The sequence below is a fragment of the Microtus pennsylvanicus genome, chromosome 3, assembly GCF_037038515.1.
Source record: "Microtus pennsylvanicus isolate mMicPen1 chromosome 3, mMicPen1.hap1, whole genome shotgun sequence".
Classification (NCBI taxonomy): domain Eukaryota; kingdom Metazoa; phylum Chordata; class Mammalia; order Rodentia; family Cricetidae; genus Microtus; species Microtus pennsylvanicus.
The window spans coordinates 32754238-32826326 of NC_134581.1; the positions used below are offsets into that span (position 1 = coordinate 32754238).

Genomic DNA, 72089 nt, shown 5'->3' on the forward strand with positions numbered 1-72089 from the left:
GTTTGCCCACTGGGTCCTCTTCCAGCACTACAGTGCCTTTGATTCTTTCAGAAGATGAAAGTAGACAGAGATTTGTGTTTGCTTGACACATGGGAACAAAAGAAGAGTGAAACGTGGTTTCTTCTCTTCTCAAGGTGCACATGGTGCAGCGAGAGTGCCCTTGGGTTTGTGGCTACTGCCCATTTATTGTGCCCTCCACCTTGCTGCTAAGAGACTGACCAGGTGGCCAGCACACCTGAAAAAACAAGCAGAGGTAGACTTTAAATAAATCTGTACTCATTTGGTCCGGTGGTTGTCAAATCTGAACCTTGTTAAAACACAGGTCAGGGTGACCCATGCCCAGGGTTTCTGATTCAGTCAGCTGAAATGAGGCGCAAAAATATTGCCAACAGGCTCCCAGGGCTGTTGGTGCTCTTTGCTCAGGGTTCCGCTTTGAGAATTGCTAGATTATGTGAGCATTTTAGAGGCAGGTGGAATGAAGACTGGAGTCTCAGTGTGGGTTCCACGGTTCTTGGGATTCTCCTTGAATTTGCCAAACACGAAACCAATTTTAACATGATCCTTATGACTTTCAGCGTAGGTGAACTGGGCAGGGGATGTCAGTCTTTATCATCTTCTTCCTCTGCTTTATCAGTGAGGGAGTATTAAAGAGCTGGAAGGAAGTAATCTCCCCACTTTCTCCTTGAGGGACTTAGACACTGGTTCCCTGAAAGTGCCAGCTTACCACCTTTTTGTGCCCAGCCATTCCTAATCTAAAGTATCCAAATCTGTCTTACAACTTTATGAATAACATAGCTGGAAGATTAATGGGCAAGGCTAAGGAGCAGTTTTGGTTGGGTGTAGAGAAAGCAGGATTTACCTGTTTGGTATAAAATGAATAAAATCAGCTGGAGTGTAGATACAAAAAGACTGGGCCAAGAATTGGATCAAGTTATGTGGAAGACTCTGATGTAGCCGTCACTAAGCAACATGGAAGGATAGTTTAAGAAATCACGCAATGTGCTGGCTTTGTGGGAGCCTAGCCAGTTTGGATGTTCACCTTCCTAGATATGGACAGAGCGGGGAGGACCTAGGACTTACCACAGGGCAGGGAACCCTGACTGCTCTTTGGACTGGAGAGGGAGGGGGAGAGGAGTGGGAGGAGGGGGAGAAGGGTGGGAGAGGGTGGGAGGAGGGGGAGAAGGGTGGGAGGAGGGGGAGGGAAATGGGAGGCTGGGAGGAGGTGGAAACTTGGTTTTTTTTCTTCCTTTTCTCGATAAAAAAAAGAAAGAAATCACAGTGAGGATTGAATTTGAGAGAGAAATCTGAAAGACCTTACCAAACTCACCAAATTTGAAGTTAAATATTTAAAGACAGCAGAGACTAGAAAGATGGCTTCAGTAGGTTGAAATGCTTGCTATGTAAGCACGAGGACCTGAGTTTGCATTTCAGCAGTCAGCCAAAAAGACCGATGGGAATGGCCATGCCTACCGGTAACCCCACTGCTGGGCTCAGTGGATCCAAAAGACTCTGGGGCTTGCCAGCCTGCAGGATAGCTCGAGGATTAGTGAGAGTCCCTGTCTAAATGAAGTAAGGTGAAGAGTGACAGAGCAGGACGCCTAATGTCCTCCTCTGGGCTCTGCACACATCTTCATATACACATCTGCATACATCTCACACACACACACACACACACACACACACACACACGCACACACACTACTTAAATACAGCACATCCAAGAGGAAAGACAATGCCCTTCCGATGTTCCATTTGCTATCCCTCTGCAGAGGAGTGTGTTAGATGAAGGAAATGGCATCGGGTGGAATGACTACTATGTGCAGTGTTTTATCTCATTCAATCCTTATAGCGGCCCATGAGACAGCTGCTGATCTCAAACTTTCTTATAGGGAAACTAGAAAAACAAAACAGTTACTTTCTCAATACTTTTTAGATTCCATGTCCCGTGTTCCCTATGATTCCTACAGAACAGATGCTATGGAGACTGGTCAGTTGAGAAAATGGAGCTGGTCATGGTGGCACTTGGCTATAAACCAAGCATGTGAGAGGCTAGGCCAGGAGGATCATTCCCACAGTTTTTGGAAAGCTGCTGCAGGAGGTTCATGAGTTTCAGGACAGTCTGGGCTGTATTGCAAGACCATGTATCAATAATGAAAATAAAAGAGATAGAGACCAGTTCTCTGCAGGCTTGGGATGGGACAGTGGCAGAGGGATAATTGAGATCAGAATCTGGGAATGAGATATAATGAATGAATTTGTCCATGAAGAGAAGAGCAATAAATTCATCCCAGAACCCTTCTTGGAGCAGGAGAAGAGCGTGAGTCATTTATCTCAGGGAGAGCTGAATAGTTGGTAGAGAGATTGGAAAACATAAGACTTACTCTTTGTCATCTCTGGTCACTTACTCCTAAAGGATCAGATCCTATCTACCCATAAATACCCCTGCCACCCTTTATGAAGGATTTGGAGAAGAAAGGTGGTCTCCCCAGAGAGCAAATATATTGAATCAAGGAACTCATTTTTGAGGTGTATGCCTAGGTGGATGGTTTGAACCCTAGCCTAGCCCCTTAGAGCCTTAATTTTCTCATTGGTGCATCAAGATAATATGTCTGTCCCACAGAATTCCTCTGGGGTTTAGTGAGACAAGTCAGGGAAAGCATCAAGCATTGTAAGTGATATAGAGCAGGATTTAGTCAATATTTGTTGCACAAATGAGTATGTGTATGTATATATGTACATATACACATATATTGCTCAATACGCATTTTTGCTCATCTCTGAAGAAGTCTTGAAGTCCAGAGAAAGGAGGCATGCTAACTGTCTCTGCTTGGAAGATGAGAGTTACACATTTTTTCATCAGTTGTAGTTGAAACATTCCAATTTGGGAATCTGGGTCAAGCTATATCACTGTGCATTAATTAATTAGAAGTTGTGATTCCAGAAACCTGTGGAAAGATGAGAAAATAGTCCGGTTGCCTCCCTCAGCAAGAAATATGTCTCTGATGACTTCCAAATGCATGGATCTTCACAACTCACACGGAGGATACATGTAATGTACCTATCCATGAAGATTCAATGACGGTCATTGTGATGGTTCATCTCCTCTGTGAACTTGATGAGATCTAGAGTCCTGTGGGTGCTAGGGTTCTGGGCATACCTGGAGGGGATTATCTGTATTTGGTTAATTGAGATAGAAAGCCCTGTACCCTGAGTCACACCATTCCTAGGCCTAGGATCCTGTATCATAGTAAAAGGAGAGAGTGAACTGAGCACAAACAGTCGTTAACTTGTTGCTCTCTGCTTCTTGATTGAGTATGCAGTGTGACTAGCTGCTCCTGCTCCTGCTGATGTGACTTCCTCCCCAGGACTAACTATGAGCCCAAATAACCTTTTTCTCACTTAGCTTGCCCATGTGTTTTTATCAGAACAACAGGAAAAACTTGAAACTGACTATGTTCTAATAACTTTTCTACTTTTCCTGCTGTGCTGGAGAAGGTGAAGGAAAGCTTCTCAATGATCTGGACCCGACATCTGGTTCATATCCCAACAGCCTTGATAGAATTGAGGGATGGGCTGTGTTGTTGGTTGTACTCACTCATGACCCAACAAATTTCTCTCAATCAGCTTCACATTCAAGGCACTCTCCACCTAAAGGAATAAACTGACTTACAAGTTGAAAATCATGAGTGTGGTTCCTGGTAGAGAGGAAGGGAGTGGAGAATGTGAGGGGGTAAGTAAGGGAAGTAGTGCTTGACAGACCAGTGCTGAAGAGAACTAAGCCTGTAAGGAGGAGAAGAAGCAGCTATGACCATTGCAGGGAAGGGTAGCAGTGGGCAGCAGGGCTTGGTAGTCCAGGATTCCCATTTACCACATACCTTTTAACTGTAAGTGATGGACAGAGTGGGCCATGGGCAGTTTTAGAGGAAGAAAGTCATCATGTGTTTCTTTGTCCTGCTTTGGTCAGGACTTTCTGTTTTAATTACCGCCCCCTGCAACTCCTCACAAATCAGGATGATGAATGATCATTCTACTTGGACTTAAGGCTGAAAAGACAGCCTGAGTTATTATGTAATTAACAAGTCTTTTAATTATCTTCTGACCACAATTTACCTTGCATTTTCATGTTTTTTTGTAAGTAATGGTATTAATTATAGTACTGTTAATAGTGGTCAGTTTCTGGATAAGGTATTTCCAGGGTGTTGGCTTCTTTATTCACACAACTGAAATAAAGATTTTGAAATAGTAAGGAAACTTCATTAAAAAACAGAGTAATAATACAGATGTGATATAATGTCAAGAGCAACAGTGGCCACTGAAAGGTTCCTCAAGGGTCTCAGGCCATTTCCTTGAACTTGTTTCATTGTGTCTAAGGATAGGAGAGTTTTCCTTACACAGCAGACAGCTCTTCTATATTGTGCATGCTACTTCCTATGATGTATCTGATTTTAATGCCCCATTATATATAAGATGAGGGTTTTTTTCCCCCTCTAAAAGGTCACTCAAAGCACATGGTTCGCCTTGTTGTGCTTGAACTCTTAAATTGGTCCAGGCTGCATTGGCCCCCTTTATTCTAGATATATATGTGTCTTAGTTTGCTTTATGTTGCTGTAATCAAACACTGATCAAAAGCAACTTATGGAGGAGAGAAAGGGTTTATTTCAATTCACACTTCCAGCTCACAATCCATCATTGAGGGAAGCCAAGGCAGGAACCTTAGAGTAGCAACTGAAGCAGAGACCACAGAGGAGTGCTACCTACTGGCTTCCTTCATACGGGTTTACTCAGCCTAATTTTCTCAAACAGCTCAGAACCACCTGCCCGGGGTGTGCTGATAAGTGTGCTGGGCCCTCCCATATCAATCACTAATCAAGAAAATGCCCTCACAGACTTCCCTACAGGTCAGTGTGATGGAGATAATTCCTTAATCGAAGTTCTCTCTTCATACGCAGCTCTAGTTTGTGTCAAGTTAACAAAATCTGATCAGCATAACATGGGTATATATTTGAATAGAAACTGTCTATGAAAGGAAGTCATTGGTGGTGGTTAGCAGGAGAAAAACTTCTTTCATTGTTTAGAATGAGGCATAAGTACTGCTTGAAGCAGGTAAAGGTCCTAGGTTGCCAGTTGTTCAGCTACTAGAGGGATACGCATGCACAGTCTGCATGTGAGGGACCTCACCTGTCAATCATACTGTTAGGAGAAAGATACATGTATAGCCCAAACCAAGAAGAGTTCGAGGTTGCTAAGTTGTTCCCTATGTTTACCTGCTTCATTGCATTTTTGAAACCCTGTATTTTTAAAAATTATTTTAATGTACTCAATGTTTTATCCTTCTAAAGGACCAGCTGCTGATGGAGACGTAGACAATGCAAAGGTAAGAGACAGTATGGTGTATTTGGGACTGCAAAGAAAGAATTTTTAGGGTCCAGAAGCCATATTCGTATGCAGGAAGGCTGGAAGAGATGAAAGTGGAGGGCTGAGCAATGGGCATATGGGGTTGGGTCAAGGATTTTCTCTCATGATCTCAAGGAGTCTAAGTTGTAACACAAAAGAATAACACAGTTGGATCAGGTAGCCCACAAATATATGACTTTGGAAAGTGGAACAGGGTGAGTGAGGTATACAGGGTAAGGTCAGAAAGGGAGGGACATCTCGGCTACTTTTGTAAGTACGCAAGTAAAGTTCTACCAGCATGTGGAGAAGGTAATCATTTAGTCTGAGAAATAGACCGGACTCTGTGCTTGGCTGATGGCAGTGGAGGTATGGCTGGGAGTGGTGACTCTCAGGGGGCTGTGGGCAAGTCGCAGCATCAATCACCAAGCCAGGGGAAATGATTGTCTGAAATTTAAGAAAGAAATATGTATGGGCAGACATACTGAGGTGTCATTCACCTTCCAAGTGCAAGGTCAGGGACTGAGATGGTGTGGTTAATAAGAGCAGCTGTAAATGCAAAAGTTGGAGGCTCTAGCCTAGGGGTAACAAGAGGGCTGGTTCTTTTCCCTGAGGAAGGCGGATGGTTGAAACTGCTGGACCCATTCAGCACGCCGCCAGTGTGCTCACACAGAGTTTGCGCCTTGGGAATCATCTGGAAAGTTTGTCCTTTGTTTTGTGACCCAGTTCTAGACAAAACGACTCTAATAATACCCATTCATTTCTTAGGATTGTGAAGTCAGGAGCTAATGTATGCTCTGGGCTCATTATGCAAATATTTCCCGGCAAAGGCATGGCAGGATCGCTCACACATTAGTTCCTCTCCTCTGCCTTCTCAGGATTCTGAAGTTGTCTGCAGCAAGGCATAGCCCCTGTAGTCTGTAGTTATCCAAAAGCTTGAAGGTGAAGCCTCTTTAAAGCAGTAATCTTAACGATCAAAGGTGTTTTTCAATCATTCCGGGTATAAGGACACTCACCTTAGGTAATTGTCGATATGGAGATATGAAACACCGGAGTGTGGAAGACAGACCCCGTGTGACCTAGGGTGAGAACGTCCCTGTCTGAATTTCTGCACAGTGAGAGTATTCAAGTTACCTGAGTCAGCAAGACCTAGCTCAGACGGCTGAGTCGGTGTGGGTCTAGTCAAGAAAGATGTCATAGCTTGCTAGTGCGTGAGTCAGCTGCACTCAAACATATTCTGAAGCAAGGAGTTACAATCCTAATTTTACCGTCTTATTTATTCAGTCAATAAGCAGGTACCAAAATGGCCACACAAGGCTGGACTCTGTAGCAGCTGTAGTGGAGCAATGGCGTGGAAACAGACGCTGGCAGATGCCCTCCAGGGTCCAGCTGGAGGTGCTTGAGCAAGACTAGCTCCAAATATAAGAGGTTCATGGAGAGAAGGTTAGGTGAGTCGTTCCATGTCCCACACTTGCCTGGGCTCACCTTCCTTTGTTTAATGGGAAAAACTGCCACTGGGCCCTGCACGTATGAAACACCCCACAAAGAGCAGCCTGCTCCAGGAAGGAACGGGCCCTGCCCCTCAGCTCTCCAGCTAACAGAGCTTTCCCGGTGTCACTGTGCGTTGACTCCTCAGCTTGTGACAAAACTATTTTTAACTGACTGTCGCCATGGCAGCATAAGAAGCAAGGGGAAAGATGGGGCCACTTTGGCAGCATTCAGGATGCTGAATGCCCTTTCTCTTTCCTTAATCCCCTGCACACTGGGGTCAAGACAATCTACCTTCCACTAACAGAGATACAGATAATACTTCTCTGTGTGCATCCTTGTCGGCTAAATAAGGATTTAAATAATAATAATAATAATAATAATAATAATAATAATAATAAAACCCTTCCCTGAGGAGTCTGTCATAAGGTCCAATTAGATTATTTAGAGAAATGAATGTTTCTTTCAATATTAGTACCTGTTATAATCTTAAATTATGCCACACCCCCCCAACACTTTCTCTCTCTCTCTCTCTCTCTCTCCCTCTCTCATTTCTTGCTTATAAGTCTCCCATGTGTGTTTTACAAGTAAGTATAAAGTCTAAAATCATAGACTACGTATCCACTTTATCTTTTTTAGTCACCAAGTCCAATTTGTGCCGCCCATATATTCTCGGATGTGTGGTCCCTTGCTGGACTGTGGTCAGCTTGCAGAAGCCGCACTCCTAAAGCAAGCCGATTCTCCCTATCGCAGCAGCTCTCTCACACCTGGTCTGAGAGGCGGTGGTGATGCAGGAGCGTGAACTCCCTAATCTCTTGTGGTATTTCAGTTCTACTGCTGCATCCTTGCCTTGCATTTACATCTTGGGGAGCAGGGAATATGTGGTCCTGGGACTCAGCCTCCAGCTGAGGATAGATGGACACTTGGTCCATGCTGTCTTGAAGAAATGACAACAAGGCCAATGTAGAGAGAAAGCGAACAGTGACTGGGTTAGCTCTAGTGGTGGGAACAAGTGAGGCTCCCTTAAGGATTTGGGTCAGGGTGTGGAGGATAGATGTAGAAGGAGGCAGTTCCTCTGGATCAGTCCTTTCATAACACCAGCACTTTACCTCAGAGAGGAGGATCTGGGGCTCACAGAATGGGTGAGAGGACCAGACCATTTGATCAGCAAATGAGTGAGGTGAGGTGTGCTTTCTGTGAGGCCCAGCCACATCTTTTTTCTTTCTGACTGGCCCTCTGGGAACAGGAAAGGAATCAGAAGTCAGGGTAGGAGGTAGTTTCATGAGTGACACAGGCCAACTATTGGAGAAGGGTCACAGTCTTCTAAGTTTTCCGGGGGCTAAGAGGTGATGGCATTAGGCTGAGGATGCAGGGATGTGAGTAGGAACGTGGACATGAATCGGGATGTGAGAGATGCACAAAGCATCCTTGAGCTTCAAGAAGCTGCTACTCTAGACAGAACACCATGGAAACCTCCCAATGCTCAGATTGGAGCAGAGGGCACAAGGCAAGGATGCCCCAATATTCTGGATCTTCTGCTCACAGCCAACCTTTTGTCAAACCTTTTCTGTGGATGACCAGTGTTTGTTTCTCTTCCTTCCTCTCCTCCACAGTGAACTTTCTTTCTCTTAGGTCAGGACTGGCTCTTAGCTCCCTTCCTTTGGGACACTGCTCACGCCTTGTGTTCCATACAGGCGTGGATGTATAGCTAGTTCTACTCTCGGGACACGGCCAGGTATTTCTTGTTTTCAGTTTTATTTTTTTTATTTATTTTTACCAAAGAAATGATAAGATGTTTTAATAAAAATAAAATTTGAGTAGCATTAGCGTCTCTTAGAATCTAGTAGTCGTAAGCAGCTCCTCGTGAATTCTCTAGCTAAGCAAATGCCATGGCCTCTGAGGCCACAGGTGGTTATGGGAGAAACAGTTGAATGTGGCCATTTCCTGAGGACAGCAGGCTGTCACCAGCTAGGGTGGTAGCATAAATGCCTTTGTAACCATGATGGTTTCCCAAGGAAGAGTTGTCAGGATGGGGAGGGAATGGTTCCACAAAGCAGGATCCAGGGATGCACAAGAGAGAGCCATTTTAGGATGCCATGGAAAATTGATCCACCTAGGACATGGACCAGCAGTGCGCGCACCTTTCATGTAGTCTGAGCTCTGCAAAAAAGCCGTGAACCCATGCCTCTGAGTCTGGCACAGAAACACATCTACAGGGGATGCAGCCTCAAAATTTCTCTTCAGGGAGGCAATAGGAAGTAACAAGGGAATCTTCTTATCTGGGAGGCTAAGGTCCCGGACCATGGCCAGCATAACTTTAATAGAATTATATAAGACAGCACTCTCTAGGGAAAACACACCCAGCGTTTCCGGGTGCTAAGCTGTACGTCCAACTTTCAGGAGAGTCAAGGGGACACGCTGTGGGTTCTTTCTGAGTGGGACAAAGGGAACACACTATGGGTTCTGAGTGGGAAGATGCTGAGTCATGCATTCCTACCTCATCCCTGCTCCCCTCAACCTTCCTTCGGAGGCACTGCTTAAGTAATGAGGATCTGCTCTGCACCCTTATCCTGGTCTCCTCCCAAGCTTGTGTTGGAGAACAGTGTTTGCTCCCTTTATAAGGCAATAATCTACCTTTGTAGGAAGTTTGGAAACGTGGAAGAGCACAAAGACTATGAAGGCCAGAGATAATCATGCCTATAGCCTTTCCTTTGTAGATATGTTACATGTGTACATCTGTGCCTGCTCATACGGAAATGTTTATTTACTCTATGAGTATGTACTTTTAGAAACCAAGCATCATATTACTCCTTGAGAACTCAGCCTCTATCATCAGACTGCCCAGTCCTAACTGTCTGAGGCCTTCCTGCCAGTCTTTCTGTGCACCAGTTTCAGGATCTTTAGAAAGCAGGATGGGTTTGTGAGATGTGCTGTCTCCTTGTTGCCAGAATCTTCAGTTCTCTGTGGGTAGGTTCTGCTTCTTGTCATCTGTTCTGCATCCTTCCCTTCTACTATTCATTGCTATTGATGCTTCTTTAACTTCTGTCTTGATTTCTTTCTGCCAGTCAAAAAGTCAATTAAAATGATGACTAAAACATGCTTAAGGATTGGGCTTATGCTCACTTACCATCAACAAAGCCTTGGTTCAGTCCCCAGCATGGCATAAACCAAATATGGTAGCACATGTCTGTAATCCGGTACTCAGAGGTGGAGGCAGGAGAATCAGAAGTTCAAGATCATCCGTGGCTATACAGGGAGTTTGAGGCGCCTGAGATAAAGGCCTTGTCCCAAGAAACAAACAGATTAAAAACAAACAAACAAAAGACCAGATCATGCTAAAATCTTTTTTATTTTAAGGAAATAAGGAAAACACCTTGCTGAGTGCCGTGACTTCCTTCCTAAGACTGTCTGCTCCCACCACATGCACCTCCTTCACCCTCCCTTCTCTACCTTAGCCTGCTTGCCGACCTACAAAACCCCTTGGAAAAAAATTATTACTGTATCTCTATGCCAAGTTCATCAAATGTCAATAGGTGATTCGTTGTGAAATATTTGTGTTGTATTTGTTTATGCTGTGGAACATTTAATAATGCAAATATGTATTGCATTCTTTTATGTTGCATTTGTTTAACGCTGTGAAGCTGCATTACTTTGCTTGTCTAAAATACCTGATTGGTCTAGAAAAAAGAGCTGAATGGCCAATAGCAAGGCAGGAGAAGGATAGGTGGGGCTGGTAGGCAGTGAGGATAGATAGAAGGAGAAAAGAGAAGGGGGGGTGAGAAAAGGAGAAGGAGAAGAGAATGCTTGAGGGCAGCCACCCATCCACACAGCCAGACACAGAATAAGAAGGAAAGAAAAGACATACAGAAATACGAAAAGTTAAAAGCAGAGAGGTAAAATGTAGGTGGGATAATTTAAGTTAAGAAAAGCTGACTACCATAGTTTGGGTGGTAAAATCCACACACAGATCTAAAGCACCACCACTCCTCCAGAGTGTTGCCTTTTAACTAGCTGAATCCCAGGCTTCTAATATACAGTTTACATAGGTTAGCACAGCCTTTCCCCCTGTTCCTCTAAGTAGGTGGGGAAGCAGTGGGCCCCTCCTTTGTATAAAGTCGTTGCCGAGGTCAGTAACGTGCATGATAATTGAAAGCCAGCCTCTTGAGAGGTTCTCATTATTTGCAAAACCTGGACTCTTCAAAAACTCTAAATTGAGAATGCATGTGGTTGCTGTGTTTGAGGAACCCATTCCTAAAAGGTGATGCTGTTTGGGGGTTACATTCTTGGGTGAAAAGCTTGGCTTGGCCATAGTTTCCAAATGTCTCCTACAAAACCACCTTGTTAGAAACAAAGTTCTTTCATAGTAGTTTATTTGTATCCTTTTTCTTTTGTTGAGCACTTTTTCTTTATTTATTTACATTACATTGTAATGTCTTCATTACAGTGTAAGTGTGGACAGTTCTCTTTCTCTCTCTCTCTCTCTTACCGTTTTCCTGAGTTACAAACTCAGATACCCAATTGGGCATCTCCTTAAAGACATCTACACTTCTCTAGAATCCCTAGAATGGGTCTCAAATGGACCCATTCCTCTTCTTTGGTTTCTATCTTTGGAAAGGAAATGTCAAACCACATCCCCATTCAAGTGTCAGTGAGTCATTTCAAAGGGAATCAAAGTGTCAGTTACATGTATGTTAGAAATTTTGGAATGAAAGTTTGATGTGGGATTCTCCTCTGTAGGCCGTGATTACCATTAATGAATAAACAAACTGCTTTGGATCTATAGCAGGATAGAACTTAGCTAGGTGGGGAAAACTAAACTGAATGCTGGGACAAACAAAGGCAGAGTCAGGGAGAAGCCATGTAGCCCTGCCGTAGCCAGACCAAATTTTACCGGGTAAGTCAAAGCCACGTGGCAATACACAGATTAATAGAAATGGGTTAAATTAATATGTAACAGTTAGCCAATAAGAAGCTAGAGCTAATTGGTGAAGCAGTGATTTAAATAATACAATTTCTGTGTGATTATTTTGGGGCTAAGCGGCTGGGAACTGTCAGCCTCATTACAACAGAAGTTGGAGGTTATGGTTATGGGGGCATCTGGCCTTGCCAGTGACACTAAGCTCACAGAGGTTGCTTTGTTTTATATTGTCCTGCATGAGGTCAAACCTGAGTCTTGAGAGATAACACATGCTTCTAACTACCAAATTATTGTAAACATGCTTCATCGGGAATGGCTGTGATCCAGAAAGGGGTTTGTGGTTCTCAGTACATTTCACAAACAGAAAGATTCTTTGAGATCCTTAGTAATTATTTTAAGTGTGAAAGAATTCTGAGATTGGAAAATATGATGCTGCTTTAAATTTATTTAGAAATAAATGAGGCAAACAGCCAATCAAAAAGAAATGGTGGAAAGGGAAGTGGACATGAATACTGGCCATGCAGCTGGAAATGAAGGCATGCATTATGTTCCCAGGTATATGGGGTTCTTCTTTTTTGCTGCTTTACGAACATACATGTTGGTTTTGGGACACAGGGTAACCCCGAATAACCCACCCAGCTTCCCTCACTGCTGGCCACTTGAATCACCCATTAGAGAAGTTGTTCAGAGAACTGTAAAGCAACAGACTCAACCAGGTTTCCCATAGACATCAGTCACCACCACACACCATCACTATGACAACAATTACTTGCATTACTTTGGGGAATTTGGATATATCCTTGTCTAACTCAATCAGCAGTCTTTATTCTGAGTCTGAAAGTGTCTTCTGGACCATATTCTCACATAGAGGGCCCCCAGGTCCATCCATCATGCCAACACTATCATTTTCTGAACATGTATCTTATAAGGGGTCATGAGATTGGGTTACACAAGTACTGATCACCATCACTTCACTTTCCCCATAGCAAGACCACCCTGTTTCTTTATCCCTTAAATATTCCTAAATGCTATATTAGGGAGGCAGATTTGAAATTCAGGACTTCGGCCTCCTCAAAAGTAAATAAGCATCTTCTCTGCCAATCTTGAGCCCCATGAGTGACATACAATGATTAAAAAAGAAAAAAAAAAAGCTTGTTTGCAAAACACAGTGCAGAATCTAAACTCTACTGATGTATTTTATGTATTCTTTGTATTAAAATCCTTTGTATCCATGTGTGATTTTTTTATTTCATCATCATCAATCATTTGGACAGTCTGTTTAAGTTGTACCAATCTTAAAAACAGTGATGTCTTTCCTGATACCAGGTTCAAACACACATTTGTTCATCTATACTTCACCAGAACATCTTCACACTCTGGCAAGTTGAGGATACACATAGTTTTCTTTTTTTTTTGATAATAATAATTTGATCTTGATAGTATCTTTATTTATTAAAGATTTCTGTCTCCTCCCCGCCACCGCCTCCCATTTCCCTCCCCCTCCCCCGATCAAGTCTCCCTCATCAGCCCAAAGAGCAATCAGGGTTCCCTGCCCTGTGGGAAGTCCAAGGACCACCCACCTCCATCCAGGTCTAGTAAGGTGAGCATCCAAACTGCCTAGGCTCCCACAAAGCTAGTACATGCAGTAGGATCAAAAACCCATTGCCATTGTTCTTGAGTTCTCAGTAGTCCTCATTGTCCCCTATGTTGAGCGAGTCTGGTTTTATCCCATGCTTTTTCAGACCCAGGCCAGCTAGCCTTGGTGAGTTCCCGATAGAACATCCCCATTGTCTCAGTGTGTGGGTGCACCCCTCGTGGTCCTGAGTTCCTTGCTCGTGCTCTCTCTCCTTCTGCTCCTGCTTTGGACCTTGAGATTTCTGTCCGGTGTTCCAATGTGGGTCTCTGTCTCTGTCTCCTTTCATCGCCTGCTGAAGGTTAATATTCAGGAGGATGCCTATATGTTTTTCTTTGGGTTCACCTTCTTATTTAGCTTCTCTAGGATCACGAATTATAGGCTCAATGTCCTTTATTTATGGATAGAAACCAAATATGAGTGAGTACATCCCATGTTCCTCTTTTTGGGTCTGGCTTACCTCACTCAGGATAGTGTTTTCTATTTCCATCCATTTGCATGCAAATTTCAAGAAGTCATTGTTCTTTACATAGTAGTACTCTAATATGTATATATTCCATACTTTCTTCATCCATTCTTCCACTGAAGGGCATCTAGGTTGTTTCCAGGTTCTGGCTATTACAAACAATGCTGCTATGAACATAGTTGAGCATATACTTTTGTTGTATGATAGGGCATCTCTTGGGTATATTCCCAAGAGTGGTATTGCTGGGTCCAGGGATAGGTTGATCCCGAATTTCCTGAGAAACCGCCACACTGATTTCCAAAGTGGTTGCACAAGTTTGCATTCTCACCAGCAATGGATGAGTGTACCCCTTTCTCCACAACCTCTCCAGGAAAGGCTATCATTGGTGTTTTTTATTTTAGCCATTCTGACAGGTGTAAGATGGTATCTTAAAGTTGTCTTGATTTGCATTTCCCTGATCGCTAAGGAAGTTGAGCATGACCTTAAGTGTCTTTTGGCCATTTGAACTTCTTCTGTTGAGAATTCTCTGTTCAGCTCAGTGCCCCATTTTATAATTGGGTTGATTAGCCTTTTACGGTCTAGTTTCTTAAGTTTTTTATATATTTTGGAGATTAGACCTTTGTCAGTTGCGGGGTTGGTAAAGATCTTCTCCCAGTCAGTGGGTTGCCTTTTTGTCTTAGTGACAGTGTCCTTTGCTTTACAGAAGCTTCTCAGTCTCAGGAGGTCCCATTTATTCAATGATGCCCTTAATGTCTGTGCTGCTGGGGTTATATGTAGGAAGTGGTCTCCTGTGCCCATGGATATACATATTTTTCAAATTCTAATTTTTATTTGAAAGATCACATTTTTTTATGGCTAGCTTTACCTAAAATGAGTCTTGATTTTGTTGATTTTTGAAAAAGTGTCTCTCAAATACTCAGGTTTCACTTGACAATTGTTTATCGGCTGGTTTTTCCAGTAAACATTGTGTTGCATGAAAGAAGTGCCTGGCTCAGCTTGACACTGAAAGAACTCTAAGAGTTCTCTTCCCGGAGACAGTGAGCATCCTTTGGCATGCAGTGTGATTGCTTACATTTCTCCACATGAAATATTGAAAGGATATAATGTAAAAAGGTCAAGTTTGCACAGAATTTATGATCTTTGTTGCTTTGTGCAGTACTTCCAAATTGACCATTTGGATGTTTTGTCTTCATCTGAGCAAGGGGCTCTCTCTGAAGAACTCATGGCTACCAGCATTTTTGCAGCACATCACTCCATTGCTTTTGTATTATTAGCCCAGATATTAAAGCAGCCCAAAAGGTTAAAAAAAACCCACCTAAGTTTGTTATAAAAATAGTTTTAACTCTGAAAAATCACTGGGAAAAAGATCTCAAAGGTCTCCTACGGTCTATCAAATGCACTTTGAAAATTCAGTTTTTAAAGCAAAACCCAGATTCATATCAGTCACCCAAGTGTACCAAATATTCATCTCCAATGAAAGTTTAAAATAGTCTAGACACTAGCAATCACGTCTAATGCAATCTCCAAACAAGTTTCTGATGTCATTTATTAAGAGTTGGGGTGTATCTACATTTCCCATGATGCCTCGAAAAATGTTCTGTTTTGTTTTTGCTTTTTCAGTCGGTTGATTTGTTTGAATCAGGATCCCAACAGCCACACATGGCATTCATTTTGTTTTTGTGCCCCTAAATGTTGATTTCACACTCCTCTGCCCTCTTCATTTTCATTCTGTTAGTTGAAGAAAGTGGGTCATTTGTGTTGAACCGTTTCAAGTGTTCTGAATTTGACTGACAACATCCTCTTGGTGTCATTAAATACCTTGCTCTTGTGTCCTGCTCTGCTGTGAACAGGCGGTTGAATCTAGAACAGGGTTTCTCAAGTTCACACTGTTAATAACTTGGGCAAGCCGATTCTTGTTGGTGGGGAACTGTAATGTGTATAGTGGCTTCAAAACATCTCTACCCTCTCCACAATCAATGCCAGCGGTGAATTCTTCTCTGTAACCTGTGGCAGCTGATGGCTTCACACATTGCTAATTCTGTGCTGGCGACTGATGCAGGCTCTACCCTCAGTTTGTTGAGAATCACTGTTCTGGTTTCTAGAAACTTGGCTAGAATGAAGGTTAGCTTTTGTTTGGGCAAGCCTGGTCATTAGACTGAAGGAGTAATGTATTGCCTAGTGTACACAAAACCCTGACTTCCATTTCCAGCACTGTGAAAAACAAACAGAAACAAAGAAACAATACCAACCATGGATGAGGTAGAGTATTTCTTTTCTGACTGTATCTTTATGATGTCTGATAGCCCTGTCTGCCATAACCCTGAGACTGATCCCTGAGTTCCAGTGTTGTCAAACAGCTTGATCAACCTTAGAGGTACTGAATAAACCTGAAAATTCTAACACATAAGGTACTAGTCAGGGCTCCATAGAAAAACAGAACTTATAGAATGAATCTCATCTATTATCTATCTATCTATCTATCTATCTATCTATCTATCTATCTATCTATCATCTATCTATCTATACCATCATCATCTATCATCTTTCTGTTTGTCTATCTCTCTGTCTATCTTCCCACCTATCTTTCATTTATCTATCTATCATCTTTATATATAGGATTTATTAGAATGGCTTACAGGTTGTGGTCTATCCAGTCTGACAATGGCTGTCTACCAATGAAAGGTCCAAGAATCCAATAGTTGTTTAATCCACAAGACTGGATGTCTCAGATAGTCTTCAGTATATTCCAGAATCCCAAAGAAGCATCTTCAAATACCTTTGAAGAAATGGACTTGTCAGTGAGAGTGAGAACAAGCAAATAGAACAAGTTTTCATTTTTCCGTGTTGCTTATAGAAGCTGTCACCAGAAAGTATAGCAAGATTAAAAGTAGATCTTTCCACCTCAGAAGATCTAGATTGAAGGTGTGCTTTCCCACATCAAATGATTTTATTAAGAAAATACTCTATCACAGATGTATCCAGCACTTGGGTTTTAGTTAATCCCAGATGTAGTCGGGTTGACAATCAAGAATAGCCATCACACATATTGATGAATGAGGTCTAGATCCACTATCTCATTGAGTGTTGAAAAGAGAGTGGATGCTTTCTTTAACTACCACCACCAAAATGCAAAGAAACAAACAAACAAAGAAACAAAAAAGCCCAAATGTCCCCCGATCATCTATTTTGTTATCTTGAACTCCAGACTGTTAACGTTCATCACTATGATAATCGTTATGATTCATTAAGAGAAAAGGTTTATTTCAGGTGTTGGGCCTGTGGTGAGGAAGGGCATCATGGCAGGGACATGTGAAAGAGAAAATCCATTCACCTTGTGATGGGAAGCAAAAATAAGAATGAGGAAGGGGCTAGGGTCTGACTATCCCCTTTGAGGGAATGCCATTAAAAACCCAAGGACTTTACACAAACCTCTTTTCTGAAGGCTTCCATCACTTCCCAATAGCACATCCTGGAGACCAGGCCTTCAACATGGCAGCCTCTGGGGGACAATTGAGATTCAAACTATTACAAGTACTGAGTGGGACAGGACATTCATCTCTTCCCTTTATTTACTAATTTTCAGAAAAACAAGTCATTGCCCTACTTTATGCTTTGAAATAGTTTCAGGCTTATTTTAAGACAGTACAGAACATCAGGTGTGAGATGAGAGTGTCTGTGTGTGTATTCACGCATGAACACATGTGTGTGCTTGTCCTCAGGTTTCCTTCCTTCTTGCAAAACTTCCAGTATTCAGCCATAAAGTGATATTCCAATGGCCTGTTTAGTACTCATTATCTCCCAAAGGCTTTTTATTTATTTGAGACAGGCTGGCCTTGAACACATGATCCTCCTGCTTTAGCCTCCTAAGTGCAAAGATTCCAAGGCTGCACCATCATCCCAGCAGGTCCCACCCATAAACATCATAGATCGGTTTTATTTCCTCCCTCTTAAAAAATAACTCGCAGTGGCGACTGAACTTAATCAAATGATGCCTTAGGGAGTCATTCAAACCAAATCCACACTGTAGTACCACTTTGGGTAGAATGTTGGAGACATCTTCAGTGATTTTTGCTTCATATCTTTATTGAGAAATACTTTATGTGCTATAAAGCTCAACTGTAAATGTATAATTTCGTGGTTTTAATATATTTCAATCATGATTCAAACATCGTTTTGGTTTCAAGATATTTTCAACATTCAGAAAGCTCTGCGGTGCTCACTTGCTCATGTTCCTTACTTCAGTGAAATTATTTATTAATATAGTTTGGAAATTTTATATGAGTCCTGTATTTATATCATCTCCATCCCGCATTTCCCCTCAAACTACTCATTATGCTCCCAGTTACCTCTCATCTTTGTCGCCTCTTCTTCTATTATTTTTTTCTTTTATTGTTATTGTCACACACACACGTGCGCGTGCGCATATGCCTATATAAATAAATGCATCCTACTGAGTCCTTTTAGTGTTGTTTGTATGTACATGTGTTGAGGGCTGACTACTTGGGATTGGATAACCTATCAGGGATCTTGTCCCTGGAGAAGACCAATCCTTTCTCGTTTAGAGACCATTAATTGCTTATAGCCTTCTTACTTCAAGTCTCAGGCAATGACGGGTTCACATTCTCGTTGGGAGCTTGTTTTCTCTGAGTGCTTCATATCGCCGCATGGTATTTTGTGCTTTGCTTTTTTTCACACATCATGATACTTTCTGAGCTTCACATGTGTAGCACAAATCAGTACTTTCTGATTTTGTTTTATTGAATACAGTATTTATCCATTGATGGGTATTTTGGTTGTTCAGAGGCATGCACACACAGACACACAGACACAGACACAGACACAGACACACACACACACACACACACACACACACACACACACACACACACATACTCCTTTCTATTGTCTAGAACTTTAGAGGTCGATTTTGTTAGTTGCCTTCACTTGATTTTACAGTGGTGTGAACTATCACATAGTTGGATTGCAGCTCATTCCGCCAGTCACCTGTTGATGGACACAATTTTATTTTTCCATTTTGCTATTATAAACTGTGATGCTATGGACAGTCTATGACAAATTATATATGCTGTCTGTTCCTTGTGATAATGTGTCATTTTGCCAGATTGTTAGACATGGGTTTGCTGAATTGGGGAGAAAATGGGAAGAGAAGGGGGGGGGGAATTGCCATTGGGCTGTAAAATAAATGAATAAATTTAATTAAAGATAAAAATTATAAGCCCACAGAGACAGCTGACCCGAGTTAGTGTGAGCTCACTGACTCTGGACTGAGAGCTGGGGAACCTGCATAGAACTCAACCAGGCTCTCTGAGTGTGGGTACCAGCTCTGTGGCTTGGGCAGTCTGTGGGGCCACTGAGAGTGGAACCAGGATTTATCCCCAGTGTATGAGCTGGCTTTGGGGGGCTCATTCCCTATGGAGGGAGTTGCTCAGCCTCCATATAGAGGGAAGGGGCTGGGTCCTGCCTCAACTTGATTGCCAGATTTTGTTGACTCCCCGTGGGAGGCCTTACCCTTTCTGTGGAGTGGATGGGGGAACTTCAGTGTGGGGAAGATAGAGGGGATGGAAGGAGGGGTGGGAGGGAAAACTGTGTTTGGTATGTAAAATGAAAAAAAGTTTTAAATAAAAATAAAAAAATCTTTAAAAAGTATTATTTTTTTAAGCAAAACAAAACAGCAACCAGAAAACATTTAGAGGTGAAGAGTGACCGGTGATCCAGATTGTGAAGTTGATTTGGTGGTTGACACCCAGGGTGAATAGGAGTGTATTCTGGGTGGGGAGGTTTACAGATAGGTAGGCCCTTTAACTAATTACTTAATCCATTAATGAATTAAACTTTGAGTAGCAGTAAAACGACGGAAAGTGGGTTTCATTAGAGAAGGGGGTTGTCAGGGCACACCCCTGGAGGTTGCATCTTGGTCCTGGTCATTTCCTGTCACTCCTCTCTGCTTCCTGGTTGTCATGATGTGAGAATCTGTGTTTGCTAATACCCTGCCATGACGGCACACTGCCTCAGCACAGACCAGGAGCAATGCAGCAAGCCCACCATGCATGGTAATCTCTGATATCACAGGCTAGGGACACCTTCCTTTGCAGCGTTTGTCACTGTAATGAGAAGTCAGAGTAACAAACTATGTGACCGAGGACACATTCCATCAAAACTCCATTTGTGAAAACACGCTGTGGAGGATTTGACCCTCGGCAGCTTGAAATTATTATGAATATAAGAGAACATTTTTTCTCCTAAACTCTTGTGAATTTACTGTATAACACTCTTTTAAATAATGTAAAAATAGGCAAAAATCCAAGTCTCACAGAAGAAATACTGGACTTCCATAAGCCAGAGTAAACATGGTGGAAAACTATGTTCTATGAAGTATGAAATCAGCTTTTCATTCTTCATAATGAAATGCAATGTTTCTATTGAACTCACAAATAAAAATATCACACCAATTAATTAAGAAATGGAATATTACTCAGTGTAAAGAAAAAGGGAACCATGAAATCAACAGGAAGATTGGTGGCCTTGGGATAATATTAAATCAAAGTGATTAAAACTCAGAAGGAAAAAGCGGCATGTTTCCTCTCATGTGGGGGCCCTCGCCTCTAATGTATACAGGGGTGATTGTAGGCAGCTGTGAGCGGGTCACAGAGCAGCTTCCAAACAGGACACCAAGAGCAGGCAATCCTGGTGACAATGAAGCAAGGAATGCAGGCAAAAGACACATGGATGAGTATTGAAAGGGGATATAAAGTGATTTTTTTTTCTAGTTCCAACTCTGTCACAGTTTTTTTTTATTTTTTATGGAGGATAAATGAATGAAAATGTAAATATTGGTGCCAGTGTAAAACCTTAAGAGAGAGGGAGAGAGAGAGAGAGAGAGAGACAGACAGACAGACACACAGAGAGAGCTCATGCACGAGTATGTGTGAGCCAGAAGAGGGGGTGTTAACTGCCCTGGCCCTGGAGTCACAAGTGGTTGTGAGCCTCTGGACATTGGCGCTGAGTATCATACTCAGGTCCTCTACACGAGAACTACTTTGTTTATCAATAGTATATGTGTATGGTGTGTGTGTGTGTGTGTGTGTGTGTGTGTGTGTGTGTGTGTGTACATATGTGATTAGTTTCTGGTGCATCTGCAGAGGTCAGAGGACATATGGAGTTGGTCATTTCCTTCTACCTTTACGTGGGACCCAGGGATCAAACTCTGTATCAGTTTTTTTTCCCCCTTAGGGCCACCAACCAGCTTCCAAACCATGACCTAGAGACTTTTAGTTTTGAATGCTTGACCTAGCTCAGGCACAGTTCTGGCTAGCTCTTTTAACTTGTTGGCTTCTCTTTGTCTACCTTTGCCTCTAGGCTTATAACCCTTTTCTGCTTCTGTATATCTTACTTTCACTGCTTCTCTGTCTTTCTGTCTGTCTATCTGTCTGTCTGGGTGGCATCTGCTAGGTCTCTTGCCCAAGGCATGTCTCTTGTTCTCTCCTCCTTCTCTCATTCCTCTTTCTTTCTGCCAGCTCCACCTATTCTTTTCTTCTTTAGCTATTGTCCGTTCAGTTTTTTATTAGACCAAGCAGGTGCCTTAGACAGGCAAGAGGAAGCAAATGAAGCACAAACAATAGTAGCACACATATGCACAGTTAAAGTCATATTCTGCAGCATAAATAAATGTAACACACCTTTGCCCAGTTAAAATGATATTTCACAACAAATTTCAGATAGCCAGGCTTGCCATCAAGTGTTTTGACCTGCTAAGCCATTTTGCCAGCTCACGAAATAAAATTTAGTCCTAAAATATCCAGTCAGTATAGAAGTATAGTAAACGATGTTATTTATTGTAGTGAGAAAATGAATTGCCACTGCCTGCTTTCTGGTTACAGTATTGTTACTGTTACAATAGTCTTCTGATTGTTCAAAGGAAATAATTCATATTTCTTAGAACACGTAAACAGCAATAACTTTAGATAAATAGTTCATGATTATTCCTTAGAGAAAAAAATATGAACAACAAACATTCAACAATCCAGAAGTGATTCATTAATTATGGTGGAATGATAAAGTCAGGAAAGCAAACCAAGGAAGTTATAGAGTGAAGACAGTAAGCACATTCCTCCATGGCTTCTGTTTTAGTTCCTGCCCTGTCCTTCCTTATAGTTGTAAGCTGTAAGGTGAAATAAACCCTTCCTTCCCTGAGTTGCCTTTGGTCATGGTGTTTATCACAGTAGAAAACAAATTGGACAGAAAGGTATTATCTGAATGATAGTCCTGTCCAGAGAGTCATGGTCTTCAAAGCTACAAAAGCACAGACTCTCTTCTTCCCACTTCCTTGGTCAGTTGCATTGTTAATCACTTCAATTTCCCTATATTTTTCAAAATAACTACGGCAGTGTCTTTTTCACACTACCACTAAAGATCTGTTTCACAGTTAAGTGGACACCTCATCTTTGAGACTCTTCTCCCCACAAAGCTCTGTTTGGTTCCACAACTCTCCCATCCACCTCTATGGCCTTGCTTACATGGCCGAATCCAACTCCTTCACAGAGACAAACACAAACTCCCTGGGGCAGCTGGTATTTGGATCTTGCCTTACTGTGTGGTTGGTAGCTGTTCCCACTGCTGAGAATGACTCCCCAGACTCTCCTGGGAGGGTTGGAAGCTCAGCCGTAGGTTGAGGAGCTTCTGAAGCTGTTCTGCTCCTTAGGAGACTGACTTTGACACACCATCAGTGAGATGAGAGACTTCAACAATGCTTTGGGAGTTTGAATAAGATGTCCCCATGTTCTCAGGCAGGCATTTAAATGCTTGGCCCCCTGATTAGTGGCCCTGTTTGGGTAGGTTTAGGAGGTGTGGCCTTGCTGGAGGAAGTAGGCCACTGGAGGTGGGATCTGAGGTTTCAAAGTCATGCGCTATTCCTAGTTTTCTTTCTCTGCTTCCTGTTTATGGTTTGAGAAGTGAGCGCCTAGCTGCCAGCTCCATCCTCTCTGCACGTCTGCTGCCATGCTTTCCTGACATGCTGGTGATGGAACGCTAACCCGCAAATAAATCCTCCCCCCTACAAATTGCCTTGGTCATGGTGTTTCATTGTAGTGAGGGAAAAAGTAATTGAGATAGATGCTTCCTTTGGTCATGTCCATGGACAGAAAGTTTGTTTGTTTGTTTGTTTTAAATACAGGATCTCATAGTGGAGAACGGGCTACTTTCCAGCTCATGGCAATCTTCCTGCCTCAGCTTCCTGAGTGTTGGGATTACAGGCGTTGCCATTATGCCCAATTTGCTGAGTTTTTTAGTCGCTGGACAGAAGTCAGTAGCATTTGACTCTCCACACACCAGCTAGACCCACAAGCCTGCTGCGCTCCAAGCACCATCAGTTCAAGATCATGTCCCAGTCCCTGGCAGAAACTGGATCAAGATGCAAGATCTATCCTCCACACCCGCTCTAAAAAAAAAAGTGATTAAAATATGAGGGCAGGAATAAGGGGTCTCCGGAGAACCTCGATGTGTCAGACTCCATTTTGCAGGGACATGAAGCCTGGCAGAAGGAGCTTCTGGGAAGGGCTAGCCCCATCCTCATCCACCCAGTCTTCCCTGGGGACTGCAAGCCAGGGCTGCATTTCCAGACAATTCAGGGCTTGACTCCCAGTTCCTAGAGATTTGCATATGCTAAACCTCCTTTGGGCGGCGGCGGCGGGGGGGGGGGGGGGGTATCAGGGTTTTTAAACAAGATTATTTTTAAAAAGACACAAGGCTTTTACAGGACCCAAACGCACAAGCTCACAGCTTCTAACTAGGCTAGCTAAACAAGGATGCTCCTCGGAGGGAGCTGCGAGTGCGGGCTCTATTTTAGGCTCTTAGGAGGAACACGGGTGATCATGACTTCTACTGATAGAGTGGCTATTTAGGGACATTTATTTTTGCTGAAGTATTTGCTGAGTATTTTTATAAAGAACTTTAAATCTGAAAAGACCAAATCACATCTGTAGGAGCTTTGAGAATGGGGTGGGAAGGAAGAGGGCACCCATAATATTGTTGCTTTTATGTGGCGGTGACACCTTAGATTCAGTCTCTCTGAGCAAAGAAAGGAAGAAGTAAAGCAGAGGCGGCAGCATAAATATTACATGAGACAGCTTGCTGCCTCTGCAGGCTTCCCCAGGGCTGCCATTTTCTCTGAGGAACAGGATAATAGAGAAGTTTCAAGTGGCCATGCTTCTGAGAACTATGGCTTCATTCAGGTCTTGGGATTCTAGGTTCTAGGGAACCCACTGGGTCACCACCCTGTGCGGTCACTTTTATTCTCTCTCACATTCTCTGGGAAAGTTGACCTCAGTGTTTCAGGCAGCATGGAGGACATGTGGCACAGCTGAGACCTTCTAGACACTGTAGCATCACCATCTTGATCTCTTTGAGAAAGACACCCATGCTTGGGCTCCAGCCCATCCTGTTATGTAATTTCTGAGGAAGGGATTCAGGTATGGGGATGTCAGTTAAATACTCCAAGGGAGTCTAATGGACCATCTGCATTAGAACTACTGCTTTGCATCTCCTGCTTTGATGTGCAGAAGATTGACTTGAAGAGTTTGCTTTCTGGACCCAGCACAGGACTGGTGCAGAATCTGAGAATCTGTGTTGTTCTTAAGCTTCTATGTGCTGCTGCTATTGGCATCTTTCATTGAAATCCCAGATATAGATCACTTCATACTGGACCAGTTGCAGGAGCAGATGGGCTCCCCTCCCCAGTCAACAACCATAAGTGCAGTTTTGAGTTATTCCAAACCTGAGCTTTGCCCATCTATAGGAAGTATTAATTGGGCCATGCCATTGCCGAGAGCCCTTCAACCTCAGATTTTCTGCCATTTGAGGAATGCCGGTCAGGAATGCTGTATTAGACCTTGCTTATGACAGCTTATGAGAATCGGGTGTACACTTTCCTGGAATTTTGCCAGCCTGTCAAAACATAGTTAGTATTTAAAATTTTATAGGAACTTGTAGGCCAGGCCAGTCAGAACAACAGGTATGTTTATTTCTTATAACCTCTTTATACCCCAGTTCAAAAAGGAGGAAGGCAGAAGACTTCTTTACCAAGTTAAAAAAAAAACAAAAATAAACCAAAGTAATTACCTTCTTAAAACCCAAAACATCAAGTAACCACATACTAGGTCAAAACATCCTGTTAGTAGCCACATCTTAGGTCAAAACTCCTGACATATAACCTTGAAGGATCAAGAATGCTTCTGAACTCTCTGATCTTTAGTCAAGGTGGAACAGATCCACTTTTGTGAGCTCCGACATGGACCTATAAAATAAGTTGATGTAGCCATTCTAATACCCAACAAAATAGACTTCTAACCAAAATTAGTCAGAAGAGACAAGGAAGAACACTTTATACTCATCAAAGAAAAAATCCACCAAGATGACATCTCAGTTCTGAACATCTATGCCCCAAATGCAAGGACACCCACATTTGTACAAAAAACAACACTGAAGCTGAAATCATTCATTGACCCTCACACATTAATAGTGGGGGATATCAGTATCCCTTTTTCACCAGTGGACAGCTCATCCAGAGAGAAACTAAACATAGAAATATTGGAGTTAACAGATGTCATGGCTTAAATGGACCTAACAGATATCTACAGAACATTTCACCCAAACAAAAAAGAATGTATCTTTTTTTCATCATCTCAAAGAACTTTCTTCAAAACTGACCACATACTTTGACATAAAGCAAGTCTCAACAAATACAAGAAAATTGAAATAACCCCTGCCTCCTATCATATCGCCATGGTTAACCACAGAAACAACAGAAAGCCTATAAACTCATGGAAACTGAACATCTCCCTACAGAATGACTACTGGGTCAAGGCAGAAATAAAGAAAGAAATGAGAGATTTCTTAGAATTCACTGAAAATTAAAGCACAACATACCAAGACTTACAGGACACAATGGAAACTTCATAGCACTAAGTGCCTACATAAAGAAATTACAGAGGTATCATACTATCAACTTAACGGCACACTCATAAGCTCTAGAACAAAAGGAAGCAAACACACCCAAGAAGAGTAAATGGCAGGGAATTATCAGTCTAAGGAATGAATCAATAAAATAAAAACAAAGAGAACAACACAAAGATTCAATGAAACAAAGAGCTTGGTTCATTGAGAAAATCAACACGATAGACAAACTCTTATCTAAATATAACTAAAGGACTAACTAAAAGAGATAATATCCAAATTAACAAAATCAAAAATAAAAAAAGAAACATAACAAGCCACCAAGAAAACATAGCCACCAAGGAAATCTAAAAAATTAAATGATAACTTTAAAAAACAGTACTCCACCAAATTGGAAAATCAAATCTAAAATTTAAAAGAAAGACAATTTTCTCAATACATATCACTTACCAAAATGAAATAAAGGCGAGATGAACAATTTAAATAGATCTATAGTCTCCAAGGAAATAGAAGTAGTCACTATAAGTCTCTCTCAACACCCCCCCAAAAGCCAGAAGGTTTTAGCACAGAATTTTAAGAAAGAACTAATATTTTTCAAATTATTTCAAAAATAGAAACAGAAGGAACATTGTCAAATTCATTTATGAGATCACAGTCACCTTGGTTCCCAGACCACACAAAGATTCAACAAAGAAAATTACAGACCAGTTTCCCTCATGAACATTGACACAAAAGATACTCAATAGCATACTTGCAAACCAAATCCTATGGCACATCAAAAACATAATCCACCATGATCAAGTAGGCTTCATCCCAGAGATACAGGGAGGGTTCAACATCTGGAAATCTGCCAATGTAATCCACCATATAAACAAACTAATAAAAAAATCACATGGCCATTTCAGTAGATGCTGAAAAATCCTTTGACAAAATCCATCACTCTCCATGATAAAAGTCTTATACAGATCAGGGATACAAGGAACATTCCTAAATATAATAAAAACAATATGCAGCAAGCTAATAGCCAACATCAAATTAGATGGAGAGAATCTTAAAGTAATTCCACTAAAATCAGGAATAAGACAGGCCACCCACTCTCTTCATATCTATTAAACATGGTACTTGAGTTCTAGCTAGACTAATAGGACAGCAGAAGGAAATCAAAAGGATACAAATTGTAAAGGAAGAAGTCAAAGTATCATTATTTGCAGATTATATGGTAGTATACATAAGTGATCCTAAAAATTCTACCAGGGACCTCCTATAGTTCATAAATACCTTCAATGAAGTGGCTGGATACAAGATTAGCAACAACAACAAAAAGAGTAGTCTTCCAATACATAAGTAACAAATAGACTGAGAAAGAAATCAGAGAAGCAACACTCTTCACAATAGCCACGTTCAATGTAAAATATTTTGGGGTAACTCTAACCAAGCAAGTGAAAGACTTGTATGACAAAAACTCTTAAGTATTTGAAGAAAAATTTGGAGAAGATATCTATGCTCATGGATTGTTAGGATTAATACAGTAAAAAATGGCTGTCTTACCCAAAGCAGCCTACAGATTCAGCATAATTTGCTTCAAAATTCCAGCTCAGTTCTTCACAGACCTTGAAATAACAATACTCAACTTCACATGGAAAAACAAAAACCCAGGATCACTATAACAATCCTGTACAATAAAAGAACTTCCAGAGATATTACTATCTCTGATTTTAAGATGTACTTAAGAGTATAGTAATAAAAACTGCAGGGTATTGACATAAAAATAGATAGATTGATCAATAGAATCAAATGAAGACACAGACATAAATCCACACATCTAGAGACAACTGTTTTTTGATAAAGAAGCCAGGAATATACACTGGAAAGAGAGAAAACATCTTCAACCAATAGTACTGATATAACTGAGTGTTGGCATGCAGAAGAATGCAAATAGATCCATATCTGTCACCCTGCACAAAACTCAAGTCCAAGTGGATCAAAAACCTCAATATAAAACCAGATATACTGAACCTGATAAAAGAGAAAATGGAGAAAGCATTGAACATATTGGTACAGGAGACAACTTCCTAAACAGAATATCAATAGCACAGGTATCAAGACCAACAATAAATAAATGGGACCTCATAAAGCTGAAAAGCTTTTACAAGGGAAAGGACCCCTTAAATAGGACAGAACAGCAGCCTACAGAATTGGAAGAGATTTTCACCAACTCCATATCTGACAAGGACTAATATCCAAAACATATAAATAATTCAAAAAACTAGATACCAATAGCCCAATATCTAAACAGATAATTCTCAACAGAGGAAGCCCCAATGGCTGAGAAACATTCAAAGAAATTCTCAATCGTCAGGAAAATGCTAATCAAAACTACTTTGAGATTACATCTTACACCTGTCAGATGGCTAAGATCAAATACACAAGTGACAACTATGCTGGTGAGGATGGTGAGCCAGAGGAACACTCCTCCATTGGTGGTAGGAGTGCCAACTTGTACAGTTACTGTGGAAATTAATATAGTAAGCCCCCTAAGAGACTGGGAGTTCATCTCCCTCAAGGCTCAACTATATAACACACTTGGCCATATACCCAAAGATTCCCCATCCTACCACAAGGACATTTGCTGAACTATATTCATAGCAGTTTTATTCATAATAACCAGAAACTGAAAATAACCTAGCAGTCCCTCAAGCTAAGAATGGTTATAGAAAATGTAGTACATCTACACAATGGTGTATTACTCAACTGTTAAAATAAAAAAAATGACATCATGAAATTTGCATAAGAATGGATTGAATCAGAAAAAAAATCATCCTGAGTGAGGCAGCCCAGACCCAGAAACTCAAACATGGGATGTATTCACTCATAAGTGAATATCATTTGTAAAGGATATTCATGGTACAATCCACAGACCAAGCAAGGCTAAGTAATAAGGAGGCCTCAAGGGGCAGGGTACACACATGGATTTCTCTGGGAAGGGGAAATAGAATAGATTTTAAGAGTGAAGTGAGGGCAGGTTGGGATGGGGACAGGAGGGATCAGGCGGGTGGATGGAATAGAGGGAGAAAGTTCTGGCAGAGATGACTGGAATTGGAGGGCACTTCGGGGGGCAGTGCAGAAAGCTAGTGCATCAGACACTCCCAGGAATCTCTCAGGATGACTCCAAGTAGTGGGTGATATGGGGCATGAACTGGTCATCTTCTGCACCCAGGCAAGGCTTCCAGTGGTGTGACTGAGACATCAGTCCAGTCACAAAATTGTTGACCTACAATTTGTCCTGCTTTCAAGATGTGCTGGGGTAACAGTGGCATAGAACTTGTGACCAGCTAATAACTGGTTCAACTTGAGATCCACACCTTGAGAAGGAGCCCATGGCTGACACTGCCTGAAGGGCCAGGAACCAGAGGCGGAATCACCAAGAGACCTGGGATAGAACCAAATATGACTGGCAATAAATGAATGAATGAATGAATGAATAACGTCAATGAAATTATATTCTTCTCTCTTCATAGATTGGAGTCTAGCCTAATTATCATGAGAGAGGCTTCATCCAGCAACTTAACTGTTATGTCTACCAATGAAGGAGATGACAAGTCATTAAAATGTATTCCTTTCCAATTATTCAATAATTCTATTATTGTATATGTTCTTGGGGCTATAAGATTTTTGTGGCTGCATGCCAGAAATACCATAAAACGGCTGGAGAGTCCACACAGTTCTACTGTAATTCAGTGAATCAAACTCATCCATGACAGTAAAATCTACAGGGTCGTAGAGAGTGAGAGAGACTGACTCTGGGGACCTTTAACCTTAAATTTGAAAAGTCAAAGGTCTTCCAAAGGGAACTTCTGGAGAGTCTGGGCATGAGATGCAATGAAAACCAAAAGCAAGAAGACTGAGGTTTACATCTAATTAATTTTCCTCCTGCGAAGAAATTCAAGACATCCCCCTTTCCAGTGTTCTGGGAAATATATAGAAGGCTTTGAGGTTTCTAATGTTGTATTTTCCATTTCTTTGCCCAGTGACATCAGCAGCATCCACATGTCATTCAAATCACACTCCCTGCTTAGCACCTCCTAGGGTTAAGCCTTTGGGGGAGTTCTTTTCATAATGAGTGAAAAATAGGACTTGTTTCCAGGAATCTAGTTAGAGAAATATACAAATAAAAAGGAACTTAAGGTTCCATCCACTCTGCTCTGTCAAAATCATGACATAAATGGTTTCCTGTTGGCAGAGTCATATTCTCTGCTCTCAATATTTGTGGATGTTCAGACTATCCCTTTATAAGCTCTCTCAGGGTACCATCTGACAAAGCATCATTTACACAGGCTAGTGCCAAAAGGGTCTGAATGGTTCAAGGAGGGTCTCATTGTTCAAAAAGTTATGCTCCATGACGGCATTCATGGTAGCTTTTTCAAAATCTTATGTGTCTGGATGACTCATTTCAATTCCTACCTGAATGAGCAAGAAAAGGCATTCCAGGCAATCTTTGCAAATATTTCTATTCTGTTAGCATAGATATAAAGAGCTAAAATGAAGGTAGGAGCAGTTGTAGGGGAATATTTTTTTTGTTCTCATGGGAATCTCATTCAAATAAAAAAAAGAGCAACCTTGTACAAAAACCAATTCAAAATTGGATCAACAACCTTAATTTAAAACCCCCAAACACTGAAAATTTCACAAGAAAGCAGGGAATAAACTTCAAGATATTGGTGTAGGCAAAGACTTTCAAGATAGACTATTAATAAATAGCACAGGAACTAGCCCCATGCATCAACAAATGGAGTTATATGAAAATATATTTCTGTACAGTCAGCAGAGTTAAAAGACAGTCTACAGAATGGGATAAAAATCTTTATCTGCTACACTCAGACAAGGGGCATATCCAGAAATTACAAAGAATTACAGAAATGAAGTACCTAAGGAGGAAAACTTCCAATCAACAATAAAGAAATTAATTGAATAGACATCTTTCAAAAAGTAAACAAACAAACAAATGAAGACAAATGGCCAAAAATTACTTTAAAAAGTGTTCAGTATTTGTTGATATCAGGGGGAACACAAATTAAAAGTACTTTGAAATATGTCCTCTTTCCAGCTACCTTCAATTAATTTGACAGCAAATGTTGGAGAGGAGGTGGAGAGGAAGAGCTCTTATTCACTGTTGTGGGGGTGCAAGTTTATAAAGTCATTGCGGAAATAAGTTCAGATATTTCTTAAAAATTTAAATAGTCATATAATATGACTATTTTTTTATCATATGACCCTGATGTTTCAAAGCCTATCATAGAGATGTTTTCACCTCATGTTATTGGTGCTTGATTCACTATAGGAAGAAATTTAAATGAACATAGTCCTCAGCATCTGCCTGGCAACAAGAAGGCAAAGGCAGAAAGCACTGGCGCTATCCCTGCAAGCCACGAGTTCCTGAACTACTCACCTAAGGCCATGCTCAGATCATTTACCTAATAAGAAATTGAGCTCTTGTTTAGTGGTGTGTTGGACAGCATTGGGCCTATTAGCAATGCTCTGTTGTATATTTAATACGTTTGGTTAGCCGTTCCTACTAGAATTTGAAATTAGAATAGAAAAAAGACTATTGTTTAAGATGAGGGTTTCTGTTAACTGTAGCATATTTAATAGAGTCATTTGAACGAAACAAATCATCTCACAAAGGAAAGGGTGGACAAGATAGATCTGAAGTGTTCCAAGTAAGATAGACCAGAGGTTGCTGCTGTGGAACCCAGCAAAGAAGAATGAGAATAAGAAAGGACAGATTCATTTCAAAGTGAAGGAGAGGAAGGGCTTCAGAAGTTCCCAAAAAGACAGCTGAAAGGGGCAGAGAAAAGGATGGGTGAAGCCCAGAAAGATGTGCACTAAGTAACCAGACGTCTAACTGCAGAGCTCCACAGAGGCAGTGAGAAGTTCCATCGGAACAGGAAGCCAGATAGTCCAGGTGAAGAGAGATTGACAGCCCTAATCTATGGGCCAGCCCATGCCCTCACAAACCACAAATTCGCTTGAAAGTTTTGATGGGAAAGTAATTTCTCTGCTGAGCACATCATCAATAGTGGAAAGTAATTCCACTTGTCACCCTGTAAAACTGAGAGTGGGGTTGCTGGGTGCCCTCCCCCACCCCCACACTTGTTTAAACAACACACCTGTTGTTTAAAGCTGTGTCACTCTGGAGGCCAGGGAACAGAGAACACCATTAACCTGCCACAAACCGAAGACAAGAGATAGCCCAGGGATATAGTTGTGAAGAGTGAGGGGCCTTGGTGTTGGCAAGCCAAAAAGTGAAAGTAGTGGGCTGGGTTCAGACAATGACATGTATGCATGGGGAAGGCGACTTCACCCTCAGTTGTCAGGAACAAATCTCATCAGCTGAGGTCACCCTGGGGTTTGACACCCTGAGCCCAGTGTCAAGGGTGGGAATAGCTTTAAAGCTACCTAACTGCCAATTTTGATTATGCATTCTTTTCATTGTTGGACAATCTTTTATTTTCCTTTTCATTTCTCTCTGCATTTCCCATGGGGTTTTTTTTTGCTATACTTTAAGTAATATTTTGAGCTTTATTTTTAAAAAGCTCTTTTGCTTTTAGTTTTTATCTTTGCTATCTTTGTTTTTAAAGGTTCTAATTATTGAGAAATATTTTTACCATTTTTACTTAATTTTCTAAATCTCTTCATGTTTTTGGCTTCACTATACCCTTTTCCTTTCTATTTTTTCCTTTCTTTCATTTTACTTTGCTGCTCAACTACTTTCCCTTTCCCTGAATCACTATCCTAAATGATTTTTAAATCTGTAGCACACTTAACATTAGTTTTGTCATTTCCTGATATATAGTCATTAGTGATATATTTGTGGGCTTTAATCCATTTTAAGTGTGTGGTTTGATGTTGTTCCAGCAATTTGTTTTCTCTACTCTGAGATGTACTCTAAGTTAAGCTCCTCAATAAAAACAGCCACAAACATTCCCAAATAAACCCAGAAATTAAAAATATAAGATACATGTAAAAATAATGATTTTTTTCCTCCAAAACCAATAACTCTTCAACTACTATACTTAAAGATACTAAAATATGCAAAATATTGGATAAAGATGTCAAAAGTTTACTTGTAAAAATGACCAATGATTCCAAAAAGGATACAAATAAGCAGGCAGATAAAATATAGAATCTAGAGAGGAAGTCAATCACTTAGAGGAAGATATCAGTAAAATGAGGAAATCAAGAATATGGATAAGAAAGATAAGAAACATGAAAGAAAAATAGTCAGAAAAGAGATGACAATTTTAAACAGCAGTAGCAACAACAAACAAACATAAATGTAAAATTCAGCAAATCAAAAGAAAAGCACAATTAAAAGCATCATATATTGTCTTGACTAAGCTGAAGAAAGATTAAAGAAGGAGACAAGGTCAAGGAAATGCTACATTAAAAAACTGAAAAAAAAAAAAACAATGAAAGTCACCAATTATCCAAAAACTATAGAATTTATTTAAGAGTTCAAATCTAAGAATCTGTGGAATAGAAGATGAAACTGAGATTTAAAACTAAAGGCATAAAAATTATATTCAATGAAATTATAGCATAATGTTTCCTAAATCTAGATAAAAAGATAGAAATCTCAATATGAGAGACACTTATAAATTCAAATACACATGACCAGCTTGAGTTACACTGATGCTCAAGCTGGATAAGAGCACAATAAAAATGGAAATTGCAATTTGATTTCCCAATGAATATAGTTATAAATTTTTAAAGGTTTATTTATTTATTATGTATATGGTGTGTATATCTGCGGGTCAGAGAAGGCTACCAGATCACATTACAGATGTTTGCGAACCACCATGTGGTTACTGGGAATTGAACTCAGGACCTTTGGAAGAGCAACCAGTGCTCTTAACCTCTGAGCCATCTCTCCAGCACTATAGTTATAATTTTTTTCTTTTTTCTTTTTTTTTGGATTTTTCGAGACAGGGCTTCTCCGTAGCTTTTTGGTTCCTGTCCTGGAACTAGCTCTTGTAGACCAGGCTGGCCTCAAACTCACAGAGATGCGCCTGCCTCTTCTTCCCGAGTGCTGGGATTAAAGGCATGCGCCACCACCGCCTGGCTTATAGTCCTAAATTTTTTAAGTAGAAGCACATTAAGGAGCCAATATACCATAAACAAATTGCTTCCTTCCAGAGATACTGGAATAGTGCATACATACAAATTAATAACTGTAATACAACACATAAACAGACTCAAGGCAGAAATCACACAACTATCTCAATAGATGTAGAAAAGGTCTCCAACAAGATTCACTATTTTTTCATATTAGAAGTCCAGAGGAAACCAAGACTAAAGGAAACATGCGTTTATATAATAAAGATTAGGCACAAGAAATCTATAACAAAGATAGGAGAGAAACCAAAAACCTCCTCTAAAATCAGGAACAAGACAATAGTTCTGACTCTCTTCTTATTTAATATAGCACTCAAAATCTTAGCTAGAAAAATAAGAGAAATAAATAGGATACAAACAGGAGAGGATGATGTAAAATTACCTCCGCGGGTAGGTATTATCCTATACTTAAACAAGCCTGACAAATTCCATCACAAAAACCAATTAAATAAACAATTTGAGCAAAATATCAGAATACAAAATCAACATCTAAAACGAATAGCACACTGGAGAGGTGGCTCAGTGATTAAAAGCACTGATTGCTCTTTCAGAGAACCAGATCCAATTCCCAGCTATCTTATGGAGGCTCACAACCCTTTGTAACTCCATTCCCAAACAGTCCCAAAGGCATTTCATGCACATGGCACACAGACATATATTCAGGCAAACATTCACACTAGTAAAAATTAAAATCTATAAAAAGCCCAAGTCGGTAACTTTTAAAATGTCAGTAATGAACTTACAAGGAAAGATGTAAGGAAAATGATACTATTTGCAACACCCTTAAAATTATCAAGAAATAGGAGCAGTGAAGTGACTCAGGGGGTAGGACAACTTGCTGCCAAGCCTGACAACCTGAGTTTATTCCCCAGAACTCCATGGTATGATGAGAGAACAAATTTCTGACAGTTATTCTCTGACCTCTATACACAGCCCACAAACATAATGCAGACCAAATAAAAGTAAAAAGGTTACATAAAGATGATATCTAAAACTAAACCTTTGAGACATGGAGAAATTGAAAAAGACAAATGACCTTTCATGCTCATGGGTTGGTAGAACTCCTATTGTGAAATGGGTCTGTCACTTAAAGGAACCTATATAGTTATTGCAAGCTCCATCAAAACTCCAATGACATCTTTCACAGGGCTAGAAAAAGCAATCTGAAGGTTCATGGTGAAACATCTCAAATAGATAAAGCATAGAAAGGAGAAAGAGCAGGTATCACAACACCTGCTGGTCAATCATACTGCAGAGCCACAGCACACATCATGGCACAAAACCAGACAAAATGACAGTGGAATAGAATGGAGGGTCATAAATAAACCCACATGGCTACAGGTATCTAATCATGACAAAGGAGTTAAAATTACACCTTGAAAAGCTGATGCAACAAATGGTGCTGGGGAAAGGAGCAAACACATGGAAAGAAGTGAAATGAGGTCTAGAACTTTCATCTTGCAGAAAAGTCAAAGTGTCTCCATAAGAACTGAAATTATAAAACTGTTAGTAGAAAGCAGGAAGAACACGTTATAGCAACAATCTGCAGGGCTCAAATAGCACACAGTGGGGAGAAAACAAAAATGACAGACCTAGTGGTCTAACACCTTTGATTAGAGGGGGCTGGAAATATAGATTATTAAAATTTTATTGCTTTTATTAGCTTTAAAACATTGTTATCATTATTTTAATCGATCAAGAGGGTCCAGTACAAAGGGTTCATGGGTAAGAAAGTGGCTGTGTTATTCACTGATAAGCAGATTTGGAGTAGTTTGAGAAGCTTTGCTTCATACTGTCACATATGATATTGGTGGCATAGAATAGAAGAACACACACACACATACACATGGGGGATGAGAGAGAGAGAGAAAGATGAGTCTTTAGCAATATGTCTTGTTCACAGTTGAATCTGAGCACACTTAGGAGGGCAAATGAGGTCATACGACCCAGATTCAATGAACTTTGCTTTTGCAAAAAATAAATCTTTCAAATATCCTGGGATATTATAGCAGCTTGTTTAAAAATATTAATAGATTAGTATTAATAGGTTAATACTAACAGGCATAGCTAACACATAAACAGACCTAGTAATTTACCATTTTACACCATGGGAAGTTGGGGCATGAAGAATGAGTTCAGTGTTTCTTTCACCAGAGAGGGACAGAACTGGGATTCAAATATAGGCTGTTTGTCTCCATGATCTGTGTTCTCATCCAATAGAATGTACTTCCTCATAGCAAAAAACAAAGATGTAAAGGATATATTTGTACATATAACATAAATGCCACATTTTCTTTGAGACATGAAAAATGCTCATTGAATATTTTGAAATGGCCATATAGATCAACTATAAAAAGAAAATTATGTAAGTCAGACAATTCAAGTATAGCAAAATAATACTAGTTATAAATGGCAAAGATAATGAATGAGAATATGACATTAGTGATGAAATGGGGCCAAAGATCCGACTCAGAGATGAGTAATTCTGAGAGAACAATTTGTAAGTGGAAAACCACAGTTTAAATATGAGAGAAATTGTCTGTCTTTTCAAGCAAACACACACTCAAAACTGACTCAATGAGAGAAAAAAAATGAATATTCCAGCAGTCATCAATGCTTTCCAAGAGATAGTAAAAAGACAATCTTTTTTTTAAAAATCCACAAAGCACAGATGGTTTTTGAGGGTCATCTGAGAAACTCTCAATGAATAGATAAGCAGGGTAATAATTTAAATATTTCTGAGGAAAAAACTGGAATGCTAATATGTTAGATTAGCATAATTCTTTTTAAAGCTCAATTAGAGATCAACTATCCTCAACAAACATCAATTTATTAAAAGGGATGAAAAAAACTACCTTCACGTAAGTAAACCATTAGAATCCAGCAGTATGCTTGCATAAAGGCACGAGCATGGCCAAGCAGAGTTTGGATACTATAGCACATAGTATCATAGGGACTGGATGAAACTTCTGGAGAAGGTACTATGGAACCACCAACTAATAAAGGCACAGTAGGAAATAGTATTTATACATTTAAAAAGAGCAGAAAAATTGATAGCCCTCTAGTAAGTGTGAACAGCTGGGTAGCCTGCATAGCCCCCTGCATGTGCACAACAGTTGTGTACCTTGGTCTGTTTGATGGGCCCCTGGCAGTGGGAACGTGTAGGTAGAAGTTTCTGTCCTACCCTTCCTGAAGCCATTCAGTCCTAACAAAATACACAGATGTTTATATCAACTATAAACTGGTTGGTCTAATAGCTCAGGCTTATTATTAACTAGCTCTTGCAACTTAAATTAACCCACAATTCTTATCTATATTTAGCCATGTGGTTTGGTACCTTACTCAGTGAGGCATTCTCATCTTACTTCCTCTGCATCCGACTGGTGACTACAGACTGAGTCTTTCTTCTTCCCAGAATTCTCCTAGTCTGGTTGCCCTACATTAACTTCCCACCTGGCTACTAGCCAATCTGCATTTTGTTAAACCAATACAAGTGACAAATCTTCACAGAGTACAAAAGCATTAATCCACAGCACTTCCTCCCCTTTTTTCTTTTCAAAACTAGAATGCTGAATCTAATCTCCTTTGTTTAACTTTTTTCCTGACCATTATCCGTATCAATTTGTAACCAACATTCTAAACAAAGACAAACATCCATAATCTGTTTTTGGAATGTGGATGTAGTTTTTTTTAAATTTTTTAATTTTTATTTTTTTGGATGTAGTTTTCTAGGCTACTTCCTGTTGACTGGGGGCACTGATAATCTTATGGGGACCCAAAGAAAATTTAGGATTATAGTCAACTCCTGACTGGAATATTCTTTCAGGCTGGATCATCTCAGCTAGCAGTCTTCAGGCTGTTCTGGATATAGAACTCAGAGAAAACTCCAACAGAGCTCCTCTGAAACATTGGATCATCTTGGCCATGTATTTCCCATTGGAGATTTGCCAGGGGTCTTACAAAATCAAACCTTATTTTTCTTAACCCAGAATGAATCCTTAGCCTCTCACTTCCTGTGGAAACAAAGGCAAAACCTCTTCTTCAAAGTAACATATCTTTTGGTTTAAATTTTAAAGTCAAGGCAGTTTAAAAATATATAGATTGGATTAATTCAGCAACATTTTAATCAAACGTCTGCTAGCAGCTCTTACTCCTTCCTCAGCAGTCAAGCAATTCAAAGACAATAATATACAGTATCCAGACTCTCTGTGTGTTTTCCATTGCTACATGGATTTTTTTTACTCTATTTCTTTTACTTTTATTTTGATTTTTGTTTTTGTTTTTCTTTTAATTTTTTATTGAGAAAAAAAAAGTTTCTGCCTCCTCCCAGCTTCCCATTTCCCTCCCCCTCCTCCCGCCCTCCTCCCCCTCCCCCCACTCCTCTCCCCCTCCCTCTCCAGTCCAAAGTGCAGTCAGGGTTCCCTGCCCTGTGGAAAGTCCAAGGTCCTCCCCACTCCGTCCATGTCTAGGAAGGTGAACATCCAAACTGGCTAGGCTCCCACAAAGCCCGAACATGAAGTAGGATCAAAACCCCGTGCCATTGTCCTTGGCTTCTCATCAGCCCTCATTGTTCGCCATGTTCAGAGAGTCTGGTTTTATCCCATGCTTTTTCAGTTGCAGTCCAGCTGGACTTGGTGAGCTCCCAATAGATCAGCCCCACTGTCTCAGTTGTTTTTTTGAGACAGGGTTTCTCTGTGTATTTTTGACTGTCCTGGATCTCACCCTGCTGACCAGGCTGGCCTCGAACTCACAGAGATCCTCCTGCCTTTGCCTCCCAAGTGCTGGGATTAAAAGTGTGTGCCACCACAGGAATAAGATCTATCCCTGGTGTATGAGCTGCCTTTTGGGAGCCCATTCCCTATGCTCAGCCTGATGCAATGGGGGAGGGAATTGACTCTACCTCAGCTTAATGTGGCAGGCTTTGTTGACTCCCCGTGGGAGGCCCTTTCAGAGGAGTGGATGGGGGTGGGTGGGTTGAAGGGGAGCTGAGGGGTAGAGCAGGAGGAGGGAAGGAAGGGGGAATGTGGTTTTATGTAAAATGAATAAAAAGTTAAAAAAACGAAATGAATAGAAGAGAGGGTAGTAGAAAATGCCACCAGAGAGTATTCAGAATGCAAAAAGGATTTCCTCAGAACAGGTGTATTTTTTTCTTTTTTTTCTTCCTTCTCCTCTTTTTTTTTCTTTTTCTTTTTTTTTGAGATGGCATTGGGGATGGGGTAGGGGATGTATCTGGTAAATGAGTGTGATCAGAGTACATTGTGTGAATTTCCCAAATAATCAATAAAAATATATTGGAAAGATTTGGCAGGCCACAGTTTGAAACTTCGTGCTGGAACATTGGACATAAAAATGAGATAGATAATTTTCAAGAAATACAGAAATGACTGAAGTTGACTGAAGAAGTAGGAGGTTTGGGGGTAGGATAAACAGACGCTGTGTGTATGTATATATTTAGAAGAAAAGTCAGCTTACCTCTGGAAGCTGGCTAGTGGGAGGAGGGTGCTACAGGGTTGGGCAGAAGGAGGCACCCGTTTTCCAACTATAGCACCCTGATTTGAATGATATACAGCAGCCACGAATTAATTTAGTTAAAAGACAAATATTGTTAGTGATGACTCCATGGGAAGTCATGGGAGTAGGGAGGAGGTGGGTGAAAGGATGGAGTTGATGGAATCCGGAGTTATGCACGTGGGAATCACCGCAAGTAAGCAGATTCTCTCTCCTCTCCACATTGCGGACTGCCATCCTGAGATTCCAAGGAATTTATCAAGAAAATCTGAGGCAGGCAGAGCCACAGGACGACCAAAGAAGATCTTTTCAAATCTCCAGACCACAAGGTCTGGACACAACAAGTGTCCACCAGGGGATCTAAAGCTCCTGCCAAGTTGTTGAGTAAGTAAGTCTGATCCCTTCCAGAGCTGGGGACAAGGGGGCGGGGCAGCGCATCCTTTTCCCTTAGCGGCAGGTAGGCACCTCCTTATTCCCCCGTAGCCCCCCCTCTTACAGCTTCCTCGCTCACACCCACCCACACAGCCTTCTCCGTTGGCTGCTGGAGAGCCATTCTCAGGCGCCAGCGGGCAGCAGTGGCTTGTCAGCCAGCAGAAGCCAAGCTGCGGGACTGGACTGCGCAGATCTGCAGACAGCAGCTCCAAGCTGGGGAAGGGTTCTCACGTTTCTTTAATACTTCTTTTTCTTATTAAATGCCTCTCTCCCTTTGGCTGCCACAACTTGGAAGAGCAGAGAGTGATTCTAATAATTGACACAGAGGCTTCATTTATGGCCCTTGAAGAAGTTCTGAGTAAGTCTGCATTCAACGGCATCCCCAAGAACAGGGATAGCCAAGCTTCTGGCCCTGCTTCAGACAGGCAGAGCCCTCTGGCAGCCCAGCTGAAGCTGCAAGAGGTGGAGCTGTGGAAGTGATGGCAATGGTCAAGTCCTGGACCGAGGTAGCCTAGCTCGGTAAGCAGGTAAGCATCCCCACGGGGTAAGTGCACCCTACGGGCTTCCCCACCGGGCACCCAGGCGAGACCCGAGGCTCCACAGAAGTAAGTCCATGTTGTTTAGCCAGGGCAGGAGGCGGGGCTGATAGAGAGAGTCTGCTTTTATCACAGGAAATTGTGGGAGACTGGAATGGAAGGATTTAATTTAAATATATATGTATTTAAATATACACAAATTTAAATATACATACATTTGCATTAACGCGTGGGGGATGAGATGCGTAGGAGCCAGAGATTTTTGTAGGAAATGATTGCAGATTGGGGCTGGCGTTTAGGCGTCTGGGTTTTTACAGGAACTGAAGCCATAGCAAAGTCTTACGTTTTTGCATGAACCTGTGATGAGTGGGCAATGAGAAGATGCGATTTTGAAAATGTGCACAAAATCGTAGAGCATCTGTGTCTGAGAATTTCTGAAAGATGATGGCATGGGCATTTACTGCTCTGACTTCACTTGGTCCCCCCCTTTCTTCCCCCGTATTGGCCTTCACGAAGGTGTCCAACGACACTGACAGCAATGGACGCCCACACACCAGGCGCGGCCGCACCCCGGGTTTCAGCACCTCGGACAGAGCCTCAGCCGCCGCCGCCACCTCCTCCTCCCCAGCCCCGCCCCGTGCAGCCTTGAGCCAGTGACTCGGATTGGCTCCTAGACTGTTACCTCTATCAGCAGTGGGCGGTGACTACCTTGGTTCAGCCAGACTGGGCTCTTGAACCGCAAACACAAAATGTGGAGTCCAGTTTTTAATGGGCTTCTGCTTCCCGTGACTACAGAAGGAAGAGGCTGGGTGTAAAGAAACCCTTCCAAGCTTCCGCAAATGCTGTGGCTGAACGAAGTGGCCTCCTTAGTTTTGGAGTGTGTATCCAAACTTTCTCAAGTACTTGTCATTATAAACCGCTCACTGTGTGCCAACAACCTGTGCCAAATGCTCGAGATAGATCGTATAATTTTATACACCGTGATATCTCTATCTGTATGCTATTTTTATCACCATTTTTTTTCAGATGAGAAAGACTGAAGCAAGAGAGACTAAGAAACTTGTCCAAGTTTATACAAACAGGGACTGTTAAAACTGACTGAATATTAAACTCTGCTCCAGCCTGCAGAAGTGGAACCCTAAGTCTGAGCAGAGTTCCCTCTGTGAAACAGCTCGGAGCTTGGAGTTGGAGGGACAGAACAGGATCAAAGTTGTAGCACCATGGCTTTGGACATTCTGCATGCGTTAGCGCATGTGTTTGGAGCTGTAGCTCAGGACATAGAATGTCTGCTCAAAGCCTTGGGTAAGACCATTACAGTCAGTAAAACCAGGGGTAATGGTTGCATACCCAAAATCTAAGTACTGTGGAGGAGAAGATAGGAGAATCAAAGGTTTAAGGTCATCTTCCTTTACTTGTGAATTTGAGGCCACACCGAGATACATGAGACACTGTCTTAAAAAAACAAGTGCCTACAAGGTTAACATAATGATTCCCTGTAAGAAATTGTGTGTGTGTGTGTGTGTGTGTGTGTGTGTGTGTGTGTGTTCCTCAAACTTTAACTGTGGTTGGTGAAAGTAAGAAGCAGCAGGTAGCTGGAAAAGCTACAAGGCAGTAATGAACAGCACTATCACACGGTAGGCCCGGGTTCAGAGCAGGGCAGGGCTCCATGGAAAAGATGTGAGACAAGCTTATAACTCCTTAGGAATGTTTTAAGCAGAACATCTTACAGGACATTCACATACTGCCTATCATTTGATCCTTACCACACTGTGAAGTAGTAGGACCGGAGATTCTTCTATTCATTTGGCAAAGGAAGACGTGTCCCGAATTCCTTAGGTACCTACCTAGCAACATACCTGAAATTCTAAACAGTTCTCTTGCATCTTTATTTGGCAATACCTCCTGCTATAGACTGTCATATCCTTTGGAGTTTGGAATTTGGCAATTTCAGCACTAAAAGCATTTAGATAAATAGTATTAACATGTGGCAGAGATGACTTCTAAGCCACTTTTGGATCAATTGAATAGATGCATATTAGCTATATTCTATTTTGTTCACAAAGAAATTAAAACTCTCTTTAAAGATTCACAAGATACCAGGCTTATATTCAGTAGAAATTGAAGAAGTTTAGGAGTGATAAAACGAACTATAGCCAGAAACAAATGAATATAAAATATATCTTAGAAAGTCCTGGAAGTCTGCTCTGGGTCAGTAAGAACAATATATACCTAAACCTTTGGGGTAAGGCACAAATAATTTTAAAGGTACAAAATATTTACTGACCTTTCTCTTTTGCATAATGACAAACTTCAGATCACTGAAATGTTTACTTGTATGATGAGTGAGGAAGGATAACTGGAAATTTGTTGGACCTGTGACCGAGGAAAGGAGCCGTCAAGGGAATGACATTATGTCACTGCATCTTTACCTGAGTAGTTGCTAGTTACATAATTTGTGATGGCTCTCTTGACCATATGCACCTTAAAGCTAACAACAGCAACAAAAGCCTTTACGTGCATTGTTTTATTTGATCCTTCTGACAACTTTGAGGATGTCAGCAATAGGATATGAGAGAAAGGATAAAACTGTGGCATTATGGCCTTTTGCTTTTATATGCAAGCCCCTGTCCCTGCTTAACCCAGATAAGTTAATGAATGTATGAATAAGGCTAGTTGTAATACTTTAGAGAATGGCAGGGCCTTGTCATGCTAAACAATGACTAATCCTTCTTAATATATTCAAATACAACAGTTAGTATATCATGCCAGGGGCTGGAAAGATGGCTCAGCAGTTAAGAACACTTGCTCTTGCAGAGGACCTGGGTTCTATTCTCAGAACGTACATGTCAGCTCACAGTCCTTACACACCCTTTTCTGACCTCCTTGTGTACTTGGCAAGTGCATGGTACACAGACACACATTCAAGCAAAACATTCATACTCGAAATAAAATAAACAAATCTAAAAACATTTAAAGTGTCCTGCCAGTCCAACAGCATATGATGACTGTAGGACACACGACTCCCAAGCCTACAACGTGTGGACTTAGTCTGTGAAAAACAGGCCGAAGACTTGGAAAGATGTGATAATGTGTGATTCTAGGTTCAAAGAGGAGAAGGCTCAAAGTTCATCATTTTAGCTTCATATTTTTCAGTCTGGAAGATTGAGCTAGATGGTCCCTCAGAGTGGAAAGGGGCACAAGATGCCTGTACTTTATAAAGAAGAAAATAGTATAACTTCAGGACAAGGATGGAGCGTACCCTCGCCCTGTCATGCTAGTCAAACAGTACATGATTTAACTTTTGCAGGAGGTATGATTTAACTCTTGAATATTGGTGGTCTTTAGTCTTCAGCATCTATTTCATAGCCCTGGTGCTTTGGAAGTCATGATAGTATTCATCATAGCTATAATGTTAAGTAAGTTAAAGCTTATGGATCATCGAGATGCAGGTGTAGTGGGCATGACCAGAGCATGGGAAGAAAGGCGGCAGGGAGACAATGCTCATGTTTAAGTTTACTTTTTGCTCTGAAACACAAGAAAATTATTTTCTTTGAGGTTATGATGTGATTATATTTCATCTTTAATTCTTTGAAAAAATTATATATTTTTTGAGACAAGGTTTCTCGGTAGCTTTGGAGCCTGTCCTGGAACTAGCTAGCTCTTGTAGACCAGGCTGGCCTCGAACTCACAGAGATCCACCTGCCTCTGCCTCCCGAGTGCTGGGATTAAAGGTGTGCACCACCACCACCTGGCTATGTATTTTTATTTTTGAGACAACTTTCATTGACCTGAAATTCACCACGTATGCTAACCTGGATGTCCAGGGAGCATCAGGGATCTTCCTGTCTCTGCCTCCCCATTGCTGGTTTTCCAAGTGTGTTCTGCCACACGTGGCTTTTTCACAGGAGTTCGGGGTCTCAAACTTGGGTCCTCATGCTTCCAAGGCACATGTTTTAGTGACACAGGCACCAGGCGAGGTTTTAAAAGTAAAAGAATGACATTTAGAGTGGCCAAAGTGACAGCATTTCAAAATTCAGAGAATGTGTCAGCTGTTTTCATTGAGAAATGCAAGCTTAGAGACCCCCACTAAACATCCCAGGTCTTCCTAGTATTAGGTGTTCCTAGCATTTACTTCATGGGACACAGAAGAGAATTAATTTCAAATGAAAGGAAGCTAGGCAGTGGTTGAGCATCAAATATATCACTGGTCAGGGCTGGAGAGATGGCTCAGTGGTTAAGAGCATTGCCTGCTCTTCCAAAGGTCCTGAGTTCAATTCCCAGCGACCACATGGTGGCTCACGGCCATCTGTGATGGGGGCTGGTGCCCTCTTCTGGCTAGCTGAATACATAATAAATAAATAAAGAAAAATTAAAAAAAAATATATCACTGGTCAGTTCTGCCTTTCTGAGTTCTCTCTAGCTTTACTCAGCACTTGTATTGTGAGAGCCCTTCCCAGTCTTCCAGTCCATTCTTACTCTCTCCCCAATGATTATGTCACCTTTTCATTTGCAGCTGTCCACTGTCTGACATTTCTGCACACTAGCATCTACCTTTAGGACAATAGTCTAAAGGGTGTTGCCTGTCCTACTAGTTAGCTGACTCCACCAATGCCTGCACTCTTCACCCCTGACCCTATATACCACAAGTCTCTCTAAATTTCTGTGATATGCTACAGTCTTCTTTATAACCCTCGGTGTAATGCCTTCAATATTTTGGTTCAGGACACTTCCGTCCCATTTTTAAGGGCTAACCCAATCGTGCATTAATTAGGACTCCTTTCCTAACCTGCACCCTTAGTTCTTCATGGTACTCATCTCATCCTGCTGTACGCTTGTCTTCAATTCTGCAACTTTCGACACCAAACTACAACTATTTCACATAGAGGCTAAGAACATGGACTTTGAGGTAAGACTGCTGGATTTGAATTCTGACTCTACTATGTACCACTTTGGGGGTTTTTAGATAAGTGACTTTCTCTCCCTGATGCCCAGTTTAAACTTTAATTTAAGAAACAAATAATATTAGTATCCTTCTCATAGTATCATTATAAGGATTAAGTGTCAGTGCACAGAGACATTGTCATTGGTCAGCACATTGCTTGGTACATGGCAAGCATACCATAAAAAGCTTACTACTTTCCTTCTAGATTTTAAATATCTGCATTACATATATCTCTTAAATCTTCATATCTGCCTATGTTTGATGATTAATAATTGAATAAATAAACAAATAACACTGATGTTTTATTCAGGACTTACTTGATTATAAATAGCAGAAATTTTAAATCACATAACCAGAGACAAAAACATACTAACTTAATCTTCTAGAGTGTTGTTTCTTGTTCTTCAAAGGTCAAAACATTCAGAAGAGAGAGGAGAATTCTCTCTCCAACTAGTTTTTCAGCTTATAGGTGGGTTCACTCAGTCAGTTACAATCATCTGGGAGCTGATTGGGACCAGAGAGATGAAATAGTCTCACCTACATCCAGGAAGTTAGCTTATGTAACACCTGACCTTTCTGGAGGGATAGCCCAGTCTTCCTCATTAAGGAGGTAGATTCCAAAATGGAAAATTTAGATGTTGTAAGGCCTGTGAAGGCTTTGATAAAAAGTGATGATGCTATTTTGTCTATTTATTGGTCAGATATTCATTCGATTACCAGGATAGGAGGTTTTGTAGCCATGCTTTACAGTTTACTGTACGTGTCAGTCTGGGGATAAGATGACTGGATCAGAATGTAGGCTTTAGTTTAGTATAGTGGTGCCTATTTATACTCCAGCAGGTTCCTGATGGTTTCTTACTTCCTGCATCCTTTTGGTTGTCATTCTGTCTAACACTGAGTGGTACCTTGTACTTTGATTTGATTTTCCTTGAGTACTAATGAGACTGAGTACCTTTGATGAGCACATAAACCTCATGGGTCATTTGTGTATCCTCTTTTGGAGGAAGTGATTTGGAGCAGTTCTTTATATAGTCTGGATATGAGTCATTGTAATTTGCTCAACTTTCTCTCTTGGATCCTGATTGATTTTTCTCTTGATTACAAAGGAAGTAACATTTGAGCTGATGTTTGGAGGATGATGAATAATTAAAGAAGAGCAGGGAGTCCTTATAGTTAGAAACAAGAGCAGTGCCAGGAGAGGGAAAAGTGGGCGTATTTAAGAAACATTGACATTTTAAGGTAGGCAGAATGTGAGAAGAGCTGGCATTGCAGGAAGATGATTCTTGGGGGTGAGTTAGGGTCAGGGGAAAAAGGCTTCCATGATGGAATAAAGAGAAGTGTTTTCATTGGATATCCCCTTTCGTTTAGTTAAAGCTTGTAAACTCTGCTTTGGATCTCTAGATCTGGAGACTAAGAAGTTTATTGAATATTAAACAATGCAAGACTTTAACACAGCCACCATAGGTAGCACACCATTAAGGAGATCATTATAATAGCAGCAGAGAAAGAGAAAGCCATGTACACAGAGAGAAGATGAAGATCAATAGAATATTAAGAAAGAAAAGAGATGAGGAAGGAGACAGAAATAAAGAGGTGTTGATATGTCAATTGTGCAATGTACTGAGGTAATAGCAATTTTTCAGAGCCTTTAGCACGGTGCATCTGAAGTAGTGGGAAATGCACCGAAGACGGAAGGTACAGGCGTTCGTTGCTGCTCTTACTTTTCAAGAAAAATGCTTCCAGGAGGAGCTGGGATGGATGAATGAATCTTTCTCTTAATGTGGTATGATGTGGCTGTGATGGTGATGGAGTGTGTGTGTGTGTGTGTGTGTGTGTGTGTGTGTACGCACATGCGCATGAGTGTGGAGAGGCCATAGATCAACCTTGGGTGTTATTCCTAAAGAGCCATCCCCATTTTTATTTTTGGGGACAAGGTGTCTCACTAGGACCTGAAGTTCAGCAACTAGTCTAGGCTGCCTGGCCACCAGGTCCCAGAGCTGTTAGCTCCCCATCTCTAGAATTGTAGGTGTACTTTACCATGCCTGTCTTTTAAAATGGGTTCTCAGAATGGAATTCAGGTCCTAATGCTTGCATGGCTGAGCTATCTCTCGGGCTCTTGTTTTCTTTTTTATGCATTAATTTTTTTTAAAGGATGAGCGTCTATTTCTTAGTTACAGCCAAGAATGCTTTGCCTTCCAATTTTCTAGAAAATGAAAACTGAGAAGCCATTGCTTTGAGTAGTACAGAAATAGAAAGAATGCTGTAGATCAGATGAGGAAGAATGACAGGCCGTCCACTCAGTGAGAGCTGGAAACCCAGGGTGTCCATGTGCAGAGGTAATTCCTGCAGACATGCATCATTGTAATTGATACCCATTGGCTGGCCAGGATATCCATGCCAGTTTTCCCTTACCTCCTTATTTGTACCTCAATGTATCTCAAGCACACAGTGTGGAAGTTCTGAGTCCATGGGCTAGACAACTCGTATGAAGAGAACAAGTCATAACGCTAGAATGTGGCAAACTTTGATGGAGGAAACTTTGGTTTTTGAACTTTGTTTCACAATACATGTGAGCAAAAATTCAACACCGGTCCCTGTTCTCTGCCATTTATCAGTTCAACAAGAGGGAAGAATGTGGCATTGTGGGGGCTACTGTGAATTAGGCAAGGGGGAATTCCGAAATCTGCTGCGAAAGGGGGGACTAGACCCTGGAAAAGAATGGACTTATTGACTTTATTTTACATATTTATTACTACTTTCTCTTCACAATCATAGTGATACATCTTAATTTAGGAACACAACAAAGAGAAAGAAAATGAATCCCTCCCTAGGCCTATTATCTAGAATTAGGATCAACATGTTGGTGTATTTTCTACTAGCTATTCTGATCCACATCAATAACAATGCTTTTAATGATTATTTGTAAAGTGGCCTACTCATTATGTGTGAATCACTGCTAAGTGCCGAGGATCCAACAGTGACAAAAGATATGAATGTTTATTTCCTAAAGGAACTTATTTCTATATTTGTATTAACTGAGCAGTCAACACAACCTTATCTTGCAATTTAAAAATAGTTCCTGTGTGCTCCGCATTATACTGATTGCTTTTCATATGGCTAGGTGGCTTTTTGTGTGTGTTTGTTCTACACACGTTTTTAGAGTTATTCATTTTATTTTATGTGTGTGAATGTTTTGCCTTCATGGATGTATGTGTACCAGGGGTATGCCTGGTGCCCATGGAGGTCAGGAGATGTTGGGTTCCCTGAAATTGAAATGTGAGCCACCACGTGGGTTCTGGGACTCAAACCCAGGCCTTCTGCAGGAGTAACAAATGCTCTTAACTCTGCAGCCCCTAGCCAGGTGCACACTATCTGAAGAAATCTTTAGAATAACCCTAGCATGCAAGTCACTACTATTTCCCATTATAGATGAATAAACTCATTCATAGGCATTAGATAACTTAGTTCAGACAACACAGCTTGGGATCAGGATGGGACATGGTTGTACCTAGACTTTGAAATAATTGTCCTGCACAGAATAGCAACAGAATGTGTAATGATTTCTCTTCCTCTTTCTTTGCTAGGTCTGATTGACCCTGTGGCTCAGAAGTCCTAAATTGTAACCATCATGATGGATGACGACACTGAGCTGAGGACTGATGGAAACTCCCTCTTAAAAGCTGTATGGTTGGGGAGGCTCCGACTGACCAGACTCCTCTTGGAGGGGGGAGCATATATCAATGAAAGCAATGACAAAGGTGAAACAGCTCTCATGGTGGCATGCATTACCAAGCATGTGGACCAGCAAAGTATTAGCAAGTCGAAGATGGTGAAGTATCTGTTGGACAATAGGGCAGACCCCAATATCCAGGATAAGTCTGGCAAGACTGCACTCATCCATGCTTGCATCCGAAGAGCTGGGGGAGAAGTGGTGTCCTTACTTCTGGAGAATGGAGCAGACCCCAGTCTTGAGGATCGCACTGGGGCTTCAGCTCTGGTCTATGCAATAAATGCAGATGACAAGGATGCACTGAAGCATCTCCTTGATGCCTGCAAGGCCAAAGGTAAGGAAGTGATTATTATAACAACAGACAAATCATCTTCAGGCACAAAAACCACCAAGCAGTATCTCAATGTCCCTCCATCACCCAAAGTGGAAGATAGACCGTCACCACCACTGTGTGCATCTCCTTCTGACATTGAACTGAAGGCTCCTGGTTTGGGTTCTCCACCCAATGAGAAGGATGATGATTTCTTCATCCTCCAAACAGGACACCAAAGTGGCTGTAGTTCTTCTAAGGCCCTTAATGAGCCTGGATCACCCACCAGGAAAGTATCTAGCCTTAAAAGGGCCCGCTTGCCCCAGCTGAAGAGGCTCCAGTCGGAACCCTGGGGCTTGATTGCTCCTTCTGTGCTGGCAGCCTCCACACGCCAGGATGAAAACCATGGCACAAGCACAGACAATGAGGTCATCAGGAGCATCAATGACATGTCTTTCCCTAAAAGGGGTCCCCTCTCCAGAGCCAACAGCATTGACAGTAAAGAGTCCACCCTTTTCCCCACAGTCCAAGAACAAGTTCTGAAAGTTCCAACCTCAGCACCAGCTACCTGGAAAGCAGCTTTCGAGAAAGGCCAGGCTCCCCATCCACGCCTTGCCAGGAGAGGAACGCTTCCTGTTGACCTAGAGAAGAGTGGGATGTGTCCACCAGGATCGACAGTCCTGAAAGATCCAGCATCTCTCAAGCTGTTGGAAAATGACCTCTATGATTTAGATGTACAGCCAGGGTCTGACCCACTCAACTCTGTGTCCATTGAGTCAGGCAAAGGACCTTTAGATAGAAAGAAACTAAACAGCTCACACTTGTCCCTTTTCCATGGCTCTCGGGAGTGCCTGGATGCTGTACCCAGCACATCTCCCAGCTCAGTGCGTCGCAGGCCCCCTCATCTTTTAGAAAGAAGAGGTTCGGGAACTCTCTTACTAGACCGCATTGCTCACACGAGGCCTGGCTTTCTTCCCCCTTTAAATGTGAATTCAAACCCACCTATCCCAGATATCAGAACCAGTAGCAAACCAGCTTCCCCACTTGCTGGTGGCTTAAAATCTATGGTTCCCGTTGCTCCAAGTTCACCAAAGAGAGTTGACTTGAGAAGTAAAAAGAAACTTCTTCGAAGGCATTCTATGCAGATTGAACAGATGAAGCAGCTCTCTGACTTTGAAGAAATCATGACCTAGAACCCCTTAGAAACGGTTCCCTCACTCCTAGTCTTTAGAATAATGAAGAAACCAAATCTAGAACAACACATCCACACAGCACCTCTTCATCCCAATCATGGTGTGTGACAGCTTCAGAAAACACGGTGACAGGTGCAGCGTCACTTTTGAGACAAACCCAAGGGTTATTTCAGAGGGCTACTTCTGACATAAACCTTGGGTGTTGCTGTTTCACACACCAAAAGAGCTCAGGATAACTGGGTTGTGGAGTTGAAGGTACAGGAAGAAAAAAATTCTCCAAAGGAATCAAATTACCTTTGTAGTTGGAAGGTAACAGCACAAGTTTAATGGTTGGTTTTTTTTCTGCCCGAAAAGCAGAAAACAGGAATTTAAAACATGAGATTGTATTCAGAATACGTCATTTGTAGTCTACAAAGTGCCTAAAAAATGAAGTTTTCATATTTCTCTGAAAAGCAGAAAAGCTCAAAAATACCCCCTAACTTCTGTATCTGAATACCTTAGTTCTACATGTCGAAGGAGAAACAAAGTGTTCCCTCATGGAAGAGGTTTTGACATATGGGTCTCACCTCTCACTGTGCTGTGACCATTGTTAAAAATATAGGGAGGGCATTCAGATTTCCCACTAATGTATTTTGGTTACATATTAACTTGGCTGTGCTGTTAATCCCCAAATATCACAGCAGATCTGTGCTGTGTGCCACAGGAGCTGGTAATTCAGAGATGAGCATTCCTCCAGAAATGAAATCAGAGGCACCACACAGGATCCATGTTGAAATAGTGTGGAACACTCCCTTTTAAACAAACCCATCATTAACTAAGTTGGACACAAAGGTGATATTAGTTGACCCAACAGAACTTTACAAATGTCTCCTGATTATCATTAAGACAGTTTGGAGATTTATGATAGGCTTAGTGATAAATGACCATAGGACATGTACAGATGAAACAGCACAGTAGGTAGCTTCCCAGCTGGAAACAGCGGGAACTGGTTTGATTTTTTTTTAGCCTGAACATTTAATGGGGTGAAAACCACCATTTCCTATTCAATGATCTGAGTAAATTGAGGGCAATCTGGCTTCTTCTTTACCTGCATTATCTACGTGATAGAAGATTTATATAAATCACCTCTGTAATTCTTCCGAGGTATGAACAAACCCACAGAGGAAGAGATGTAGCACATTTGGCATAACGTAGCTACATTGTAAGTGAGGAGTTAGAGCCCTCATTTTCCCCCATTTCTTTTTCCTCTTATGTGGGCTGAGGTGCTTTTGTCCATTGGTTAAGAAACTCAGGTGTCCCCACAGATGGCAACATGCATAGGAAGAATCAAGGCTTTGGGTCTGATGGATTAGGGTTTTTACTTTCAAGTGTTTGACTTTAGGAAAATTAGCAATGCTACTTTTGGCCTCCGTTACATCAGCTGTGCAATGGTATTCACAATGTCTATAAAGCTGTACTATGGATTAAATCATGGAGCAGATAGAGGCACCAGATTTTGTGTGGACCATAGGTACAAATTATTAGATGACTCTTTAGTTATTTCTCGAGATCTTGTGAGCCTCAAAAATATCAGGCAGCAAATAATGTCCTATACAAAACAAAGTCAAGTCTAGCTAAAAGATTTGAGTGTCTCTATGGGACCCTTAGTGATTCTATAAATACTAATTCCTAAAAACTCATTTGTCACATAAAGCATCTGCCACAAAAGATCTATATCTTATACCATTTCTATAAGGTTGTATGATAGAAATTCATCTACATTTATATTCCAAAAAGTTTTGAGTAATACTTATAAACAAAAATGTTTATTTTTTTAACAAAATGATTCCTTTTAGGAAAGTACTTACTGGATTTTGGCACTTTTCACACGTGGGGCTGACAACTGTTATGGAGGGTATGTCCTGGGCATTGTGTGATGAACAGTGGCATCTTGGCACTACTCAGTAGATGACATTCTGACATCCAAATGAAAACAACCAGAAAGACTCTAGACATGTCCAGATGTGTCTGTTCCGACAGCAACACTGCCTTGGTTGCTCACTAACGCTCTTAAGAAATGCGGTATATGGTGGAAATTTGCCATAAAGGACAAAGTGAATTGGAGATGTAGCCTTCAGAATTCTTAGAAAATCCACACAAACAGGAGTATTAAAGGTCTTGTACTTTGCAGAAAAGGAAGCATATTGGAAAGAGCACATAAAGCATGAAGATCAGGGCTCAGGAACTTGATTTAATGTGGGAAACCCATACGCTTTTCAGAACCGCCTAGTAGTTCTCACGCAGTAGACACAATCACAAAGAACAACTCTGAATGCACTAAAGAAAGAATCGTAGAGAAGGCCCTGCTTTTAGCATGTTTAACACACACACACACACACACACACACACACCTGCACATTTCTAATACATTTTAAGCTATGATTCATGTCAATTGGAACTAGCCTCTGCTAGTAGAATCTAGCTGTGAGGATAAAACAACATCCCAGAAGAGAATTTCATAAGCCTTTAGCTAAGATTTGGAAGCCTAATTTATCCTGAGTAGTAGCTTTGGTACATTCATATTAGTTAGCGTAGGTGAAGTACCAAATGATAAATTTCTCATTCAGAGTAGTTGGACCATTGAACAAAAATATAAGATCAGCTATTTTCATGTTAGTGTCCTTTTCATCAGCCTTCTCTAGGTAGCCATCAGGACAGCATCTTATCTCATCGCTTCCTGGTGATGTATTAGTCAAGTTAGACTGTCCTAAGCTAATGTCATGGTGAAATTACTACACCACTGATCTTGCTTAAATAAGTATTCTTGTCCATGTCAATGAACTTCAAAGAAATGCTTTTCAAGAATTGTTTTAGATTCACACGTGCTTCCTAGTCAGGGGTTATCATATCCCTTTGGAAATCTAGTTACTCTATAAGTTAGCTTCTAACTACACTTTTAATTATCTATCCACTCAAGTGTCTAGGTTGTTTCTAAATATAATTTAGAAAGTGAGCCCGAAGTTTAAAGTCTAGAACTTTGGTTTGGTTTCTAGATATTCCAAAGCCTTTGGTTTTTTTTTTTTTTTGACACAAACTGCTGTCAACTCTCTTAAAACTTTGTCAGTAAATGGTACCTTGTCCATGCAGGATGGAAATGCCCTTCCTGCTTTGTGTGTGTTGGTGCCTCAGATGGAGCTCATGTTGCCTCCCCTGGTTCTCTGCAGCGCTCTGCCCTATCTCAAGCAGAGGATGTGTGCAAACATGTGTCCAAGTCCATGCAGGAAACCATTTAGATGTTTCTAAGATGTCAATAAAAGATATATTACAATCCTTCAATACAAATGACTTCTCTCCTCTTTTTTCTCTTCGGAGAAATTTCAAGGGTAAATATTATCTCTGTACATTTTCTTTCTTATCAGTTAAGACAGTATCTCACTATGCTTGGATTGGTCTATGGTCTTTAGGATGGTATTGATAGCATCTCTCAGCAACATCAACTTTATCAGAGACTCAATATTTTACATTCATATAAAGTGAAAAGCCAGCTTTTCCAAGAGTGAACTTTATGGTTGGTTTCTCTTCTGTAGAAAAGAATTCTATTAGTGAGAAAGTGGTTGTCACATTTGAAAAGAAATACTAAAATTGAATCTGGGTCTTTATTTTACAGTGTAGAGTTAAAATATGAATAAAATGAAAAACTAATTTAATTTTTGTATCTATAAATGAAATTGGATTATATTTTTCCTTTTTAATACTCTTTATCTGTGGATTTGAAGTCCTATAAAAAGTTATATGTTGAAAACATGGTCCCTAGTCTGTGGTGCTATTGGGAGATGAGGCTTAGTGGTGGTTAGGCACTGATGCTGTATCTGAGGGGGATAAAAGGGTTCTCTCTCTCTCTCTCTCTCTCTCTCTCTCTCTCTCTCTCTCTCTCTCACACACACACACACACACACACACACACACACACACACCAGGTACTTGATCCTTAAGTTTTTGAGTATCCGTTGTTATTTTAATTATATCACAACATAAAAAACAAGACTGAGTCTGAGTGATTTATAATGAAGTGAGATTTATTTGGGTACACATTTCTAGAGGTGGAATAGTTTAGGAGCATGGTGATAGGAAGGGCCCCAAGCTGCTTTCTTTACTCCACTGCAGAGAAGGGGGTCAAATGGGCACATGCAGAAGGGAAGAGTGGATACAAAAGAGTAGGCACCTTCTAACAGATATTCTTCTGGGAACTCATGAATCTTTTTAAGAGGGTAGAACCCTGCTACCTAAAAATCTTTTAGGTCCCAAGGTGTCTCTGTGGATTACATTGATTGCTAGATTTTTACATGAGTTTGGGCAGGGACAACCCACTTCTCAACTTTAGCATTCATTATATTTACTTAGTAGATATCGGGTTTCTTAGGTTAGGCTTATGATATTCATTTGGGCTGTTGTGGTTCACTGAGGAGCACACTTCAGAGATCTTTCTAAAGAAGGTGGGGGAAAAGGACTGAGAAAGGGAAAGGACCAAGGAAGGCTATGACCTCTAGGGAAGTGTTGCTTGCCCTGATCTTCAGAGAGGGGCTATTAAGATAGTAAAAATCACAAGCATATTATCTCTCTGCCATGCAAGGGGCTCACGGCTATCATTCTAGATTTGACAGTGGCAGATGAAAGCCAAGAGGGCAGGCAGCTTTTCTCCTATTGATCTCAGGGAGTAACTCTAGGGCAAAACAGAGAAGCTGTCAAGCTCAGTGGTGAGCACAGCTGGGGCGAGTGAGGCGGGGAAAGGGGTTTAGCCAGGACCTTTAAACTGTACCAGACACTCAGAGCTAGTCTCCTCTGCTGCTTCCTGGAGCAGATTTAAAATGTTATCTTTTTCTAAGAAATTACTCATTCCCTCCTAAGTTTATCATTTTGGGGCATAAAATTGCTGATAATGGTGTTTTGAATAATGTTTCCAAAGCTGCTGATTGATTTTTTACTTTCTTTAATCCTCTTGAAAGAGTCCCGTAAAGTCCAAACAGCCTCACTCTGTTAAAGTCCAAGTTATCACTTTGCTCTTTTTTGGGCTTTCTAAGATTTCTCTACCAAGTTCAAGTCATAAAAATTTTGTTCTATGTTTTCTTTTAGAAACTCTGTGGTTTTGGGCTTTATATTTAGATCTACAATACACTTGAATGAAATTGTTACTTATGATGTGAACGATGGACTTAGGGTCACTTTTTGGCATGTGGATATTCAATTTTTCTGACCCTATTTGCTGAACAAATTACCATTTTGCATTTTGTCAAAAGACACTGTCCGCATACATGGTCAGGTTCAGTTATACAGACATTGTCTAGAAATTAATAAATTAATTTAAAAATTTGCTCGGAAATTTAGCAAATGATTTTCAAGAGCTAAGACAGTGTTGAAAAGGAAGAACAGAGCTGGAGGGTTAGCTTTTTGTGGTTTCATATCTTTTTATAAATCTCTAGTAATCAAGCTAATGTGTTGTTAGCATAGAGAGAGACAAATAGAACAAGGGGACAGATAAACTAGACTGGAAATAGATATATTCATACACAGGAAATGAAAAAAGAATAAACTATTGGTATATGCTAAACCATGGATGAATTTTAAAATAATTATGCTGAGTTTAAGAAGGTATGCTAGGGCTGGAGAGATGGCTCAGAGGTTAAGAGCACTGACTGTTCTTCTAGAGGTCCTGAGTTCAATTCCTAGCAACCACATGGTAGCCAGCTCACAACCATCTGTAGTGAGATCTGGTTCCCTCTTGTGGCCAGCAAGCATACCGACAGACAGAACACTGTATACATAATAAATAAGTAAATCTTTAAAAAAATAAATAAAATTAAAAAAGGTATGCCAAAAGAGTATTGTTTTATGATTTCTTTTACTCAGAATTCAAGAAAAATTTATAATACATTCAGTAGAGAAAAAGTAGACTATTCTAAGAATGACGGGGGCGTGGAGAGAGATTATTAATCAATGAGATGCCCTTAGTATGATATACATGTTTATTTCGTGACTATGACAGTGGTCTGGCAGGTGTACATATCTGAAAACTTACCTAATTAAACATTTTAAACATATTTGTGTTGGTGTACATAGATTATACCTGAAATTTATTAAAATGTCTTCATAAGTCACTTTGTAGAGAGTTCATTAATATAGATTTTTCAACTTGTCAAAATCTAAAGTCACCTATGAGGCAAAACTTCAGGTACACCCATTGGGATTATTTAGATTAGATTAGCTTCTAGTGATTTTCTTGATTGTTTAATGAAGAGGTAAGACTCACCCTAAACAAGGGTGGCACCATTCCCTGGGCTTGAGTCCAGGACTACAGAACAAGGAAGAAGCTGGCTGCCCAAGAACATTCATTGTTCCTTTCCCCCTGGCTGTGGATGTAATGGGACCAGCTACCTAAAGTTCCTGTTGCCTTGACTTCATACCAATGGACTGGCTGCACCTGCAACAGCGAGTTAAAATAGACCTTTTCTTCTCTGAGCCACTGTTGTCAGGGTGTTTTGTTATCACAAGAGACACCCCAGATAGAAAAGGAAGAATCCAATACAAAATATAAAGGGAGCAGGTAAGGTGATGTCACATGTAGGTGAGAGAGGAGGAGGCTTTATAGAGGCTATGAGTAACAAAACATCTCAAAATTGAGTTGGCAGACCCTCTGGACAAAGAAACAACAGCCATAGAGTCATAGAGTTGGAAGTCACTGAATAAAACAATGAAAGAAAAGGAAAGAAATTGAAAGGGAATATGTGACTACTCCTAGGTATGGTGGAGAAGAACGTTTTTTTGTTGATAAAAGGGAGGACATAGAGGCAGGAACATCTGGGAGAGTCCAGAGTGAACATGACTCTGAGCTGGACAATGTGAGAAGAATAGGGATGGGAGAGCCAAGAGACCAGGGGACCAAGAGGTCACTGGGGTAAAGGATATAAAATAACAGGTATAAACAAAATGGCTGGATTATATAGGGAACAACCACTGGGAGAAGGGCAGCCCAGCCCCTGAACTGGAGAGTTCAGAGTATGGCATGGGGTCTGCCAACTATAACCTGTAACAGCTAGGGACTGAGGGATGCTGGGAGAATCTGGTAGCCAGTTTCTAGTTTGATACATTAATAAGCACCTTAGTTCTCCCAGGTTTGAGACCTAACAGTCACCGTCACAGTCCATGAAGCCCAGGGGGAACTTGCTAAAGCTGAAGTGATGGCAGGTGTGGGAAGGGATGAGGAGCAGTGTGATGCTGAGTGGATTCAGGGTTCGATGACCGGGATGCTGGACTGTCCCTAAGCAAGAGAGTGGTACGGTGAAGACCCTCACTATTTCTCCATCTCTGGCTTCTGTTTATTCTTCCTGTGAAGCTGTCAGAATGAAAATCCCAGAATCTCCAGGGTATGTGGACTGGTGGGGAAAGTTACCTTGGGAGAGTTCCATTTCTGGAATGTCGCTTTCCCATAAGTTTTGGCTTCCTGGTCCTTTGTTGTTTGCTACGCTATGTGATGTTTTCCAAAAAGTATCTTTAAATTAAATTTTTTTCTTGTTTCCAGGAAGAACTTAGATTCAAATAATCTAACTTGCCTTTCCCTGAAAATCCAAGCATTTGTCTTGTTTATCAGCGGCAGCATTCTTTTGTGACTGATTTTGTTGAAGCAGGCTTGAGGAGATGGACCGTGTGCTGGCTAGTTTTATGTCAATTTGACACAAACTAGATTCATTTTGGGAGGGGAATGTCAGTTGAGAAAACACCCTCTACTAGATTGGCCTCTGGGAAAGCCTGTAGTCCATCTTCGCTTTTGAAGATTCACATGGGAGGGCTCAGCTCTTGTGAGCAGTGCTGGTGGTCCAAGCTGAGGACGCCATAAGGAACCAGCCAAAAAGCATCACTGCCCTCTGGCTTCTACTCCAGTTCCTGCCTCCAGGTTTCTGCCCTGGTTACCCTCAGTGATGACTTATAAACTATAAGTGAAATAAACCCTTTCCTCCCCATGTTGCTTTTGGTCATGGTGCTTTATCAGAGCAATAGAAACCCCAATGAATACAGATTTATTTAAGTAACCTGGGATTTTGTCAGCCTGAGAACCTGAGTGTTGATGTCAGGAGGCCTCTGCTCCCCAGTTCATGAGAACTATATAGACTGAGAATAAACTTTTTGTTGCTGAGCCATGAGATTTCGGGCCGATTTTTATGGTATCATAGCCTTTTCTATCCTAACCAATGCATGAAGAATGAAGTCCCCCTTCTCTCTTACCCTCCCTCCCTTATTTTTTTGTGCTTTCTGAGAAAATTAAAAGTGTTTGTGATTTTTTTTTAAAGCAAACTTTAGGAACCAACTATTGATTCTTCAGCTCCTAGTGTACGGTTTCAGTTACCTACTTTGACAAGGATAAAATGCAAAACAAAATGAGATATCCAAACAAAAGTTGGAGGATCTTTACAATTCATATTATAATTGGGAGACCAAGTTTGATGATTTTTTAAAGCCTAGATTTCTGTGAACCCTTCACAGGTGACAAGTGAAATGTCATCAAACAGCTAAGTGTTCTTTCTCCCTACAGTTCAGGGTACATACTGTTAAGAAAAGAATCTCTCAGCTAAATATTGAGCTGCCCTGGTTGTTTATATAAGGGGAAAGGGGAAATTTTAATTGTAGCAACAAATTAATATAGAAAATCCACCGTGTGTTTCCTAGAATCTTTGAGAACATCAGCAAGTGAGGAGAGAACCACGGGGAGCATGACAGCTGCAGGGAGGAGGTGGCCTGGGTGAACTGTGAGGATTCACGGCGACTTTGAAACTGTGCTGTACAGTAGACCCTATGTTTGAATTATTGGCCACATGTTTGGTATTGCTAAATATTTTAAATCCTTTACATATATCGATAAGGTTTTTTTTCTCTCACATATGGGTTTAAAATACCAACACAAAAAGCTTGAGGAAAGCCACTGCAAAAGGATCCTCTTGCTTCTGTTCTTTGAGAGCACACATGCCAGTTTGCTGACTCTTCAATATAATATGGGATACAGTCATAAAGGAACCCACTTTACTGTGAGGATCACCTTCATATGCGATCTGTAAAATCTTTCTGTCCCATATCTTCTTGATATTTTGAGCAAATACACAGCTTTTGAGCTATTTGGGGAAATTAAAATACAGGCAAGCTTCATTTAAGATGGTGCTTTACCCCAGTGTTGGGGATTTGAATCAAGGGCCTTGTACACTCTGGGCAAGAACTTTACCACAGAGGTGCACTCCCAAGACTTTGAGCAGCATTTCAGTGAACAAGGTCAAACTCTGCATGTTGGAGAGTGCTCTTGCTATGTGGGATAAGGATGAAATGGCAAAGATCTTGTATTGCCTATTTCACCTTAGTGCACTTATTCACCTTTTGAAGTTTTAGAACTATTAGATTATACACACAGAGAGAAATTGGACAACATAAATGGGTGAATCAACAATAATTAATAGTGTGAATCCCGGAGGCACCCTGAGCCTTAACTTTCTGGCTCCTTCCACTTTAGGGAAGTCCAATCCTTCCTTTTACCCTTATAATGCTTATTCCCTTCTTTCTTTCCATTGAATTATCTTCTTGCCTGAAACTTAATGTGAATCAGAATTGTAATAGTTGCTTTTTACATTGTAAACCCAAATTCAAAGAAAAGGTTTGGCGTGTGTGGTGTGTGTGTGTGTGTGTGTGTGTGTGTGTGTGTGTGTGTGTGTGTGTGTGTGTGATGCACATATGTATGTGGTATATGCTCACATCACATGTGTGGGAACATGCTTTTCTGTGTGGGTGAATGCCTGAAGAGAACACTGGTGTCCTGATTTGTCACTGTCATTCTTATTCCTTTGAGCAGGGTCTTCCACTGACCCCGGAGCTGGGTGGCTGGTTTCTCCTGTCTCTGCTGGTGTTATAGTCATGCACTGCCATGCTCAGATTTCTTTATGTGGGTGCTGGGATCTGAAATATGGACTTCATGCTTGTGAAGCAATCAGACACACCGAGCCATCTCACCAGCTCCAAAAAGAACTATTTAAGTATTTATTATGAACCACAAAGTTCATTATGACGTACAAAATTCAGTATGTTAAAGGTACTGAGCTTTGTCATATGCTTTTTTGAATCTATGATACTAATTTCTAAAAAGGATTTCACAAGTCACCTCAGGAATAGGGCAGACAGATGTTGTTTTAGCTTTCTTTCAGATTTTTTAGTTTTAGGAATTTCTACCACATATGATGGAATATAAAATTTCAAAGACACTTCAGACATTGCCTAACATGCTATAACTTAATATAGCTTAGCTCATGAATCATCTGCACAGCATCTTCAGTATATGGCTGTTCACCCATCTCTGCTCCAGTATATGCAGGGGTGGAAATTGTGCTGCCCATTCATTCTCTTCCTGAAAAATCCCAGAAAGTTATTCCAGTTCCAGAAAGATATTTCTTATGTTGAGTTGAGATATATCTCAGTGTCATCAATGCTTAGCACTCAGTTTTGCCATATGGAACACAGAGAACTAATAATCCCAAGTGATGGGTAAGGGCAGTGTCCTTTTTGGGAAGCACATAGCCTCCAGGATTGTGCAGATTTGAGGTCAGCTTCTGGCTTAGCTGTTGATAAAATAGGTGAAGTTGAATACTGTAGAAGATTGTTTAACAGTCACAAATCGCTCCCATTCCAAAAGGTTCCCTCTTTACAACCAGGCTTGATCACTTCTCAGCTTAGAGGTCAAGGTAGAGTCTACTTCTCCCTCTTCTTGTATCTAGGTCAGCTTTGGACTTGACTGACCAGTAAAATGCACAGAAGGTGGTGTTGGAAGAATTCTGGAGCCTAGCTCTTAGAGAACCTTGCTTCCTTTGCTTGTGTCCTCTGGGGATACTTCTCTGGGCATTTCACATAAGAAAAGCAGTCTAGCCTGCTGGTGGAGGATGCTTGAAAGGGAGACAGGTATTACAGCCAATAACCCACATTTGCCCCAGACATGCCATTGGGTCATCTTATAATGACCAGTGCAAGTGGACTCTATGTGTAGCTTCATGGGCAAGTCTAGGGAAGACTGCCCAAAGCTCAGTTGTCCAACTGACCCACAGAATCAAGGAGATTATAAACCACCGTTGGCTCGAGCTGCTGACACACAAGACAAGTGTTACTGAATTAACATAGTCAACTCCTGTTTCTTCCTTGTCAAATAGGAACAAACTTTTTTTTAAAAATAATATGTGGCGATAGTGGAAATTGACAATTATAAACTACCTTGAGCTGGATAGCTAGGTGACCCTGTGACAGGTACATTGTTAGTGCCAGGTAAATGATGGGTGTAGTGTAAACTTTTAAAGCTAACATTCTCCAGTTGTTTATAGTTTTTCATGCTACGTCTTCCTTTCTTTGGCATTCTCTTGTTTGAGGCAGCTTCCTGGCAGTGGTTATGCTACCCCCTCCTCATCATCTTCCTCATCCCCCCAATTTTGCTAATATCTCTCCTAAAATAGTATAATAGATGCCACCTGATAGTGACCTGTTAGAAAACAATTTATTCTTTAGAAACCCAGGAATTTCTCTCCTCTTACATGCAATTTGATGCTGATTCTAATGCCGCCCACTCCAACTTAAACAGCTATGAAATCAGGCCTTCTCCTCTGAACTTATGCAAGTTCCCCCCTCTTGAAACCTAAACATCACATCTCATATTTAACCCACGAGAACGTCTGTTGTTGCTTTTGCTTCACTTGAGTCTTCTAGTTAGAGAATTATAGCTTTCAAGTTTCAAATATTCTTCATTAAAAAGGCTAAGAGCTGGTGGGATGGCTCAGTGGCTACGAGCACTTCCAGTTTGGTTCCCAGAACTCTCATCAGATGAGTGACAGCTTCCTGTAATTCAGCTCCAGGGAATTCAAAGCCCGTGGTCTCCTCAGGGACCTGTACTCATGTACATACTCACATGCAGACATGCACAAGCATGTAATTAAAAATTAAAAGGTTAAAAGAATGTTAAATAAGACAGGCAGGGAAGGAGCCTCAAGGCATATCGCTCAACACCTCTTGTACATCTAGCATAGAAATCGTATACATTATTAATAATTATATTATGGGTAATGATGTTTCACAACTTATAAATTGCTTTCACACACATTAGCTCTTGATATGTGGTCCAAAATGGCCAGTGGCAGTGTGTGCCAGTGTTATCCATATGGTGGTGTATATGAATACTGAAACTCTTTTGCTAAAATCAAGATTCACCATATCTAATAAATGTTCTACTGAAATAAAATCTTATTGAGTAGCAAATAACATAACACATATTTATATATTTTGTTTATGGGGCTATGGTGAACATAAAAATCCTGTAGGACTCTGCAAATACTCACACACACACACACACACACACACACACACACACACACACACACACACACGTGTCTGGGCAGTAGTCACGAATAAAACAGTAAATCGATTTGTCTTTCAACACTTTTGAGAATTCAAAGGAGATGACAGAATCTCAAAATTTTCAATAACCCCCGAATGTCAAAACATAACTGAAATCTTTTTAGGAACTTTTAATTTCAGAAGAGAGGGTGTGTTTTTGAGAGAAAGCTGCCTCCCCACCCCCGCAGGTGTAGTCATGGGTTTAGTCTGTTGAAAACTTCTTCACCTAGGGTAGAGTAGGGGAATGAAGAGTCCATTGCCCTCCCTGCGTTTCTTTTTTTTTCCAGGTATTCCTCCTAATTACTGTGGGTGTTCCTTACATCCCGGATTTCTCGGGAGACTTGGGAGACTAGTGACAGCAAGCCAGAAGCAGAGTAGAAGCCCGAATGTTTCTGACTACAAGACCTGGTGGAACGAGAAGCTCAGACTCCTGGACCGGGGGGCGGAATACGGCTCCTAAATTCGGTGACGCGCAGGCGCAGCGGGCGGGAAGGTCTCGGGCCCACTTCTTCCGCGGCGTGCGGCTGCGGCTGCGGCTGCGGCTGCGCACTGAGTCGCCGCCATCCCGGAAGCGCTGGGCTGAGTTCGCGCCACGTCTCTTCTGGCGGCCCCTCCCCGGTCTCCGCAGTCCCTGAGTCCCAGCCGCGGCTCCGAGGACCAGATCCAGAGCATCATGGGCAGCGAGGCCCCTAGCGCTTCATCCTTCCAGATGTTGCTACTGCTGTTGCTGCTCCTGCTTCGGGCCGAGCCACTGCGGGGCGCCGAGCTCACCTTCGAGCTGCCGGACAACGCCAAGCAGTGTTTCCATGAAGAGGTGGAGCAGGGCGTGAAGTTCTCTCTGGATTACCAGGTGCGGCCCTAGCCGCCTCTCCTCACCCGGGCACTAGCGCGCCGCCATCCGGAGAGGCTAATAAGATTAACCACCAGAGGCTGCGGGGGTCGGGGTTAACCCCCGACGGGTTGACGTCTCCTTGAAAAGAAACGTTTGTATCATCCAGAGTCACCCCGCGCCCCCACCGAAGTGGCCCAGAGTAGTTGGGGAGTTAGGCAGGCTACAGGTGCGCGACGAGGATGGGGAGGCACGTCGCCAACCCGCGTCCTGCAGGATTGACCAGAATGATCTCCCCAGGTACCTTTGACTCTATGAACCCCAGTATTAACTAGTTGACACAGGCTGACAGTTTGTCTCAACTGTTCCTTGGGCTGCATTTCTTGCAGGTGCTGAAGCCAGCCACATCGTTTACAAGCGGGGTTGGGGTGAGCCAGCAGCAGTGATTTAAGGGGTGTTTGGAAAGGAGGGTTCAGCACAGATTTTGCGGTGTTCACCAGGAGAATCTCCCTCCCCTTGGTGTGGTTATTCGGCTCGTCTCTTACCATATGGCTCAGCGAAGTCAGTTCCTGCACTTTATCTCCGTGGACATATCAAATAGCTAACTAACAGTTGCCTTGGAAAGGGTCTGCTCTCTAGGGTTAGTGAGCAGGTCTAGGGTCAGGATTGGAGGGACGAATGAGTATGTTGGGTCAAGACTTCTGGAAGTGAGGTGACAGGCAGCCCAAATGGTGCACCCTAAACAGCCCTTCTGTGGTAGAAGCTCTGAAGGATGCTTCTGTTTGAAGACAACTTCATGTATGATGGAGTCACTGATGAGACCACTCTCCCATCTGTGGACAACGTGCAAAATGTGTGTATGTGCCTGGCTCAGCATAGGCCGTTTAAGACCAAGAACAGCGTTTTTAATGCTGTAGCCAGGGAGGCTCCCAAAGCCATCAGGGTAGGCATACCCCGACATCGGGGGTGGGAGGGGGTAGTCTATAATCACCAAGGAGACAAGCCTCTGTGCGTGTCTGTGTGGGAGTTTCTAGGCTAGATTGAAGTGGGAAGAACCACCCTAAGTATGGGTACCACCATTCCTTGGGCAGCGGTCCCAGACTGAATAAGGAGAAAGCCAGCTGAACACCAGCGTTCATCTCTCTCTCTGCTTCCTGACTCTGGATACCATATGAGCATCTGTCTGACATCATGACTTCTCCTCCATGGTGATTTGGGAGCTAAAGTAAACCCCTTCTTTCCTTAAATTGCTCTTGTCAAGTATCATGTCGTAGTAACAAGAAAAATAGGAAGTGAAGGGGCCACTGTCACTTACTTAACTGCTCAGTTTGTGTTGGAAAGTAGTGAAGGATAAATTATGAAATGCTTCCCAGTGGTCACTGTTAGGGTCAGCAGTTTGAAGTATTGGTTGCTCCCAGTAACAGCACACTTTTTGTGGTTGTCAGGTTATCACTGGAGGCCACTACGATGTGGACTGCTATGTGCAGGACCCCTTGGGGAACGTCATCTACCGGGAGACCAAGAAGCAGTATGACAGCTTCACACACAGGACGGAGGTCAAGGGCGTTTATCTGTTTTGCTTCAGTAATGAATTTTCCACCTTCTCGCACAAGACCGTCTACTTTGACTTCCAAGTGGGTGACGAGCCCCCCATTCTCCCAGACATGGGGAATAGGGTCACAGCTCTCACTCAGGTGAGTGGACGTGACAGAGCGGCACTAGGGGAACCCTCCTGCTCTCAGCGTCTTCCGCTTGCGAGGATCACCGTCTAGCTCTAAAACACTCCGTTCCCCTTCTAGTCCCTTTTTTACCCAGAACCCTTTCGTAGCTGTTGCTTCATCCTTCCAGCTGTCTTTCTCTAACATAGCACCTCTTTCGAAATTACGCCATGTACCTCTCTGCTCTGATTCAAAGTCCTGCTTCAGGAGTGTATTGGTAAGGGTAACACAAGCTACCATAACAAACCCATATGTCAGTGCCTCACACGCTGTTCTCAGGATGGCCTGGAAAAGGCTGGTGGGTGACCTGGGAATCCAGTCTCTCGGGAATCTCATTTCTTCTTCACTTTCCCCTTTTTCTTTCTTCCCCTCCCTCCCCCTCTTTCTTCATCTCTCCCTCTCTTCCTCATTCCCTTCCTTCCTTTCTATTTTATTGTTTTGCTGAACCCAGGGCCTTGTGCACGCTAAGCACAGGCTCTGCTGCAGAGCTGTATCTCTAGCCCCAAGGCTCTTTCTTCTCCCTTCCCTCAGGCTTCAGAGTTCTCTGCCTTTGGATGCCAAAAGGAGAAGTGTGAATGACACAGCTAGCCCTTTAAAGCCCTGGCCTGTAGCCACACACGTAACTTCCAATCATGTCTCCTTGGTGAGCACTTGGGTAGCAAGTCAGGATGAGAGGATGGCTACCAAGTACAGTCTCTGAGCAGCAAATCCCCACTGTGGAAGAGAAATGATGACATTTTTGAAAGTTGGGTACTTTCCATTGATTCCCATGGCTCTCAAGATGATTGACTAACCCCTGCCTTCATCCTGAGTTCTCCCTGCTTCTGTGTAAGCTCGTCCTTCCTCTCACACATAGGCTGGGCTTCCTGAGGGCCAGGACTCTGTTATCTGTTTGCTCTTTTATTCTCAATACCCCAACGTATGAGTCGCTGCACCCAAAGGAGCTCACCAAATATTTGTCTTATGACTGATCACCATGGCTTGGAAAACCTGTAAGACTGGAATAACTCTCTGTGGTACATTTATTCTAGGACCAAAGCCAGAATGGCTCAAGTATCTAAAGAGACCGACATTTCCCTGTTTGCACTCTAAGGAGACTTTATGTTCTGTTTCTCTTTGGCTTGTGCCCAGTCTTTTATCATGTCAGCACAGTTAGAGGATAGAGACTCATTGCCCAGTGCAGTAGCCACTATACACATTTGACTCTTTAAATAAAAGAAGATCCAGCCAAAGGTACAGATTGTTCTGTTGGTCACTGATGAAACTGGAAGATTTCGTAAGCCTGAGTTTAAGGGCTCCCTTGTGCACCAGTAGGAGAAAATAAGAGAGAAAAGGTTAATGATTTAGGGCAAGAGAAAAGCCTTCCTGGAGCCTGGGTTCCCATGTGATCCTATTGCAAGGAGAAGGGCAGGTGGAGTTCGTGAGTTCCCCTTTTCCCACTATTGTATGGTTTTACTCACTATTGTATGGTTCCCCTTTTAGCCCGTTCCTGTTTTCCCACATCCCTTGAAGCAAGGCAGGGCACCAACTAACTGAAATTTTGTGGTGACAAGCTGAAGAGCTTTCTGGTAGACTAGCACCAATGGGAGGCCCCAGTGGATGGGGAAATAGCATGTATTTATAAGGCAAGGGAGCGCTCTCGAGTGTGTCACTGTCGGTGGCATACTGCTTTGGGGAGGGCTTATGCGATGCGTCCTAATCGTGCACTGCAGTTTGGGTGTGGTTTTCACCCCCCAGAGGTTCATGTGCTGGAGGCTTGGTCTCCAGTGTAGCAGGAGGGAGAGGTGATGGACTTGTGCTGAAGTGTCAGGCTAGGGCCAAGGGTCACAGGAGTTCCCAGCAGTGGATCAATTGAACAGGGAGGTGGGATTATTGCATACAGCTGTACAAGGAGGTGGGGTTATTACATACAGATAAGCAGGGAGGCAGTGTTGTACTGTACAGTTGAAAAAGCAGCCAGGCTCAGTTAATCTTGGTAGGAACAGTCTCTGTAAGGTGGATCTTCAGGCTGTAAAGATCTGGGAGAGAAAGCTACAGTGGACATTTTCTGCATAGACTATTAACATTTGCACTAGGACCAGGAGGGAAGTCTTTGCCACTGCTCTGAACCTAACCTAGGGACAGCTTCACCACTTCCTATGGGTCTAAGACGTTGGAATACTTGATCATGCCCACGTCAACAGCTCACATCCACTCAGGACTTTATTCGCTTAGGCTTCCCCCACTACCTCTATTAACATTAACCAACTTTATTTTGCATTTTTATTTTAAAAGATTTATTATTTTATTTTATGTATATGAGTGTTTAGCCTGTAAGTATAGCTGTACACCATATGTATGTAGTGCCCAAGAAGGTCAGGAGAGGGTATCTCATCCCTTGGAACTGGAGTCACAGCTGTGAACAGCCATGCAGGTACTGAGAATCAAACATGGTCATCTGAAAGAGTAGCCAGTGGTCTTATCCATGAGTCATCTGCCCATCCCTATTATTATTATTATTATGCCAATGAGTTTAGTTAGTAAGATTACTTTTGATCATCATCTGGAGCATGGGTATTTATTGGAATGTAGTGAGTGTTCCTCTCCTGGCAATAGTTAACTGCCATATGGATCCTCAGTGACTGGGTCTCGTGACCCCCTCCATAACAGAATGTTGACAGGTCCAGTCTTGTGCAGGTCACACAGCTGCTGGAGTCAGACCTTATGCAATAGTTGTCTATTGCCACAGACACAGTGACTGAATGCTACACCCATCTCTCTTTCACAGCTCTGGGTACCAAGAGTCTGGGCATGCTCAGTGGTCCTCTGCTCAGTCTCAGAGCTGAGATGGAGTTGTTGACCATGTTGTGCTCTTACCTAGAAGAGGAATTGTCTGCTTCTTGTTAGCCAGGTTGTTGGCCAGATTCAATTCTAAATAGTCATGTGACCAAGGTCCTTATTTCATTGCCAACCATTATGCTGTCAGCCCCTTGAGACAATTTGCTGATTTTTGTAGGGGTTGTCTTCTTTCAGCTAGGGATAATGTCTGCTGCAACGGATGTGAGTAGATCAGGCCTCAGGATCATCTCCCTCCCTCCCTGATTTAAGTTCAACTTCGCCCCTTAACTGTAACCATAGGAGTGATGGCTCCCTCGTCATAAGTTCCTGGGTGGGGACCAAGGACTGGTGATGGTGTTCAAAACATTTTCAGAGATCTGCCTATGACAGACTATTTTAGGAGGCATATGTAATTGTGAAGTGGTATGTGTTACATGTGAGCATATGTGTGTATATGCACGGTTGTGTGTTCACATATGTTTATACATGAAGCTGTAGGCATCAGTCATACAGTAGATAAGCAGTGGATTCAAAGTTGGGCATAAATGTGTCGAGTTCACACTGCTGTTATTAGCTTGTGTGTCCCAAGTTCATGGTGTCTCTTTGGGCCTCAGTTTCCCCATCAGTAAGGATAAGTAAGCTAAAATCTGACTCTCCTCTACCAAGGGTGGTGATCATGCCTGTCAAGGCATTGTAAAAATTAAATAAGAGAAACAGGATAGGGCTTGCACACATAGGCTCGAAACATAGTCAGATGCTAATTCTGTCGCTTACTAAGCATGTTGATTAGACAAGATACGCTCTCTGAGCTCCTGCTAGGCTTTACTGTCGGATTATGAAACCACATATAAAATGTTTAACACAGGAGGTATCAGTGGATGATGCCTCGGATGCTGCCGTGACCCTTGGCTGCTGGATTCCACCCTTTCTGACTTACTGTTTGCAACTGACCGCTTTTCTCTTCCCGCCTAGATGGAATCTGCCTGCGTCACTATTCACGAGGCTCTGAAGACTGTGATCGACTCCCAGACACATTACCGCCTGCGAGAGGCCCAGGACCGAGCCCGAGCTGAAGACCTTAATAGTCAGGTGTCTTACTGGTCTGTCGGAGAGACTATTGCCCTGTTTGTGGTCAGCTTCAGCCAGGTGCTACTGCTGAAAAGCTTCTTCACAGAGAAACGACCTGTTAACAGAGCTGTCCACTCCTAGCCACGCTGGACCACACCACAGCCCCTTGCACCCTCGGGTCTCCGGTTCCTGCAGGGATGGGGGTGTGACCCGGGGTGAAGGGACAGCTGCAGGGAGAGCAAAGGCCACACTTTGTTGTTTGTGCACATATCTGATCCTTGCACTCCAGCAACTGAAGCTCACAGATGCCAGTAATCTGGAGCATCTAATTGTATTGTGTGTGCAACATTGACCAAAAATGTTTACGGGTCAGCCTAGGTAGGGATTGGCCACTGTTGTGGGGTCAGTGATCCAGCAGCCAGTCTGTGGGAGAACTCCAAGCACCTGGGTCTCCAGGGCAGCTTAAGATTCTGCCACTGCTCCAGGATACATGGGTCATTACATTGTTGTGTCCTCTTTCATCTGGACATCAAGAACTCTCAGTTATGGCCTTTCTTCCCATAGGCCTCTCTGTACCTTAGGATATCAGGTCTAATCTGGAAGCAATAGGGTCAGCTGTACAGTCAGGACCCAAATGGAGAGTGGGTGTCTTTGGTGAGCTCCAGCTCCTGGAGGCAGAACTGTGCTAATAAAGCCCACGTTTGAGCACTCTGGAAGGGCGTGCCTCTGTTTCTTTGCCTTAAAGGAAAGTGTGATAGAGAAAGTGGGCGTTCTGGAGCTGTATGCAGTGTGGGGTAGAAATGAGAGGAGCCAGTGAACCACGCCTCTCCCAAGGGAATAGAAATAAGAAGACCCCCTTCCCGTTCCTGTCACTCACCGGGATGTGCACAGGCTGTATATAAATGGTTTCCTCCGTGACTACAACCAGGCCCTGTCTGCATGATCAGATGCTGTCTTTCAATTCACACCTGGGCTGCCTCTATCCAGACTGACAGAGCATACCTCTCACACCTGGGCTGCCTGTACCCAGATTGACCGATCACACCTCTCGCACCTGGGCTGCCTGTACCCAGGTTGACAGAGCATACCTCTCACACCTGGGCTGCCTGTACCCAGGTTGACCGATCACAGTTCTCACACCTGGGCTACCTGTACCCAGGTTGACAGAGCATACCTCTCACACCTGGGCTGCCTGTACCCAGATTGACCGATCACACCTCTCGCACCTGGGCTGCCTGTACCCAGGTTGACCGATCACACCTCTCACACCTGGGCTGCTACTTTTTGATTTTTGTTTTGAGACAGTTCTTGCTATGTAGCCCAGGTTAGCCTCCAATTCTCAATCCTCCTTAGGACTGTTTTAGCTGGCGTGCACCATCATATCTAGCTTTGACCTGTGCTTCCTAGATGTTCCCTAACTGCAGACTCTTTGCCAGCCCAGCTATTGTGCGATCTGCCAACCTGAACATAGTGTTCTTCAGTCGCTGAGGAGTCCAAGGAGTCAAGACTCACTGTAATACAACTTCTTATGTCTTTCTGAGACAGCGAGAACGGGGAGAGAGAGAGCAGGAGCATGTTTTCTAACTTATAGAAAAAACAAAACAATAGAATTGCTAATGCCTTCTGCTTTATGAATGTAGCCCTATTTAACTGTCAAGAGCACAGACTAAGGGAGACGCTGCCCTATTCATTCAGTTTTGGAGATAATGTTTGCAATGAAACTTACAGCTGGTGTTTATTGTTTGCCAAATATTTTTGATCAATTATATGTTGCGGGAGGTCCTCCCACTCCTCCAGCCTATCGTCGCTGAGATACCAGCCCCTTGGGGCGTGGTCTCTCTCCCTTTAAAAAAGCAGCCACTTCCCTCTCCTCTCTCTCTTCACTTCCTGCTCCGCCGGTGACTTGACTTCCTTCCTGGTTACGCAGAGGGCTGACAGTGATCTGTAAGTTTTTTCCCCTTTAAATAAATACCACCCTATTAATCATAATTCCAAACTGGTGTGGCATTGTTTGTGACTTACGCCTTCATTTGGCGCCCAACGTTTGGTTTTAGAACCTCTCCCGGCTCTCAGCCGCGAGTTCGGCTTGGCGGCCGGAAGTTCGGCTTGGCGGCCGCAAGTTCAGCTTGGCGGGCGCTTGTTCAGCTTGGCGGGAGCCCTTGCTTCCTCAGCCGCTGCCTGTGGATTTAAACTCCACAGGCCCGCGTAGTCTCTGCCCGCCTGGTTTGCTCTTTTCTGAGTGGTTTTTAAATCTCCCTTGCAAGCACAGCTCTTAAGTGGCGCGAACCAGAGCACGCGGTTGCTGAAAGCTGCAACCCCTCAGGGTGACTCTGTCACGTGGAGGCATAAGCGGCTTCCAGGTTGCTCTTCTCTACCCCTGGATTCTGGTTTCTGGTTCCATCTCTGGAATTGATTTAATTACATTTACTTTGTTGAGCAACTTACATTTTCCAGTTTTTAACAAATACTAGGCGGACTCTGAAACAGGACCGTGTTTTCGTCGAGACTTGGCAACAGCGCCACCTGCTGGATAATA

The 72089-nt window shown here is 42.0% G+C and overlaps 2 protein-coding genes across 2 annotated transcripts; both read left to right on the plus strand.

Moving 5' to 3' along the window:
- Positions 1-40123: 40123 nt before the first annotated feature.
- Positions 40124-54124, plus strand: Ankrd34c (ankyrin repeat domain 34C). Its single transcript, XM_075965024.1, has 2 exons — positions 40124-40505; positions 49041-54124. The coding sequence occupies exon 2, from the start codon at positions 49085-49087 to the stop codon at positions 50687-50689; it is 1605 nt and encodes a 534-aa protein (XP_075821139.1). The 5' UTR covers positions 40124-40505; positions 49041-49084; the 3' UTR covers positions 50690-54124.
- Positions 54125-63684: 9560 nt separating this feature from the next.
- On the plus strand, positions 63685-70269 carry Tmed3 (transmembrane p24 trafficking protein 3). Its single transcript, XM_075965025.1, has 3 exons — positions 63685-63971; positions 65396-65644; positions 69458-70269. The coding sequence occupies exons 1-3, from the start codon at positions 63795-63797 to the stop codon at positions 69692-69694; spliced, it is 663 nt and encodes a 220-aa protein (XP_075821140.1). The 5' UTR covers positions 63685-63794; the 3' UTR covers positions 69695-70269.
- The last annotated feature ends 1820 nt before the right edge of the window (positions 70270-72089 follow it).

Excerpts from the sequence above, each read along its gene's own strand:
- Ankrd34c (XM_075965024.1), top strand. The coding sequence starts at position 49,085 with ATGATGGATGACGACACTGAGCTGAGGACTGATGGAAACTCCCTCTTA.
- Tmed3 (XM_075965025.1), top strand. The coding sequence starts at position 63,795 with ATGGGCAGCGAGGCCCCTAGCGCTTCATCCTTCCAGATGTTGCTACTG. Across the intron at positions 63,972-65,395 it reads AGTTCTCTCTGGATTACCAG|GTTATCACTGGAGGCCACTA; the intron begins GTGCGGCCCTAG and ends TGTGGTTGTCAG. Across the intron at positions 65,645-69,457 it reads GGGTCACAGCTCTCACTCAG|ATGGAATCTGCCTGCGTCAC; the intron begins GTGAGTGGACGT and ends CTTCCCGCCTAG.